Consider the following 72,089-nt stretch of genomic DNA (forward strand, 5'->3'; position numbering starts at 1 on the left):
AAAACAACCACAAAAACACAAATCCACTACAACCACATTCAACTCTTCTTTTATCATTTATATATATATATATATATATATACACAAAAATGTTTGATTTAGCTACAGAACAAAACAAATCGAGTACATCAATATAAAAAATAAAAAAAATAAAAAAATGAAGAAAAGTAGAGAACAAAATAGACAGAGACCAACGGCGAGAACTTGGGACGGCGGCAAGAGGGATCGACGGTGAGAGCTACGGCGACTGTGAGAGGTTGGATAGTTGGGCCGACGGTGAGATTAAGAGTGAGTGAGTGAGCTTGGGACGGCAGAGAGAGGGACCGACAGTGAGCTACAGCGATGGCAAGGTGAGTGAGTGAGTGAGAGTGGCGAGACTGAGCTGAAGAGATTGTGAGTGTGAGGCGACGTGAGTTCTGAGTTGCTACTGAAGAAATGAGGGATTAGGGTTAGATTATAGGTATATATATATATATATATATATATAATTTTTAGATTATAGGGTATTTTTATAATTTCAAGGTACCGGGTTTTTATTCAGGCCGGGTTTCGGGTCAAGTCTCGGATTTTTTTGATAAAACCCGGACCCAACCAGGACCCGCTTCGGGTTTTTTTTTAAAAACTCATACCTGACCCTATTCCTAATTAGACCGAGTAAACCCGGCCCATTAGGGTCGGGATGGGCCGGGTACCTGCGGATCGGGCAAAAATTGTCATCCCTAATTATTATGAATGTTTAGGGTGCAAATAAAAAATAGTTTTTTTTTTTCATCTATTTAAGAAACCTCATCTATTGATCTTCTACCTTTTTTTTTTTTTTTTTTTTCTTTGTTTTTTGACTTATAGATCAATATATTGTTTCAAGTTTCAACGCCTGAACCATATCCGATTGAAAAAACAATCTTGAAAAAATTACGTACATAATTTCTTAGACAATAATTTGTTTGTGGAAAATCGCTGGACAATTCCTGCTTTTCCTCACATGTGTCTTCATAATATGGACAAATGACATTGAAAAGAGGTGTGAATTATCCAAGAACGAACACCGAAAGAAAACATGTAAAACAACAGGGGACCCAAGAAGTCTTTGGATTGAGCAGCTGTGCCTTTTCTTTTTGGTCAAGGATTGAGCTAAAGATTGGTAATACTTAGTAATACCTATATAACATGAATCATGAAATCACGATGAACTGGTAAAAAAGCTTTCTTTTTGGCCACATTTGAAAAGTATCCGTGCAGTCAAGAAAAAGTCAATCAATTTGCGCCGAAATTTGATTGTACTTTTGGTGGGACACCAGTTGATTTTCTTGGCTTGCGTGCATAAAGGTGTATTTATGTGATTTGGTCGGTGCACTACTCTGTTAATGTAGACTAAAATTAAACCTTCATAATCTGTTCTCCCTTCTCAATAAATTTCATATGTATCTTCCAGATTAATGAATTAATACTTTTTCTCTTTCTTTTGCTTTATGTTTCATAACTGCAAAAAATCAAACTCTAGCTAGGTAGTAGCTACGTGGAAAATGCATTGTTTCTTCTTTTATTGAGGATTCGCATGGATGTATATATCTAAAAAAAACATTTGGAAGCTAGTAGGGAATGGATGCATCTGATTCTAATTTATAAGCCAACAAATTTAATAATAAATTATAACGTTGTCAACTATCATTGGCGAATTAGAGATTGCCAGCACCATGACAAGAAATCTTTCTCTCTTCTTCTTATCTAAATATAGGGGAAAGAGATAATGACCAAAGCTATTTCGAGGGTACAATATCCATGGACTTTAATGTATGTGCCAGATCAGTATACAGCAAGTATAACAAGGTAATTGGAGAGGAAATAGCTCAAATTTCATTTGGAAATTAATGGCACGTGATCTAAGTTGATAAAATTTAATGAATCATACTAAATAAATGAGAATCTTAACTTTATTTCATTACTTCAATCAATTGATATGGTTTTTTTTTTTTTTTTAATAAAAAAAATCAATTGATATGTTTATATGGAAAAAAAAAAGTATTAGATATGTATTACTATACAGCCTACACTAATAAGTGATAAATACAATTATTATTTTTTTTTTTTTTAAGACAAGCTTCAACTACAAACTTGATTATAGTTAATGATTACAACATTATTGAATATTTTTATTAAATGTGAATTTTGTCAAATTAACCATTGGATTACATTTTCTTCTTCTATCCTTCATGTTTGTAAAATTTTCAAAAAATTAAATATTAATAGTTAGAAGATCAAAGATTAATAGTTATATCATCAATCAAATATTTAAATATCAAGTGTTTATAGTTTAAAATTATGCATAAAAAATAAACTTATTAATTGAATAGTAAATAACATTTAATTGGTATTACAAACATAAAAAACATATAATCTAACAATTAAATTTTCAAAATATGCAGTTATATTAATTTTTTTAATGGGAGTTGTAGCCATTAACTACAACCAAATTTGTAGTAAAATTTTTTCTATTATTATTATTATTTTTTTTTGGTAGGTGACTATTAAATCAAGTAAGTTAATATAAAAATATGATATACACTCATAAATTAATATGAAATTTTTAATTCTAATATTAGCTAGTTTGCATTTATTGTTTTGAAGTACAACCCAACTGTACTTTGAGCTATAGAATTATTACCCGTTGTTATTTTGATTGAGTTTATGTTTTTCTTTGTTTGTTTGTTTAAAGTTGAGTTATGGACTCTTCTCAAAAAAAAAAAATAATAAATAAATAAATAAAGAAAAAAATTTTGAGTTATAGAAGCTTAACTATAGAATCTTATACCTGTTTTGTTAACAAGTGATCTGAGGGCGTATATGTTGAGGAAGAACAACTGATTGTTCATATTTAATGTTTTCTTAAATTAATTTTTAGATTAAAAAAAAAAAAAAAAAGTCAAACTACAAGTAAACAAACAATGCACACAAAGTCCCTAACGGCTAAACCCACCTTGAAAGAAGAAGCAATGCAATTTGATTGTAAGACATTTGACAATGTTATGACTTTTTCCATTTTTAAAAAAATGAAAGAAATAAACTTGATTATTTGGAAATACATCGCAACGCTAGGTAGGTAGTACGTCCTCTAAAGTGAAGAAATAAGCTTCATATTCTTTATCCTATTTCAAATATTATATATCTTATTGCCAATGGAATCTATCGAATCTGTTAGAAATGATTCTGAAAAAAAAAAAAAAAAAAAAAAAACCCCTACTTGAAATGCTATAGGCAATTAATGGACGTGCGAAGCTTTACCAGCAGTCCCCGGAGCTTACATAGAAGTCTCCACTTTTGTAGCTTAATTTGTGTAATTAAATTGAGAGAAAACGCTAAATTTCTTTGGTCACACATTTTTCCAAATCATATTATTAGGTTCAAATTAGAAATTACACTTAACAAAATTCAATTCTTTAACCATTACACCACTCAATAACTTCTAATTTGATTAATGATTTGTCAAATCCATCAATGGATCTTCCAAGTACTCGATATGCTTGTCATACTTGTTAAATGTCCATGTCAATATGATATATATTGATGATACAAGAAATCTCAGTAGTTACAGATATAAACTAGCTAGCTTTAAAATACCTGCGAAACATGAATACACAAACTCAAAGTGAAGATGGTATTGTTTTGTGCTAGCCAAAACTCCTTCAATGCTTAAATTAGCAGTACGTACTTTAGTATCATGAAATCAAGAATCAAAGTGTGAATTTTATTTTTTTATTTTTATTTTATAGTGCCTGTGGCTGTGGTTGTGATCATGAAATCAAGAATCAAAGTATGAAATTTTTTTATTTTATAGTGCCTGTGGCTGTGGCTGTGATTATGAAAAACTTCTCGGGATTTATGCCCATATTCTAGGTGAGTGGATCAAGTGTGTGTGTGGTTATCACTCATATCATATGTCCTGCAGTTTGCACGTTTTCAAAGGAGGTGATCCGTCTTCTTTCTCTCGCCATTTTTGCCCTAAACAGGTAACTGTGTGGATGAATAGATATGTCACTTGTAAATCAATTTTCATGCCGTTAACATTTTTGTCAAACCTTTTGCTATACATTGCGCGCACGCGAGAGAAAGAGAGAGATTCTTGGTTCTTCTTGTTATAATGTCATAACTTTAAATAAATCTTCATACGATTAACATTAGGTCAAACCTTATATTGAGTTACATTGTTTTCCTATACATTTTGACAATTGGATATCAATAACATTATGTCAAACCTCATTAATAACATTATTTTAAAACTTATTTTGATAATTGGATATTAATAACTGTCATTTATAAAATATATAAATTTTAATATATATTTTCAAAACATAACAAAATTTATGAATCATATAGTAAAAAATATTCAATTAATATAAAAGTTATCATGACTTTTGAGTGGAGATGTGGTGTGTCTTTGTGTAAGAACTCATTTCTCTATTCATTGTGTGTGTATGTTTATTTCTCAAGAAAAAAAAAAAAAAAAAAAAAAAAAAAAAAAAAAAAAAAAAAAAAAAGAAAAAAAAAGAGAGGAATGTGTGATCTGACACTAAGATTTTTGAAATATTAATTTCATTTTTTATGAGAAAAATATTAATTAAATTGATAGGTATTGACTGATGTAAGTGTAACAATAACAAAAGGTTAGACCAAATGAATTTAAACCATCAATCTTAAAATCAACTATTTGAGCAATCAATAATCGTCAAGAGGTTTGTAACTCAATTGTTACCTCTTGGTATTCTCAACAGAAATATTAGGATTCAAATCCCTTATCTCCTAAATATCAAATTATTAAAAAAATACAAATAAAATAAAAAGCAATCAACCATCTAAACCATTCAACAGTACTTTAATAATATTTTATAAAATAGATAATTGAGTGATATTATAGATTCAACACTTATTTTTACCCAAAAATAAAAGTTTTGTTTTTCAAATATATAAAATTTGTAGTTGTATAAATATAAGGAAAATATAAATAATTTTTTCACTAATTCAAGTAAGTTAAAATTGGCCTACTTTCATATTTTATGGTTTTGCTTAAACCATTTAGATCAATCTTAAGGTGCTACTCTATCAAATTTGATCATATGTATCCGCATTGTGTAGAGATAAGAGAGAGCGAGAGTAATCTTACTTAATCATTTGTACTACAATTGTCACAACATTAGATGAAAAAGGAAATAATCAACTACATAATATATAGAAACTTGAATTTCTTACAGAAGGTCTCCAAGAATGTGTACACACTGTATATATTATTGAATCGTCTACACATCTTTGAATACAGAATTGAATAAAAGAAGAATTTTACAATTTATTTTAAGTCAAAATCAATTACCAACGATTTTAGTACCATTAAGTATGTGTTAGCAAGTGTGTATCTCCAATTGTTTCTTCCTATACATAAAAAAAATAAAGGAATTAATATATCTTCGGTTAACAATGAAAACGAAACCACTTCTCGGCCTCCTTCACCGTAATTGTAATGTACATTTGTACATGTATCAGCTTCATTTAAGGATCTTCTACCTCGAGCAAATTCTTCATGACTGCATCCGAAGCATTTCTTAGGAATTCTGACCAATCCCTAAAAAAAAAAAAAGAAGAAGAAGGAATTAAAACATGCATGTGAAGTATTTATTAAATGATTAAAAAGAACAATCAAAGTTTTCAGTAAAAAATAAAAAATGATATAGAAATGTACCCTCTTGACGTGTCAAAGGTAAGTCCAACCGTGTATTTAGCTTCCTCAAGTGCCCAGGTGAATCTTTGGAGCTCTTTGGCTGGACAAATTCCATAGTCCTTAACCCGAAGCTGGGAGGGTTTGACATCACAAAAGATAGGTATAACCCTTTTCTTGGATTCCATGATGAGAGCCAACTCATGGAGACAAAAGTAGGACTCACAATACCTAGGAGAGAACACGGCGACACCTAGCTTGGAATTTAGAATGGCTTTGTCAATTTTGTCAAACAACTTGTCCCCAGGTTTCATGTTTTGGCTATCCAAGAAAGGCTTAAGCCCCATCCCGGAAAGGTGGTTGTAGAGCAACCCGGCAACGGTTCTCTTGGTATCGATCCCTCGGTGATTTATGAACACGTCGCATGAACGTGATATTGTTCTGGTTTGGCTCTTAGGAAGGGAATGAAGGATTTTACTGGAAATGAAACTCTTGATCAAAGCTGGTGAACGCTGCATGGCTCCTTCAAGAAGCTAAGCTTAAAAAAAATTAAAATTAAAATGGTAATTTGTATCTGTAAATGTTTATAAAAAAAGAAACAAAGTTTCTATTCTGTTTTTAATTCCTTTTGTTTGAAGCTGTAAGATATGGGAGCTATACGGGTTTATATAAGTTTTTAAGACCTTTTGATTAATGACCGGAGGAGTTTGATTTTCAAGGGAGAATTCTAAATTTAGGTGTGACTTGGAAGAAACTTGCGTGGTACTTCGTTTGACAGGACACATCAAAATAAGTAAACATTTTGAATATATTGACGCTCTAGGTTTATGTGGAACTGCTTAAACCTTCAAACACGTTAATTATGTTATTAGCCTTGGGAAACCGCTGAAATGGTCACGTATATGCTTTTTGCATGGTTTATTTTAATAGGACAATTGGTGGGTAAGTACCTTTCAGGACGGGGCTTTGCGGCGAGATTTTAATATATTGTTTACTATATATATAAATATATATATATATATATAATATTTTTTAAGAAAATTTTAACTTATGATGTCCGCTCTCGATGATAATTCTTTATTATCAAATCAAGACACTAATTGATTTTTAGTATAGGCAGATATTAAACCTCAAATTTCTATTCAACCATAATAGATTTTACCAATTGAGCTAACTGGAACCCACAATATATTGTTTACTTAATTAATTTTGATACCCTTTAATTAATTAGTTTATGCTATTGATTATTACACCCTTATTACTGTATATTCTCTATACACATTACCTATTTCATGTATGTTAAATGTGACCATGCTAAAAAACAAAATGTGAATAACATGAGTGAAATTATATATATATATATATATATATATATATAATGTGCATAGAGTGTACACCAGTAAACATGTTATATTTTCCATTAGTTTATGTGCATTTATAATATCTTTTTAATTTATTGTTATTTTGCTAAGCTAGTGGAGCTGTAAAAGTACTCAAATCAGAAAAATGGAAAATGGTAAGTTGTAACTTTGTTGAGAAATTACGAAAATATTACTTGGCATGGGTTCCGGTAAAAGATTTTAATTAGGGGGAAGGGCACAAAATAGTCAGGGCATGCATATATGGCTAGTTTCCGTTGAGCAGATGACGAGAGTAAAAAATCTTAATTATTTTTCTTATGAAACTCATAAATTAAATGTACGTGGAAGACTGGTAACACGCCACACTAAAAAAAATAGTTCTATATTTGCTTTTTTTTTTTCTTAGCAGTTTTGAAAACCGCCACTATGGGAGACTTAAAACAGGGCATTTAGAAACTACCGCAATATGCTAACCTATTACAATAGCTTAAAGCCGACCCTTTTTAAACTGCTGCAATAGATAACCTACTGTGACACTTTAAGAAACTGCTACAATAGGTGGAACTATTACAACATTTTAAAACAACCACTATAAGTTTGAAATTAATATATATATATTTTTTTTGGGTTTATTTTAAATGACCTATTAAGGCGATTTTAAAACTGCTATTATAGGTTTACTCATATTGAAGACCTATTACGAAGGTTTTAAAACTGCTTTTATAGGTTTGAAACTCTTTTCTTTTTTTTCTTTTTTCTTTTTTGTATTATAAATTGCCTATTATGGGTTTCATCATATTGAGGACCTATTGCAACAGTTTGTAAAGCTGTTGCTATAGGTTTGAAATTAATATTTTTACTTTTATTATTATTATTATTATTATTGTAATTTAATTGACCTATTACGGCAGTTTTAGAACTATCGCTCTAGGTTTGCTTATATTGAAGATCTATGATGACAGTTTTAAAACTGCCACTATAGGTTTGAAATTAATATTTTTACTTTTATTATTATTATTTTTTTGTAATTTAAATGACCTATTAGGGCAGTTTTAAAACCGATTTAGGATTTTTTTTTTTTTTTTTTTTTTTTGGTATAAGACCTATTACAACAGTTTTAAAACCGTTGTAATAGGTAATAAAGTGGGGGATGAAAAGACCTATTACAGCAGTTTTTAAAACCACCATAATAAGTAATAACATGTATCATTAAAATCGGGGATGACAAGACTTTGCCACAATAGCAGACTTATTACGGTGGTTTTAAAACTACCGCAATAAGTCTTAATTTCTGCCACAATAGGTGCTCCTAAATATTTTCGGGCTTCCCACTAAAATTTCAGCCTCCACACCGCCGATCTCTAGCCTACTTGGCGCCGTCGTCCACCCTCCACGCCGCCGATCTCCCTTTTCTTCTATTCCCCTTAGTCTCACCTCACACATTCACTCTCTCCCCTAAAATCGGCCCAATTTGTCCCTTCTCTCCACTCTAATGCCACCACTACCACCCTTGCCAACCTCCGTGGCCGTCCTCGGTCTCCTCCCCTCTCTTAGCCACCTCACATACATGCTTGTGGTATTTTTCTGCACCTTTATTTTTGAAACAAAATGATGCAATCTAATAATTCCTTTTCTATTTTGTTGCTTTTAGCTCTAGTTGTAACTTAATGGTTGTGATTTTGTGTTTCATAAGGTTTGTACTTGTTGGGTTTTGATCAGTTGTGGTGAACGTAGCTTGGCTGTGATTTATGCTTGTCCTAATTGCTGAATATACTTGAATAGATGCAAACATGGGATTTTGTGGTTATGGGTTTCGTTAATTTGTTGGTTGGTTGTTGTTCTCAATATACCTGATTTAGTGATTTTGAAAATGTGGTGATTTATAATCAATTAATTAAATTAAATTCATAAAATGGCTAAAGTGGGTGGAATAGAGGTAGAGCCAAATATATTGGAATTTTGATCGAAATAGAAAAGAGAGGTTAGTTTGGGCTTCTAGTTTACTCGTTTTATATAAAACACTTAATCTGAATATATATATATATATATATATATATTATGTGCTTAACCTGTATTAAAACATAACTAATAATTAAAGGTATTAGTTCCCTATAAAAAAAAACTTCTTAGAATATATATTTTGTAAATCACACCCATAAGAAGATGAATTTTGGGGCTTATAATTTAACCAAATGGGCTCTTTTGTGTGATCTTGAGGAAATATTTCCCATTTCTTTCCTCCAATATTTTTGCATTATGGGAACTTGGAAAAAGAAGGTTTTGATCCCTTCTTTCTGTAATTTGCTTTTTAATGTTCTTAAATAATTTAAATTTACACAGCAAAAAATAAAATAAAAAAAAATAAAAAAAATGGTCATCATGAACTCTTTTTGTTTGATGCTCCTATGAGTTAGACAACCTTAAATTATTTAGGTCATGGTTGATAATGAATGGACCACCTTGAAAGTAGACCGAGGGGTAAAGGAAACTTATTACGAAAAAGGGTTTGATATGATTTTTATTTTGCCTTATTGATATGAATGTTATATTGATGAGAAATCTTAGGCATTGATTTCTTTGTTTGGTGATGCCTTAATCAAGATAACTTTTTATCTATTGATGAGAATTATACTACTTTAACTATTAAAGAGAATACTATAGCAACAGCTATCAATAGAAAGCAAATGATCAATTCCTAAAAGTCTATGAGATTTTCAATTTGCAGGAGAATTTAATCTCCCCTAAATATTGATCAATAAAATCTTACTTGCAGTTGTGGGTTTTATTTGTTAATTGTTATTATTATTATTATTATTATTATTATTATTATTTTGGCAACATAAGTAAAATGTCAACTGTAATATATTGTGTATTGTGACTTGTGTATATTTGGATAAAATAGGTTAAGTTTCATTGATGATTATTATTGAGTTGGCTTGATAAATTCTTTGTAAATTATGCTTAGCTTTTGAAGGATAAGCAGCATCAACTTGTGGTAAGTTAGGGGTTCTTATAGGCGGCCAGTAAAGTTCTAAATGGTAAGTAAATTATGCTTCATAATATCATACTATTCTATAATGAATGCTTAAAATTTCTACTGTGGTGGACTGTTTATTTGGAGCAAGCAGGTGGCTTGCAATAAGGTGGTGTACATTGATTTTGGGAGTGTTGCTTGTGTATTGTGTTTTGTGTATATTTGGATAAAATAGGTTGAGTTTCATTGATGATTATTATTGTGTAGACTTAGTTTGAGATTGTGTAATTTTTTATCCTTAATGAATGTAGTTTTGATCTTTTCAAATTATGTCTTGTTCTTGTAGCAGAAGAATCATCCTGAAAATTCTTTTGAATTTTGGCGATGAAGTTTTCCATAAATTCATTTTAACATGAGTGTGTACTTTGGTCATTTTTTACCAAGAATTGAGGAAGTTGTGGAGCTCATAAGAGACAAACAAGTGAAAAATTTCAGGTATTTTCTCTTGTCCTACTTCCCTTGAATGCTTGTTGCATGCCAAGTGTTTGGTAAATTACCTCTATGAGTTATGAGATTGGATTACTTGACTTTTGGTTGTGATAATTTTTATATGAGGTTATGGGTTGCATTCATAGTTGTTAATATATGCTAACATATGTAACTTTAAGGTTTATCTATACACTATCTAATATTAAGTATTCTTTTTTTTCTAAAACACTTAAACAACTATAGCTGGAGGTATTTTTATTTTCTTCCGCAACTCTAAATTTATTCTTACATTTGGTATCAGAGTCATCTTTCATGTGATGTTGTTATTAGAATATGTATATAATGTATTCAATTGGCAATGGATTAGTCTTATTGTGTTATTTAGTAACTTTGTTGTTAAATATTTAGGTTGGTGATGATGCGAGTGACCATTCTCCTACTACGCAAAATTAATCATGAATCATCAGAGGAATCTCATTCGGAAATATGCCGCTTGTGGGGTTTTTTTTTTTTTTTTTTTTCCTTTCCCGAATTGAGGACTATTTAATTTATCTGTATTAAATAGTTACCTTTTTAGGGCAAAAACACTACTATAGCCCCAGTTTTTTGTAGTGCCAATTGTTATGTATGTTACACCTGAACTCTAGGGCTTATGAGTTGTGATAAAGGAAGCAAGAGTTGAAAAAATTGTCATTTGTCTAATTTTTTAAAATTGATTAGGAATGATGAATTTAGACCATTTCAAGCAATTGAGCCCAAATTTCACCCAAATTTCAACTAAAAAGTCACCTTTCTCTTTCAACTAACTATTTTTCTAGTACACATTTTAACAAACCATTTATTTTTTCTCTATTTCATTTAATTATTCTTTTCTTATTTTTTTTCTTTAATATTTTTAGATTCTTGTCAATGCTGGATTTTGACAGTCAACCCTCCTAACAAACATTTGAAGGTTTTTATGGTGAGACACATGTGATGTATGTGATTCATGTGGACACTTAGGTAATGTGTGTGCGTTATTAAATCATTTTATTATTTCTCCAATTTTTTAGGAGTCATCACTAACCATTGGTTTTTAAGGTGTGATTAATCACTTATGCCAAATTTATTTTTTTCTTAATTAACTAAACGATACCCTAAGGTTTCCTGAGCTAAAATGATAGGCAAATGTCTTGAACCAAAGAGACGGACTCGAGAGTTTTATTATGTGTAGGGAAGATGTTAGATACCCTACGATACCTATCCTAAGATAGTAGCTTGTTTTGATATTATCCATATTTTCTATAACTTGAAATCTAACTCACAAATTTGGCAATTGGAATTAAAGAGTATCACATGAAGGCTGCAAAGTACATACACTTGTATCATACAAGAGTGTAAAAAAATACAAATAGACATGCTTAAGTCACAAAATAATTTGGAAAGAGTGATTGCACACAAATAGTCATACTTAATTAAGTCACAAAATCATTTGGAAAGAGAGATTGCATATTAAAATGTAAATGGGCTTATTAAATAATTTCAAAAATATTACATTATTAATAAATAAGAATATTTTTTCTTTTCTTTTGTTCATAAATTTGGTGGTGTTCTTTTGGTAGTGTTCTTTGATTGTAATGTGTGGGTATTCTTGGTCTCTAGCTGTGGTGGTTCATTAGGGAAAATGTGAAATTGGGGAAGGATTAATTGAGTGAAATATTATATATATATTTGGAATGAGAAAAAAAATATTTAAATAAAATTAATAGAGTATTGAAATTGATTTGATTGCTCATGAATAATGGATTAGCTAAACTAACAAATGTGAGGTTTTTAGATCAAATTGAGCCTATCGTGATTACTCTACCCTCTGCTTGTGCCCTTGATCTTGATTCTTGACCCGCTACCTATACCACCTCTAAGTGGTTAGGTATTTGATGATGTAATCCTTTAATTTGAAGCACCACCAAGTGGGACCATAGTAACTTCTCTCTCAACCACAATATATAGTTTCAACCAAATTTATAAGATTCAAGTCGAGGCCAAAGGGCACAATGGGTTTCACATACGGATTTTGGTTGATTGGAAGAGGTTTGGGGAATGGATTCAATATGGTTTCCAATGAGTTTTGGACATGGTGGTGGTTATGAGTTCAAATTTTCTATCTCATTTTTCCTATCCCACTCTACGCTTCACAAATAAAAAATTGCCAAGTGTCTACCTACTTAATTAAATGCTAATTTTCTGTCTTCTCTTATTTTAGTTTTTTAAAATAAAAACCAAGACATTCCCACCGGTTACTGCCACTGGTCCACCACCACCAACTAGCGCCGATGCCAATACAAGTCTACAACAACCATCTATCAATGCCTCAGTTGTTTTCAAATCCATGACTAGGTACAGGTATAGAGAAATTGCATTGTCCTTTCATCAACTAGCATCTATTCATCGAATCCACCAACCAATGGTCTATTTTGGTAGATTGATAAAGCATATTAGAAAACAAAAAAACTTATATCAAGTGGCTCTGTGGCTGTGATTTTCATTTGGTATTTAACATAAATTGCGTTGGGTATATATTTTGATATTATTATCTTAGGAATTTAGGATCTTGCATTTTCTTTTGAAATAGAAGGGGACTGATTCATGATATGGTAGTACACATGAGTCCATTTGGTTCGATTTTAAGAAGAATTTCATAACAAAACAAACATCGACCCCTTGAGAATACTTAAGTTGAACAGACATCCAACATATTTGAAAAATTGTACGGCATATCGGAACATAAACATAACTGGCAGTGGATGGTCGTTGATGAAGTGGCAACGGTGCTAGTTGGTGGTGGTGGACTAGTGGTGGTGGCTAGTGGGGATGTGTTGGTTTTTATTTTATTTATTTTAGGAAACTGAAATAAAAGACGAAGAAAATTAGTATTTAATTAAGTGGATGTACACTTGGCAATTTTTTATTTGAGAAGCATATAATAGGATAGAAAAAGTAAGATAGAAGATTTGAACTCGGTGGTTATAAGATAGTTGTATTTGGGCTTTAAGCATGGTTGGACTACGAGGTTTTTTTTTTCATTTTTTTTTTTTTTAAATAAATAGGAGAGAGGGATTTAATCACATATTCTCCTCATAAAGAAGGTTAAGCTACAATACTATTGGCCGGATTGAGTTAACTATAGTTTTGGTGAGCTGTTTGTTTAGTTACATTAGAAGCTTTGACTAGTTTGTTGGACATGTACTTATTACTCCCTTAATGACAATTATTATTATTATTATTATTATTATTATTATTCATTTAAAAAAAGGGGGTTAAATTTGAAATCCGGTTAATTGTGGAATCAAGAAAAGAAAACAAGCAAAGAAACCTATATATACAATGGGCTGTAATAAATACCACTTAAGTGATCAAAGTAACTGTTTGATAGTGATAGCAATAATGGTATTTAGATATATGAACGAGGTTTGGTTTTCCGGCGAAAAGAAAAGGAGTTCCTATTTATAATGAACCATGGAGTATCTGCAATTCCTAAAAATTTGTAGTAGCTATAGTTTATTTAAAAGTAAAGATTAATTGTAATTAATGCTTTTCCATCATCGCCTACTAAATTGTTTTTTTTTTTAATATATTATTTTATTGTGAGATAGTATAAAATTATAAATGAAGTATGAATTCCAGGCAATATCGTCAACGGAAACGTGCTTTTGACCTGGAAATTAAACATCTAAATAGTAGCCTATGGTGGGGACTGCTTTTTTTTTTTTTTTGGAAACTAGTAGCCTATGGTGGGGACTGCTTTATTTTCACACTATCAATATATTCATGCGTTCTTCCATCAGGGGACAATTTTGAGGTCACTTTTCTTCGTTATTTCGTTTGTATTTTTTTTGTTGGCCTGGCCAACTATGAAAAATATAAGACGAGTGTTGGCTAAGTACGCGTTAATTTCGTTTCAATTGCAATGAAATTTAAGCATTGTTTTTAACTGTTTACGATAAATATAGAAAAGGTATGATCAAGGACGGAACTACCCTTGGACTAGGGGCAATGACCCCACTAAATTTAAAAAAAAAAATTATTTATATATGCATACTAATTTTAGCAATTTTGTTCTATAAAATTACATTTTATTTCCCTTTAACAATATCATTGATTCTTTTAAAAGTAATGCTATACTCACAAACTTTTTTATAACATTTTTTAAACTATTTTGGTAGCAAATTCTTATTAGTTCGCATATAGGCACACTAATCACATCTTTTTTTTACTTACTAGTAACCACTTATCACATCAGTAATTTATAAAAAACTTAAAACTCTAACATTTTCCTCATTTTAGTGACCATAAAAAAAATTTATAGATCTAAAATCTAAAACAAAATATACAAGCCCAAAAAAAAAAAAAAAAAAAAGACGCTCAACAACAAAAATTACCAGTAAAATTTAAAAAAAAAAAAAAAAAACACTAAACTCAATTAACTAATTTTTCCAAAATAAATAACACTGCCCTTTAAAAAAGTTCTAAACAAAAATAATTTTGTTCTTACCCACAAAAAAAAAAAAAAAAAAAAAAAAAATCCTTAGCAACTAAGTAGCAAAATCAGAGAGTGAAACTGCTGCACACAACCAACAGTAAAACTGCTCCTCCTAATTCAAAGTTTTGGCTCCATCCCCAGGTATGATCTATAATCATGATCACGTACTTACACCCTCATGCAATATGCCACAAGGAAAACTTAAATAGGAGTGTAGGTTTTTATTTTTTTAATTGTTTTTTGATATACTATATTCTACTCCTTGCCAATGAGACACTCTAGAAATCTCATAGACCAATAGTACAACGGATTGAACTTGAAACTTCTCATATCAATGTGCCTACCACCCGGGTACCCTATGGAGATTTGTATAGAATACAAATATACTTATAATCTAATGATCTCTTTATATAGTGTATGGTCTGCTCAATACAGTATAAGTCGTAAGCCACGGTTTTAAATAATTTTTTTCATATTTAAATATTACTTAAATAATAGTTAGTTAATGTGGTATATTATAAACTTTTTTATTATTTAAAATTCATTAATCATTCTTATTTTCTAATTGACTAATTCTCTTAATAATGATTGAGGTGGATTCCTATTAATCCATAATATTTTGGGTTATCTTAGAAGTGGACAAAAAAAATGCACAACTCACATATAAATTTGTAAATAATAAATCACATTTTTTTGCAAAAATAAAAAAATAAAAATCACTTATTGCCCTCATACGTACAAGTTGGTCTGAGTCAGGTATGTGCTCAACTTGGACTTGACTCAATCACTTCGAGTGGGGAGAACGGAACCTTTCATCAAGTCTCTACAATTGGTGGATGTTGGTATAACAACAAGAGAGTAGATCTAGCTGAATTTGCTGGCATCTTGCTAGATTTGACCGAAATCACATGTAATGAGAGAGATCGATCGGATTAGTTAGAATCGAGTTTTCTTGGAATGATTTGTCACTCAACCTGGAAGCTGTCAGATTTTTTTCAGAGTCAACCGCCACCAACCATCGCATCGAGTAGGTCAATCGAATCTTAGTTCAGGCCTAATCAAATTTGTCGGTTTAGCGGGTTTCGGTCAAATATGGACAACCTTAATTTGAAAGTTTTTCTCTAATAAGGGGCCTAGGCCATGGCCTAAGTGATTTAGATCTAGGGCCAGCCCTAATATGGTGAAAATAAAGAGAATGAATAAAATTTGTGTTGTGTTTACTGTTTAATGTATACTTATTTTCTCTATGTTTGATCATTGAGTGGTCGAACAAGATTCAAAATAATATTGAAATTTTGCAACATAACATGGTACAACAAAGGTAATCGTAGCCCATTTTCCAGTTGACTCTAGGTTAGGTGAAGCATTGAAGGTGGGGTCTTTCATCGTTACAACACAATTAATTGCTGAATGAACAACACAATTTAACTGGGGCATACATAAGGTTTCCTAAAATATTGATATGAGTTTTTTAATGATATTAACCCATGGAGGAGTAAAAGTGCTGCCATCTATCAGATATATAAAATAAGGATTCTTAACCAGTGTCCCAAGAGTACTCGTTAGCATTTCCCATAATAAAATAAAATCCCATTTTGTGAAAAAGTAATTATTAATAACTCTGAAGTATGGTTAACATGATACTTCAAGTCAATAAATAAAAGTTACTTAATAAAATAACATGATAATCTCAAAATTTCATGTAAAACAATTAATTTTGCATTGGGATTTGTTTTTATTGTTGTGGCGTATCATTTATATAATTGAATTCAATTAAGAAACATGATACAATATTTTTCTCTTAAAAAAAAAAAGATATGATTATTTAAGGAACTATATTAATTTGAAATTAACTTGAGTTAAGTCACAGTTTAGCCAAAAATAAAAAGGTTCTCTCCCTGTCGTGGAGCTCTCTCTCTCGTGCTACACAAGTATCTCCCTCCCTTGACCTAGGTCTAAGGGTATTTGTTTTCCTTTCATTATTTCTTGCTCTTAACACTATGGCTGATGATGTTACAAATGGATTGGGTAATATGAAGTTAACATGTAAACCGAAGGCCTTGGAGAGTTGTAGTTTGAGTCTTATTGGGAAATTCTTAACATGTAAACCGTTTAACAAATGAGCGGCAAAGAATACTTTGAAAAGGGCATGGGGATTGGAAAATAGTTTGCAGATTATTGAGGTGGGTCAGAATCTTTCCCAATTACAATTTCAATCAGAGTTTGATATGGCTTGAATTCTACAAGATGGCCTGTGGTCCTTTGATAATCAGTTGTTGTTGCTTCAAAGGTGACAAAAATGGATGATTGTGGGGAACATAAAATTGGAGCATGCTTCTCTCTGGATTCAAATATGGGGTGCACTATTTGATATGGTTTCCCCTTATGTAGCAAAGGAAGTTTGTAATCGACCTGGTAAAGTTGAGGAAGTAGAATGGAAGTGAAGGCAAGATGATCTTAACTTTTTATGTGAGTTAAAGTTGCTTTGCCAATTGTGAAGCCCCTATGAAGAGGAGGTTTTATTGCTGGTTCAGATGGTGTTCGTACTTGGGTGTCATTTAAGTATGAAAGTTTACCTTTGTTTTGCCATTATTGTGGTCTGTTAAGGCATGATGTGAAGCACTGTGCATCACATTTTGCTATTATTCAAAATGGAGGTGAGGTTGATTATCAATATGGGGATTCTTTAAGAGCTATAGGAGGGCGTCCATGCTCTTTTTCACCAAGAAACACAAATGAAAGTGCTGGTGCTGCGAGGGAGCAAACGTTAGGGGAGTCTACCAATTACAGTCTGATATAGAAGACATCACCGGCAGCGGGGTTGGAGAGTACAAACCCTAGTAAGCCGATTGAAGTTGGCTCCAAGATTCTAGGGGATTTGCCTATATTCCAAGAAGGTGATAATGTGGACAAGGAAGGAAAATCTTACGTATAGGAAGGAAATTCTCCGAGGATGGTAATAGGTTCGGATTTTAAGGGTGCTGATGTGGAGCAGACAAGAGAGATGGTTGTGCAGCCATCTGGATTGGAATTAAATGATGGGGCAAAGGGTAAGCCTGCTAAAGGGGTGCTTGGGTTTGAGTGTAATAGAATGGATCAAGGAGCGAATAAGGCTGTGTCTAGTAATTTAAAGCCCAAATCCACTTGGACCAGGATTAACTGAATAGATTTTGGGCTTGGAGGGTTGTCCAAGGCTTTGTTGTTACCAACCTGTGGGAAAAGAAGCATTGAGTCTAATTTGGAGGAAGAGCAGCATGAGAATATTGATATTAGGGAGGCTAAGCGTGGAAAGGTGGGGGATGGAGATGATGTTGAAAATATTATATCGGTGGAGGTGGAGAGCCACCCTTGCCGAGAGCAATGAGGATCCTAAGTTGGAACTGTTAAGGACTTAGGAACCCTTGGATAGGACGTTGCCTTCATAAATTAGTGAGGGAGTAAACTCCTATGGTGTGTTTTCTTATGGAGACACGGTTGGATACAGAGGGTTTTAATAATCTTTATGGGAATTTACCTTTCCAGAATTAAATAATTGTTAAACACCCGGACCTGGTGGAGGGTTAGCTTTTTTATGGAAGGATGATATAAAGTTAGAGGTAATTAACTATACTGCAAATCATGTCTTAGTGAAGGTAACAGAAGAAGTTGGCCTTGCATGGTTCATGACAGGTTTCTATGGTTGGCTGGAGACACAACGAAAATTTAAGTCTTGGAAGCTGTTGGAACATTTGAAGACTTATGTGGAGGGTCCATGGTTATGTTTTGGAGATTTTAATGCTATTCTCCATTCCTTGGAAAAGCAAAGCACAAGACAGCCACATTTTTCTCAGATTAATGCATTTAGGGAGGCTTTGGAGAGTTGTCAATTGGAAGATCTAGGTTACAAAGGATAACCTTTTACTTGGACTAACAAGAGACCCGATGATGCAAATACTAAGTTGAGACTTGATAGAGCTGTCGCAACGAAGGGGTGGATTGAAAACTTTCAGGTCAGCAATGTAGTGCATCTTCTTTCTCATGCTTCGGATCAAATTCCTATTGCTATCCAGGTTCAAAAGTTTAGATAGAAACATAGTAGAGTTGATCGGGGTTTCAAGTTTGAAGAGAGCTGGTTTTTATGGGATGAATGTGAGGCACAAATTCAGCAAGCATGGAGCTTGGCAGGCAGTAAGGAAGTGGGTTTGGCAGTTGTGCATGCAAAAATAAGGGCTTGTGGTGATGATTTGAAGGTGTGGGAAGACACAAGGACTAAACCCGAGGAGGAAGAGACTAAATCTCTTCAGAACCAGCTTGATAGAATTAATAAAGCTAACATTACTGACGAGAGTAAGGTGGAGTATTTGGAGATCAGTAAAAAGTTGGATGATCTTTTGTTAAAATAGGAGATTTATTGAGCATAACGATCTAGGGTTGCATGGTTGAAACATAGGGATAGAAATACTAAATTTTTCCATTCAAAAGCATCACAAAGGTGAAGACAAAATTATATTAATAGATTCGTGAATCCACAGGAGCATTGGGTGGAAGAGGTGGAGGATATAGCCAGAGTTGCAGTTGATTATTTTGATAATCTATTTTGTGCAGGTTCATGCAATCAAATGGAGGAATGCTTAAGCACAATCTCAGCCAAAGTAACTCCAGACATGTAGGATATGCTTTCTAGGGATTTTACTGTTGATGAAATCAAGGAAGCTATATTCCAGATGGGACCGACAAAGGCACCTGGACGTGATGGTATGAATGCCTTATTTTATCAAAATTATGGCATATTATGGGTGGTGAGTGGTGATGTAGTGAATGTTGTGTTAGATTTTTTGAATGATGGAGTTATGTTACCTGATTTAAATCATACCAATATTGTGCTCATCCCTAAAGTGAAGAATCCAGAGGAACTATAATTAATATTTACACTTAAATAAATATAGGTGTTTAAAAAAAAGGGGTTTGACTTACTTCTAGTACTTTTTTAATTGGAGTCTCCTTTTGTTTTAATGAGAAACTACCACATCACTCGCTAACTAAATAAAATGTAGAGATTAAAACCTACTACTACTTGCCATTGTTATTTAAAATAGAATGAGATGTCTAGTTAAAAAAAGTATAAGAGGTAAACCAAACCCTTAAAAAAAAAAAAAAAAAAAGACATTATATTGCAATAAATTCATCAGGTTCCTTATAGCATTCACACCAAAGGTGTGATAAATGCTAAAAACTATTTTTAGCAATAAAACCACTAAAAAAGTCCCTACATCAATGATGCTAAACTTAAAATTTTATAGCACCTTGCTAAGTAAGATGCTACTACTAACACCTTAACTGTAGCAACCTGCTATTCCTTTTTTATTATTTTTTATTCCCCTTCTCTCTCTCTCCTCTCAGATCTCACACTCTTTTCTCTCTCTCAAATTTCTCTCCGTCACTCTCTCCCTCTTAGCCACATCTCTCCTTCAAAACTTGACCCACATCTCTCTCTCTTAGCCACTTTTTCTTAACCACAAACTCCATCAAGTCACCACTTCCATCAACCCGCCCACATATGGTGAGATTGTTGAATCTAGAAACCTAATCGACAGGATCTAGAAACCCAAATCGACCCACATCTGTCTCTTTGATTTTCAACGGTGGTTTGATCTCTGATTGGCTTTTTTTTTGTTTTTCTTTTTCCGATTGTTATTAGTGATGCGGTTGTGGGTTTGGGTTTGAGATTTGGTTGTGATTTTGGTCGTTGGGGGTTGAGGTTATGGGCGGTGGTGATAATGGCAATGGTTGTTGTGGCTATGGTGGTGGTTGAGGGGGGTTTGTGGTTTGGGGGTTTGGGTGGTTGGTTTTTTTTTTTTTTTTTTTTTTTTTTTTTTTTTTTTCCGATGGTAGTGGTTGTTGGTGGCTAGTAGTGGGTGTGTGGATGTGGGTTTTTCTGGGTTGAGAAGAAATAGGTGAGTTTGTTGGTTGGGTTGCTTCAGAGAAGAGAAGCACAGATAGTGGGTTGTTTTTCTTTTTCTTTTTCCGGTTGTTGGAGGTGATGAGGTTGTGGGTTTGTGATTTGGTTGTGATTTTGGTGGTTGGGGGTTGTGGTTGTGGGTGGTGGTGTTAGTGGTAGTTGTTGTAGTTGTGGTGGCTGTTGGCTGGTTGTTTTTGTTTTTGCTTTTGTTTTGGGTGGTTGGCTTGGCAGTGGCTAGGGGTGGGTGTGGTTGTGGGTCTGCTTGGATTGAGAAGTGGTGGGGTTGCCTTAGAGAAAGAGAGACAAGGTGGAGGTGATGGTGTAATTTTTTTTTTTCTTTTGCTGTGGTTTGTGGTGGTGAGTGGAGGCGACGGTGGGTTGTTGTTGGTTGTGGCATGGGTAGTAGTTTTGTGGTGGTTGTGGTATGGGTGGTGGGTTGAGAGAGAGAGAGAGAGAGAGAGAGAGAGAGAATAAAAAATAATAAAGAAAAAATATTTAAATGAAGTGGTAAAAAAAAAAAAAAAAGTTTTGATGCGAGAAATATTGTAAAGGGATGTGTTTTATTTTTTATTTTTGATAAGATAAAGTGAAGGGATGTGTTAAATGTTATGAAATTAGTATTATAGATACTAGCTGCCATTTTCAAGATGCCCCAATCTCACCAAGTTTGAATATGTTAAAAGAATCTCTCTCTCTGTCTCTCTCTACACTCCAATAGCATCAAGCCACAAGCAAAATGGTTATTCACTTATTCTAGGGTTTTAGCATCACTTTCTAAGAAGAATTTTATATGGCAGATTATGAATAGTTGTTTATCACATTCACATGGGCCTACATTTATTTTTTCTTCATCACTTACAATTTTTCATTTAGACCATTGTTGCCAAAAGTTTTTTTTATTTTATTTTTTAAACGTGTTACTAGAATTTTTTTTATATTTGTTAAAAAAAATATTGAGAAAAAATCTTGATGTGCCACGTGAGATATCTCTATGCAGATGACATCAAAGTATTACAATTAAAATATAATATATAAAGCACAAAAATTTGAGTATGGTTGAACAAAAACAAATTTGTTATACCAAAAAAGAAATGCATAGAAACCAAAATCTTCCGGTCTCTAGTCATAAAAAATTTTAAGTTTATTTTATATATGTTGTAAAGAGAAACGAGTTTAGATTCAGTCCACGTTCAATATGCATTGAGCGTATCATTCAAAATCCATGATGCGAAATAAATATGTTATGTCCACAATATTTTCATAATAAATCGTACGTGATTAGCTGTTTTTGGCTCTAATTTGAACTTACCACTGAAATTACTTTTTTACCCTATCAATAATAATTTATAACAATTTACCATATAAAATTTATTGTAAAAATATTGTAGTCATGTCATTTTCCAAAAACTAGTCAAAATTTCTCTGGACATATATATCAAAATGAAATCGTCCCTTCTGGAGCAAAGTTGGCACAAAATGGGTTGGACTTAACGCGCTTGCTTTCAGATGTCGGTCAACCCACATTGTACCTTGAACAGGCCTTGATACTCCTCTTCTTCTTTATTTTATTTTATTTTATTTTATTTCTGCCTCATAGCAAGCCCAATTCTCAACCAAATAATTAATACTTTTTTGGATAGGAAAAATACTTGTATAGAGATAATGAGTGGCATTTTTGTGTGTGTATAATTTGATAGTTACAACAATAAAAGAGGAGGATTTGAGCCCAAATATTTCTTGATTTACTAATAAAGGAGAGCAAATAATACCAAGGAACTATAAGACTGACCATTTTCATGTTAATTTTCTTTTTACTTTTTTTTTTTTAATAGGAGCCCAGGAGGGCCATTTGGCCATGGCTCCTTAAACTTTTTGAAATTCTATAAATTTTTCTTTACATCCAATGACCTTTCTTTTCGTAAAATATGTGGATGACCCCAAAACATGTATCTATTATGTATATAACAATTTAATTTATAATTATATAAAATTTTTTTCCTTTAATTTGGCCCTTCAATTTCATAATTTTTTTTATCTACCTTGCCTGAAGTGAGATCAGAACACACATGAACCCCTAAACGAAAACAGGAAAGAATTTCCTTCAATTGAATCCTTTAATTCTCTTACATATTTGGTTTTTATTTTTTATTTTTTTGAAGAACTATTTTTAGTTATGTAGATACCATATTTTGTCTGCCCTCAATTTGTGTGCCGAACCCTGAAAATTTCAAAAATATTAACTTTGTTTCATTTGGCCATGGAAATATCTAGCTTTAAGTGGCGCAACCTGTTCAGGCAATGGGGCACTCGAAGTGCCATTTTAGGTCAAATTGACTAAAATGCCCTTGGTCAACCTTGATCGAAAGTAAAAGTTGGTCAAAAACATCCCAAACACAACATTTTTCTTGTTTCTACATCAAACCCAAGCTACTCGGTGATTTTCGTCTACTTTGACCAAGTTTGATCTAAATTTGACTCCCAAGGTCCCAAAAACTCTATTTTTGATCCGACCGTCAGAACGGATTGGGCTAGCGTCATTGCAAAGATAATTGAATTCATTTTCCAACGACTATTCATGGGTCGGAATTGGAGTTAAAACGGTTGAGATAACCTGAAAACCGTGCAAAGCGCGTTAGCTCGCTTCTCGATGCCATAACCTTTGATTCTACTATTGGAATATCAATATCTTTAATGTTTTGGAAACTAGATATCCATATCTTTCCAGGGATACCAAGATCAGCTCAATTAGAGTTTGGGAAGACCTTTAAATATGCATCTGAAGTCAAACCTAGGAAGAAGTCGAGATTGTTGATGTCAGCATCAAACTCGACGGCCATTAAATGGCTGCGGGAAGCCGAACAGTCAATAAATGTCTATAAATATCCCCAGACCCCCCTCTGATAAAAAAAAAAAAAAAAAGGATTTTGGGCAATTTGGAGCACTTTTCTAAGTAGATTCTCTCTCTTTTCCTTTCTAAATTCTCTCCTAAACACATCCAAAAACCTTTGATTTCTCTCTTTTCTTAACAATCAAGAGGTAGTGTTCTTACACTCTTTTTCTTCTCCTTGGTCTTACGATCTTGGATTTGTGGTTTTAAGGGTGTAGATGTAGCTTTTTAGTTACTATCTAGACCCTTTGCTTTATCTTGCTTTATAACATGTTTTATTGCTTTCCTTAGTATATCTCTTGCTTTATCTTACTTCCTAGCATGTTATATGGCTTTCCTAGCACGTCTCCTTACTTTTTGTCATGTTTTATCATTTTGATGATGTTGGCCTAGCCTTCTTGGGCTAGGATATGTCTAAATACTATGTTTGTGCTTAGATCCCTATGCCTAGGTGCTTTTTACCATGTCTATGCTTAGATCTATATATTTATGTGCTTTTTACCATGCTTATGCTTAGATCTATATGTTGGTGTGCTCCTTGCCATGTTTATGTGTCTAAATCTACATGTTAGTTGCTATGCCAAGTGCTTCTGTAGCCCTTTCTGTCTCTTGTTATATCTCTTTCTTATGTTTCGGCCCTTTAAGTAGGGTGTAGATCTAGATCTTGTGGTCTAGGCCTACATCCATATATCAAGGCCTGTATTAAAAGGTTTGGATCATTTCCTTTATGCATGTGTGTGCTTTCTTGCTTCTACGCTTTATATCCATGTTTGCCTACCTAGATCTAGGTTTTGCTATGCTTGGTGCCCTTCGTGGGCTTGTGCTTGTTGGTCTTTGGGGCCATTTTCTTGTGTGTGGTTGTATCCGTCCTATTTATGGCTTGTTTGGGTGTAACCACTTGTGAGAAAACATCCTTGTGATGTTGGTTTTCTTTATGCATACCCTTTCTTTGCTTTGTGTGACGTTTTGCTTGCCTTGCTTGCTTTGTACCACTCGTTTGGCTTTCTTTGCTTCTTTACATTTTTGCATGCTTGCCTACATGTTCATGCATGAGTCCTTACTTGCTTGTGTCATCAATCCTAATTCCTACTATCTCGTGTGAGTTCACACCCGTCTTTGATACACAAGACCCGAGTCCCTTGTAGGAATTTTCTTTGATGGCATGTGTGTCGTCCATACTCCAATCTTATGGAACTATGGACACTTGATCCAAACCTATATTTGTACTCCTAGGACACTCCCTTTTTTTCTGATAACATGTTTGTTTGCCCCTTCATGTGCTTAACATGTTTGTTGGCCCCTGTTTGGCCCTCTTTGCTAGCGTGCCTCTTTGCATGCTCGCCTTTGCTTGTCTGCTAACTGCTTTCTTTGTTTGTTGCGTGTACATGCTTGGAGAGAGGGTGCAACTTCCTAGGCGTGAGCAACAAGGGTAAGGATGCAAGCAAGAAGACGCAAGCCCAAAAAGGACAATCTTTAGTAGATTAGGAGGCCTAGCCTCCTTGATTGGTTTTTTCTCTCCCTCTCTCTTAGCCTTTCCCTAGAATCATGTATTAGGGTTCCCTCTCCATGTATACTTTATCTTTCCTACACTTTGCTTGGGCCACGTTCTGTGGGTATGACAATGTTTATTTTATATTTCCTGTACCTTGTTGGGCCATACCCTTGGAACATTGGCAATGTCTACTTTACTTTCCTGCTTTGTGTGATAGCATTGTGCATGATGTATGTATATATATATATATATATATATATGCCTCTATGTGGGTGATCATGCACTTTGTATGGACTCTCATGGCTATGTGAGTGACCTTCTCTAGTCATGAGTGCTTTTAATCTTGTAGTGTGGGTATTTGCTCAAGGCAATTGCTGTAGGTGCATGCTCATGCTATATTGTATGCATGATTATTGTGGTGTGATTGTCTTGATCCATGTCATCTGAGTGACATCAGTTTCCTCGTGTATGCGTCATGCATTAATGCTTGATGCTTTGAAGGGCTTCGGCTCATCCTAGCACGAGCATGTTGGCACGCGCCGTATACATAGGCATGAAACCCTGCCGGTTGTGAAACTCTGCCGGATTTTCGTCGCGCAAATGGGGCACCTCCATTGTTGTATTCTCATAGCGAAAGCTTGGTGAGAATAGCGTTTTGTGAGCTATGACACACCCGAGGCGAAGCGCTACCAGATTTCTGCCACAAAAATAAGGCGAAATTCTGCCAGATTTTCATTGTGGAAATTTGGCACCGATCCCAAACACACTAAGGAAGCATCGATCAAGACCACACCCTTTCTGAAATCAAACCTCAAAGCCGAATTCATTTAAAGCCTTGAAAGCTAATGCCAATAGCTCATTTTTAATTGCCAATATCCTTAAATTAAGATTTTACCAAAACAAATGATTGTCTTGTTAGGATTAGTGCCCTTAAATCCTATTGTATGATGCTATGTATGATATTATGTATGACATGATGTATGACTTGATATTGTAATTAATAAAGTTGTTTTATTATCATCTGAAATAATGGTAACATGAATATTCGGACATTATCATATAGTTCATGAGATGCATAGTATGTGATTTATGTGAAAAGTCACAGAAGATATAAATCACAAGTTCTTTGTAAACTCAGAATTTAGTTCGTAGTCAATGATGAAATTGGGCATTTCATCTACGAAGACTATAACAGATTAACTAAGATGATTTGTTTTGATCATGGAAGTGTTGACTTCTAGTTAATATGTTGATATGTTTTAAGAGTTAAAACATATTGTACTGGACCGCTGTGAGATTTATTATTCTCCTAACGACTGTCAATTGAATAATAAATCTCACGACTTATATTTACATGAACTCTTAATTCTGAGAGAATAATAGACTAGATCATGAAGTGTAGGTTGCTTTGCTATATCAGGAGTGAGATCTAAGATGACGGTCAAAACCTCAGTATGTTGGGCAGCCACATTTAGTGTTGATGGAACATTTATTCTTAAGATGGAATTCATAGTCTCTTAAAGGAGATACAAAATATTCCCTTGAGATAAGTTTAATGGGTTTGTTATTCAGAATGTTAGGCCTAACTACTTTAATAAATAGTTACTAAAGTATATATTTATGAAATTGGATTTCATAAATATATGATGAATAACTTAAAGGATTAAACCGGGTACTCAAGAATTAAGATGTAGTAATTCACAAAGTGGCAGTCTATATTCATCACTTTGAATTACTACGAATATTTTATGAAGGGGTTACATGTATAATAAAGTCTTGTGATATAATTTATTAGTAAGGCCTAGAGTGCAATTATTTTTATATAGTGGTATTAAATATAATTAATGGCAACTTTGGACTTGTTAAGAGTTGACAGAAAAGCCCAAGGTCCATTGGAGCTAGTGTCTTATTTGTTTCATTTTGGTCCCACTTCAAGTCACATACTAAAGCCTAATTGGAAAGGCCCAAAAGGCTAGTCCAATTAGATAATCAGTTTTAAGGAGAGAAACATACAGAATTTATATATGATATGAAAAGGTTTGTATGTTGGGTTAGACACTATTCTCATTCTCCCTAGAACAAACTGATTGAGAGACCACACTTCTTGGGCATAAGTGGAATTGAAGTGAAGATTGAAAGTATTCTCAAGAACTTCTGATCTTCAGTTTTGAAATTCACCACACCAAGGTACACTATCTAATTCTTGAATTTTGAAACTTACATAATACATGTTATAGATTGCGAATGAAGTAGATCCGTTATTTTATTTTTTCTAGTGCATACACTCATATTTCCATCATGTCTATGAACAAGCATTGTGGGGTGCCTAACACTTTCCCACACATAACCAGACTTTCAAACTCAAGAATCAAGATTTTTTACCCATTCATATTAGATTAGGAAAAATGCCCTTTCTCTTAGCTTAGGATTGGTAATAAAATCAAGTAGAGTTAGGTGACCAATCACATCTTAGAAAAAACCCAATGATTGGTGGCGACTTCAGTGTAGCAAATTCAGATAAAAGAGTTCGTAGAGTTAGAGCTGCACGTGGTTGTGTGAGCAAGTACTACAAGAGGTAACTTTAGATTTTATGGAGAAAATCTATTGTAAAACTTTCATTTTATCATAGTGAATTTGTTTACCTTGAGGATAGTTAGGTAAAATCCTCAAGTTTTTTTATCTTAAAACTGGACGGTTTCATTGGTTTTCCTGGATCATCATATTGCTTGCCTTCTTTACTTTTCCACACTAAGTAATATGATTGTATGTGTTTAACCTAGATCTCATAATAAACCAAAGTATCAACTTGGTCAATTAATTAGGTTAAACAATCTAAGTGTACAGGGATCTAAACAATACAAACAAGTGGTATCAGAGTGGGTTAGCTCTTAATTAGGTAGTTTTACCTTGAGTTAATCCTTGACCCCTGCTGGCATGGAATACAATCACTCTCTTGTGATCCATCACTTGGATGGGAATAACTATGCCTACTGGAAGGTAATGATGAAAGCCTTCTTGAAATCTCTAGATGAGAGAGTTTGGTTGTCTGTGGAAACTGGTTGGGAAAGACCTGTCACTCTTGTGGATCAATGTTCTAATGCTAGAAAAGAACCAGCAAGCTTTAATATGATTGTATGTGTTTAACCTAGATCTCATATTAAACCAAAGTATTAACTTGGTTAATTAATTAGGTTAAACAATCTAAGTGTACAGGGGTCTAAACAATACCAACAGGGATAAATCCCCGAAGCCATTCAATGATGGTTTAAAGGACCTAGTTTTCTGAGCAGAATCTTGACATACTCCTGTTAACAAGCCTGAGGAAGTCTAAGTCACCGAGGCAATGGTCTAGGGTGATAGGCCACAAACTGAATGACCCCTTGTGATAAAAATTAATTAATTAATTAGTCAAGTTATTAATTAATCAATTTATCATGCAAACGCGTGGTAGCACAAACAAATCACCAATAGACTAATTATGTAGCAGAAAATAAATAACATGGTGATTTGTTTACGAATGGGGAAAACCTAACAGCAAAAACCCCATCGGGTGATTTTCAGGTCACCACTCCTGAAACTCCACTATTATCACAACAAACGGTAACAAGTAAAGGAATCCCAAGTACCTTACCAACCTATAGTTGAACCCTTACCCCAATACCCAATTGGACTTATTCTGCAGTGATAGTTCCCCTTTTTAATGCACGACTCCCAAGTACGTGACTAACCAATTGTGCGGATCCCAGTACGCGACTTCAATCACCAACTAAGAAGGTTGTTGGTTGCAAAGTTCTTCAGTTCATCCACACGATGAAGATCAAGAAGATGCTTGGTCATAAAACCCTACGGTGCATATACACAGCAACTTCTTCAAGAGAAAGAGATGAACTTGGGCAAGAACTTCATCTCCGGTCATAATTTGCTTGAACAGAATTTGCTCAATGCTTGTGCAACTTGTGAACTATTTGACAGCCCTTAAAACAATCCTTTTATATGTCTAGGGTTAGAAGAAAAGAAAGCCTAAAGACATATTCATGGATCTCAAGAAAATTAGATTTGAATTCTGAAATTCTTAAACCTCAACAGATAGGAGGTGTCGAGCAGTTGTCTAGCAGGTGTCGAGCACACCAGTCTTTGAACAGCTTTCTTAAGCTCGATAGATGCAGCTGTCGAGCCAACTGTTGAGCCAACTGTCGAGCTTTAATGAATTTGCACTATTAACTTGTTTTCTTGGACAGACTTGAAGGCTTCAACACTTGATCTTGAAACATGGTTTCTTGAAGTATTTAAACACATCCTAAATCTACCCAAATACAAGTAAAGTGCATTTTGTCAAAGGATAAGCCAATTACATAAAGTAGTGACATATGTTTCTAACAAGTGAAACACATATATCCTAACATAGGGGAAAGACATCCAACTGTCAGACTACTTCCTTGGAGCCTAAGTTCTCACGAGAAAAACACTTCCTCCTCAGCCCATAGCAGTGGCCCTTGCCCGTGGACGAAAAAGGCCAAGGGTTGCTAACAGCTCAAAGGGTCAGACCAGTACTCCACCTGCAGGGCGTGATCCTTCCACCACAAGTGTTGCAGCTGACCCACCAACCTTCTAGCCGAGAGTACCTACTAAGGGGCTAGTCGGCCTTCACCAACCGTTGGGGTAGAAGGGGCCTCATCCTCTACTCCTCCACCCTTAGGTTACCACCATTCCTTCACATTGGGTGAAGGGCCCCTTCCTACCACATCATTTGTTCGGATGTGGAGGAAAGGCAAAGATGGGTGTGTGCTTGATAGCCTTGGGAAGGCCTTACTGATGCCCGAGGACATGCATTTCTAGGAGGATGTTGTAGATGAGGACATCACCCTCACACTTAAGTGGGACTCCATATCAGTAAGGGTTTTCTTCAGATAGTTCCCAATAACTTAGTATATATTTATGTTTATAACCCTGGCATTAACATGTCTTTTCTTAGATTGTAGGCCACGCAGGGGGTGCATCTACTTGAAGATTGGCTAAAAATGGCTAACAAAGAAGGCCTTATGGCAAGTCTTGGAGTCTAACATCTAAGAGAAGAACTGGGGGGTGGCCTAGGCCAAGAAAAAGCTAGCCGCTGCTAAAAGGGCACAGGCTTCCATCAATTAAAAGGTGGAGGTTTTGCAAGTGAAGGTGGAGAAGTCTGATACCAAACTCACTCAGGCCTTGAGTGTTATCATGGCCAGAGACATAGAGCTCACGACCATGAAGGAGGGTTTGCAACAGGCAAAGCAGGACAACTATGACCTTGACTTTAATGACACCAAGCGCTCCACCAACAAGGTCATAAGGGAGGCTCAGCGGGCGGGGTACTTGGAGGGATGGGTGGCTGCTCTTGATGCTATAAAACTCCCTCTGACCTCCCCGTTCAGGGACCTGCCCCAGGTTCCCTTACCCGAGGACCTACCAATTGAAGAGGTCCCTCAAAGAGGGCAAGTTAGGGTAGAAGAAGACAACCCCAATTTTCATGAACTCTTGGAGAAGATTGAGTCTCATACTTCCACCGTGGATTTTATTGGTGTGGACAATCCGAACCCTTTAGGAACCGTTCAACCCCCCATGGCTCTAGTTGGGTTGGTAGTCATAGAAACCACCCCTAATCCTGCTCTCCCTATAACCAAGCAGAGCCCCAATGCTTAAGTGGGGCTGATTATATTTTTCATTTTTATCATTATTATTACTTCTCTTGTACTTCTTGGAATTATTTAGTTGAATAATTTTCCTTTTGATTTATTTACATGTCCTTTGATTTCGTATGGTTGAATTTCTATTTGATACATAGAATCATTTACTTGCTTTTTAACCTGAAGACATGTCAATTGTTGATAAAAAATGAAATGAAGGATGTTAGCACAGCACTCGGCCCTTGAATGCTTACACGGCGCTTCCCTCGCCCCTCCCTCCCTTTGTTTACTTATATTTTCTTCCAATTGGTGTTTGAAATCAGGCCAAGGTCATACTTTTGTCCTAAGCTAGGTTTCCACCTAGTCAATGGCTGGGATTAGGCCGAGGCTAGGTTTCTGTCCTTGTGATCTTTTATCATTTTTCTTCTTATACTGAACTCATCTCACATCTCCCGATCTACTAATAGTACGCTCATACAAGGTAAAACATGAATAATCCAACTTTAAGAAATTTACATTGATGGATAAATACATCTTAAGGTTTCTTACATTCCACAGCTGAGGAATTGGCCTTTCTTCCAGATTTTCCAAGTAATAGGCCCCAATCCTGACCATGCCGGTTACGTGGTATGGGCCTTCCCAAATTGAGGCTAGTTTTCCTAAACTCAACTCCTTCATGCTCCTAAGTACTCTTTTCGCAAGACTAGATCTCTAGCAATGAACTCTCATGGCTTTACATTTCTATCATACCCTCTAGATAGCTTATGTTGGTAGTTAGCCAATCGGATGGACACTATTTCCCTGTTTTCTTCTACAAGGTCCAATTGCTCGGCCATAAGCAGTTCATTCTTGTTCAAATAGAAGCTTGTGGTTCTCATACTTGGTAAGCCAATCTCTATTGGTATCACTGCCTCAATGATCCCATAAGTCATGGAAAAAGGAGTTTTGCTTGTGGATCTTCTAGAAGAAGTTTGGTAGGCCCATAGCATGTTGGGGAGTTCCTTGGCCCATCTCCCCTTAGTGCTCTCCAGCCTCTTTTTTAGCCTATTTAAAACAGTCTTGTTAGTGGCCTTGACTTGACCGTTGCTTTGGGGATAAGCCGACATAGAATACCTGTTCTTAATCCCGAGGTACCATAGTACTTTCTATAGGCCTTACTATCAAACTGTAGTTCGTTATCCGATATCAGCATCTCTAGTACTCCAAACCGAGTCACAATGTTCTTCTAAACAAATTTCTTCATGTCGATATCACGGATATTCACTAAGGCCTCAGCCTCTACCCACCTAGAAAAGTAGTTAATCGCCACTAGGGCTGTCCAGATTGATTCGGTAACCTGACCCACCCAAAGAACCGACCGGACCCGACCTAAATCCGGCCGACGACTACTCCGGCGGGTCGGTGGCGGGTCTTCACCACCAGAAACCGATTCCGACGGGTCGGTTTCGGTTTTCCTCCTCAAAAACCCAAAAAACCCGAATCAACCGAAAGATTTCCAAATTCCGGCAAAAATTTCCAGATCCTGGCCAAAATTTCCAGAATCCACTAATAATTTTCCAGAATTCGGCGAAGAAACCCAGATTTCGGCGATATTTCCCTTAGATCCAGTGAGATTTTGACCGGATCTAGAGAAATCTCATTAAATCCAGTGACATTTTTGCCGGATCTAAGGGAAATCTCGCCGGAATCTGGAAAACTATCGTCGGAATCTGCGTTTATTCACCGGATCTGTGTTTTTTCACCGTTTTCTCACTGTCTTCTTAGATCTATGACTCCGACCGACCCGCCCAGCACCTGTTGATGGTCTGAACCGTCCGACCCGATTACTCTGGCGGGTCGGCGGCGGATGCATTTTTTTCTCACCCAATTCCGGTGGGTCGGTTTCGGTTGGGCACAAACCCGACTCGGACCGACCCGTGGACAGCCCTAATCGCCACTATTACAAATCTCCTGTTCCCCATAACCCTCGGAAAAAAAAGGGCCCATGATATCTAGCCCCCATAGTGTGAAAGGCTAAGGGCTGGAATACAAACCAATTTAGGGCTGCTATCATTCCTGTGAGCTTTTGTACTTCCTTCAAGTTCCTCGGCAGATTGAGTTGTTGGACTGTGCTGATCTAGTCAGGGTTGACCTCGATTCCTCGGCATGTTATCATGTAACCAAGGAACTTCCCAAATCTTACCCTAAACACACACTTATAAATATTGAGGCGCAATTTGTGGTGCCTCAATATCTCAAATACCTCATTCAAATCTAACCCGTGCTCTTCCGACTTCTTACTCTTTACTACCATGTCGTCAATATACACTTCCACTATTTTATCGATCTAAGACCTAAACATTTGTGTAACCATTCACTAGTTAGTTGCCCTGGCATTCTTCATACCAAAAGGCATAACCATGTAGTGGTAATTACCATCTAGAGAGATGAAGGACGTCTTCTCCTAGTCTTCGGGAGCTAGGGCGATTTGGTGATATCTTTGGAAGGCGTCTAGATAACTCATCCTTGGATAGCCGTACATGGCATCCACCAATTGGTCAATCTTGGAGATAGGGAAGGGGTCCTTGGGACATGCTCTGTTCAGATTTGTAAAATCGATGCAGACCCTCCACTTCCCATTCTTCTTTTTCACCACCATCGTGTTGGCCAACCAGTGTGGGAAGAATACTTCTCTTATGGCCCCAGCTTGCTTCAACTTCTCTACTTCCTCTTTCACAGCTTCCATGTGAGGTTTAGCTAACCTCCTCGGCTTTTCCTTCTTTGGGCGATACAAGGGGTCCACGTTTAGCCTATGCACTATAAACTTCTGGTCTACGTCAGGCACCTCGTATGGGCTCCATGCAAAGACATCTTAGTTTTGGACCAGTGACAACATCACTTTCACCTGATCCTCGTTGGAAAGCTCTTACCTACCTAAAAGTACCTATCTTCATAAGATAAAATGTGGACTTCATCCATCTCCTATGCACTGTCAGCCTCATTGGAATGCTCAAGGCTCTATGATTGCTATAAGGGGTTTAATTCTACCTTCTTCTTCTGCTTGATCTCGTGATTGATTGTGGCCACCAAGCATTGTAGAGCTACAATCTAGTCTGCCCTTACCATTACTATTCCTTATTTGGTTAAGAACTTCACGTTCAAGTATAGCATAGACGGCATGGCCTCCACCGCATGGATCCACGGTCGTGCCAAGATTTCTGTGTACAGTGAGAATGCATGAACCACTATAAAATTCACCATCACCTCCTTCCCTTTTATCACTACAAGGAGTTTGATCTATCCTACAAGCATAACCATCTTCCCATCGAATCCCACTAATACGGTGTCATACTTGGTGAGGTTTTCACCCCTTAAATCCATTCCCTTATATAAATTAGGGTACATGATCTCCGCCCTACTCCTTTGGTCAATTATAACCCTCTTCACGAGGAACCTTCCAATCCTAAGGGTCATAACCAGTGCGTCGTCATGCGGTTGAGTTGTTCCCTCATGATCGTTGTTATGAAAAGCTACCTTTTCCCGAGACGGTCAACTACCTCCAGTTCCTACTGAGGAGTTACGCTAAGTATCCCCTTTTGGCAGCTAGTACTGACTCCAATTGATGTGGCATGTATGGCTTTGATCATGCCAAGGGGAGGTGGCATTGTTCCTCCTCAGCTTCCTAACACTTGTCCTATAGTAGTTCCCCCTTGATTGAACACGTACTCCCTTAAATGCCCCGCTTAGACCAACTGTTCCAAAATAATCATTGAACATTCTGCATTGCATAGTGGTATGCCCATTTTCTTGGTAATAAGTGCAGTACAGATTTTGGTTCCTTTTAGCCGAATCTCCACTTATTTTACCGGGCCAGTGAAAATAAGGCTCATGCATAATCTTCTTTAGGATTTTATGCACAGTCTCTTTAAAAAGCAATGTTCACCCCTTCTGCTCTGCTAATGGGGTTTTGCGCACCAACCTTCCTTCTGGGCCTTTGTTGAAAGCCCACAATTCGGGACTCCTTCTGGTACTGAAATGTAGCAGGGGCCTTTCCTTTATTTTGCAGCCTATCGTCCTCCGGTCTCTTGTGTTCTTCTATGCGCCTTATCAGTTGGTGCATGTTCTCAGGAGGCTACATGGTTAAGGAGTCTATTAGTTCGGAATAAAGGGGTAGCTCCAATTTGAAAGTGCTCGCAACCACATGTTTGTTCTCTCCCCCAATCTCATTATACAGCTTCCAATACGTATTCAAGTAGGACCAAAAGTCTCCATACTCCCCATGGCCATCAATAATAGTGCTTCAATAGGCTGCTATTCTCGGCTACAAGTCACAAACCTGGCTCTAAAGGCTTGGTTGAGCTCGGAAAAGCTGTGGATGGACCCCTTCTTCAGACTGTTGAACCATCTCATCGTCGTGGGGTCGAGACTAGAAGGGAACACCTTGCATAGAAGCCCATCATTCCGAGAATGAAGAGCCATAAGTTCGGTGAAATGACTTACGTGCACCATTGGGTCCGTCTTGCCGTTGTAACAGGTGAACGGCTGGTGAGTGAAGTGTCTTGGCATCTCGGTGCATTCTATTTCCTCGGAAAAAGGTGATCGGACTATCCTCCTTAGTGCTCGGCCCATGGAGTTCATGGCAACATTTAGGCGCCCATCCCTTTCTCTCCTCGGTGATACCAAATTTCTATCTCTAAACTCATTTGACCTGTCCCTTGACAACTATGAGTGAGTTTGGTGAGATGATCTCCCTATATGAGCGCTTATTGAGTTATGGTCATAGGACAACCCCTCGGGAGACCTCCTTTGGCGCCCACTCCTCACCTCCAACTCCAACTCCCTAACCTGCCTTTGCAAATTTTCCAACTCGCGATCCTGGTCACTATGGTATGAACCTTCCATCATGTATAAGACCATCCTTTCTCCTCGGGATGACGTTGTATGCAAGTCATCCTTAGTCTCTTGTCCATCATGGCCATGATGCTCCCTCCTACACTTTTGCTCCACCAACTTAAGGGCTCGAGATAAGCCCCTAGATTGGTTACCACCTGACGCCACCGACCCTTCACTTACATGTTGCCCTTCTATCCAATTGCTGCCTCCAACACCTCTAGACCTTTAGCGTAGTAGGATTTCCCCACAGACGACGGCAATTGTGGTGATCCATTCCCAATCACCTTGGGCTGTTGGGCATGGGATCCCAATTTATTTATACTCAAGGTTGGGCTTATCCCACAATGGGAGGTCCAAAAGAGTGTTTGGTTGTGTAACCGATGGAATCCTAGCTTTAGTTTGGATTTAAACTACCATAATCTTAGCTCATCTATGAAGGCTACCAGGAAGCTGAGATCACCGTCTGAAATCCGTATAGAATTTCCTTCTCCCCGAAATATAACTCTCCTCACTTCTCTCTAGTCTTTCTCCCCAATTTTTCCAACCCTTGCTTCCTTCCTCTCCTCCCTTATTTACATCCTTCTCTCAGTGGGGTTGTCATAATAAGAGGATATTCCACATGTCAGTGGGTCCCTCCGTATCATATCACTAGTCAGACTCCTGCTATTGACTAACCCTCTAATAACTCATACCTGACATTGGTTATTGCTTGGTGGGTGGATTTCCCCAATGCATTATTTCTTATTCTCGGCATGTCTTGGGTACTTCCTTATATGCTTGGCTAGCTCCACACAAATCGGCTATATGGATTGAACTGGGCTGAGACTATTCCAATGGATGGCCCTAGCAATTTGGGGGTCGACCTACTATTCTCTATCCATACTATTGGGCCGTGTGCCTTACCGATCCATCCAACGACCAATTGGTGAAGGATAAGGGGGCACAAATCTTTTATAGTATTCGATCGCAGACCAAGCCCATTGGTATTGGAGTGAATTGTGAAATCCCTCACTATCCCTCCCTCACAATGTGGCTCCAATGACTTGAATCTATGACTGGGCTCTAATACCACTTGTCGGATCGTGTGCCTTACGATCCATCCAATGACCAATTGGTGAAGGATGAGGGAGCACAAATCTTTTATAGCATTCAATCACAGACCAAGCCCATTGGTATTAGAGCAAATTGTGAAATTCCTCACACGTACAATAGTAATTAAAAAGATTATCTACATGTATTTCCAACCATGTGACCTATTTAGTAGTTACGTGATGTATTTTGAATCACACCACTTAATTAGTAGTTGTGTGATTTACGAAATTATCTATGTTAGAGATATGTTAGCCTAATGTAATAGGCCTAAACTCAATTCTTCTAGTTTAGGGTTTAGCTTACTATATATACAAACACATGTTATGTTTCATTGTAATACAGGATTTGTACTACACTCTAATATATTTTGATGTAATCCTTTAGGATTTCCTCTGTGGACTTAAGCTGTTAGGCTAAACCACGTAACCCTCGTGTTTTATTGTGTTCTATACTTTACATTTCCGCTTCTCTATACATACTAGCATATTCAATATCGTGTATCAATGCTAATATTTGACAATCGGATATTCGGAAATTTTGTGCTATGATAAAATAGTTCTTTTTTAAAGATTGTGCAGTCCTTTTCAAGAATTGGTACATAAGCAACAATATTACAGTTTATAGAGATCACATATATCATAATTTATTGGAAAAAAGAATTGTGATTACCCCCAACGTTAGTTTTAGTCTTCTATTGTTATTGTGTAGTGCACAATAATAAGTTGTTAATTGGGAAAAATGTTATGAAATTGATCCAGCAGGTTTAGAAGTATAGTGATAAGCATAACATATATATTTGTTGTTTGTAAAGATCCAGCTGTCAGGTTTGGTTGTGGGCCAAAAAGTCAAGAAATGGCCAAGCAGCATGCATGTGCAGTGCTTCATCACTTCCCGCTGGCTGGCTTTCTGTCTCTCTCTCTCTCTTACTCATAAATCATAATACAGATACAGATACAGTTCATCACACGTTCAAAAAAATCATATTTCACTCATAGATAGATGTTCAGTTCAACTACGTACATTTTACATTTCCAGCAACCTTTTTTTTAGACACATTCTGATACTGAGACTATACACCTCTGTTCTCTCTCTCTCTCTTTGCTACTATGGACTCAAAAGCTCGTCTTGATTATGCTCTCTTCCAACTCACTCCAACTAGAACCAGGTACAACTCACTATCTTTACAATTCTTTTGTTTCATTATTTATTTTTAAGATAAACTGATAATAACAAAAGTACTATGTTCTTTTTGTATGTGTGAATAATAATATTGTATTGGCAAAGATGTGATCTGGTGGTATTTTCTGGTGGCATTTCTGAGAAACTAGCTTCTGGGTTATTTGAACCTTTCATTTCTCACCTCAAATCTGCAAAAGATGAGATTTTCAAGGGTGGGTATTCAATTAAGCTTCGTCCGCCCAACCATGGTGCACCCTGGTTCACCAAAGCTACATTTCAGAGGTAACTATTTTTTACTCTTTCTTATTATATCTTGTACACATTATGACATGATTGATTCTCTCAATTTTGAGTTTAATCAATTGAAGGTTATGTGCGATAATTCCTTATATTGCATGATTTAAACTTATCTGATTAACGTGAATAATATCCTAGTTTTAACTTTTGAGGCAAATATGTATAAACCCTTCCCCATCCCTTATTTTTGGAACCCAATTAGTTCAGGATCATCTTTTAAATTGAGAATGATTCGGTAATTCTGTCCACAGGTGCCAAATTATTGCTACTGAGTGTAGAATAGTGACTCACCTCTCTTAGCAAATTGATTCTTGGAAATCCCTGCATCATTGCAGATATTTTTCCAAGTATCTTTGGAATTCCAAGTTATTTTTATGCCTAATAATTCCCAAATGTTGAATTTTCTTTCTGTGGAATTGTTGAACGTAGGTTAATTATATTTAATCCAGTCCCAAAAATTTCTTGGATTTTGGTTCTTATGGTATTTAATTTGGCTAAGTTATATGTATAATAGAATGAGGGCTTTTTGAGACAAAAAACTTCATAGATATTGAATCTTTGTTACATATACTTATTCGGAAATTGAGACTTGGATCTATGATGTACATCAATTATTTTTATATGCTTTGGCCAGATTTGTGCGCTTTGTTAGCACGCCAGCAGTTCTTGAGAGGTTTGTCAGCATAGAAAAAGAGATCTTGCAGATTGAGAGTTCAGTTCAAGTTAATGAATCCAACATCATCCGTGCATCTAGGCAATCAGTGGAAGGTGTGCTCTAGACTTAAATACTAATAGGAAACCTTTCCATTTCTGTTGAATTTGCTTTACTTGAGTTGAGACCTCATAATTAATCTTTTGAGGAACACGTTCAAGCATAAGTAATGCAAACTCCTTTCTGAGATTTCATATGATGATTTTCACCCGTTGAAATAGTATATTTAATATTAAAAATAACATTTTCTCCTGAAGTTTGATTTTTGTCAATATATATGCCCTGAATATTGGATCATGTGTGAAGCACTTTCTTAGATTTTCTCTTTGACATTTCAGGAAGTTCCATAAATCATGTGATCTTGCCCATGTCAACTCAGCTTAACTTCATAAACACTTCATTTCAATTAAAATCGATAGTTTTTCCTCCAAAATGGGATAAAATAACAAAAGACTCCTCTAAGAGATGATTTGCTTTTCCTGAGTCACACTGAACTAGTTCATCTTGGAAAACAAACTTTTGTAAAAAAAAATGACATTACTTTCTCAAATGTCATAATTCTGTCTTCTGATTAACTTCAGTGTTTTAGGAAGTTTTTCAGCTGCTAATGGTAGCACAAAGAAGTCAGCTGATTCATCTAAGGTATGTCATTTTTCAAGATAACTGTGGAACAATGATGTTATTTTTTCACAGAATATAATTAGTTTAAAAGAATTGTTGGTGTTTCCATCTAGATAAAATGTGAACTAGGAGGCATGGATGATGGTGCAAAAGAAGAAAACTCCAAGTAACTCATCCTATATTTTAATTCCCTTCTCTTGGTGAAATGTCAATTGCTTTTCTTCATTATAGTGCATCAAGTATTTTGTCATTGATATATTAAGTTGTTGTAATGACAAGGGTTCACCTCCAACGTCTTTTGGATACCCGGAAAACGTTGCTCCGGAAAGAACAGGCAATGGCTTATGCACGTGGTATTGTTGCTGGATTTGAAATGGACAATGTAGATGACCTCATTTCCTTTGCAGATGCCTTTGGAGCTTTGCGTTTAAGGTATAAACTAGTACAGTCTATATAAGTTGTTGGAGGCTAAATCTTTTGAGATGTAAAATAAAAACTGTCAATACTAAAACACAGATACTATGAAGTTAACAAACATAATTTGAATCGGAATCATCAAAGATTGTAATTTTTTTTTTTTTTTTTTTTTTTTTTTTTTTATCAGAGCTTTAAGAATTCTCTCACTCTTTTATGAATTATTCCAGTTTCATATATATATATATTTTGGGTATATTGAACAGAAAAAAATTTATATATATATACCTGAAATACAAATGCTTTCTAAGTCATTTCATCTATGATGAAATTATTTTTCTTCCATATGTACTCATTTTAAAGAATTGTATCAAGATTCATTGCATTTGGCAGCCATTATCAGTGGTTTTTACCTTCTTCATTGGTTGTGGCCATAATGTATTCCTGCCAGTGACACTATTTGGCTGGCTAATTTTTATGCGATATTATGTCCTATGAAGTAATTTTAGAAGACAAGATTTCCTTTTTCAGTTAAGAAAGAGGTACCTAAATGCTTCAAGATGAGTTAAGATGTATCAGGTCACTTAAACTCATACTGAACTACCCTTGGCAGATTGCATTTATATATTCTCTCCTCATCTCATTAAGGAATAAAATTCAGTTAAGTATTTTAGGCCTGCTTGAGTCCTAAAATTCAAGTGTGTACTATATTCAGGGAAGCATGCGTTAATTTCAAAGAATTATGCAAGAAAAAGCATGCGGATGGTCTTTGGATGGAGGAATTAGCAGCCATGAAGGCATGCTCCCCATCAGAACTTTCATTTATGGGAACATCCGCAATTGTACTTACAAATGAAATAAGTGCCCATTATCAGAGAACCACCTCAGATTCATCTAAAGATGATGCCTCTACCTGTAATCTTTTGGCAAATGGGTTTATGGATACACCAAAATCTCGCTCGTCTACAAGTCATGCATGTTTAGACAGCAAAAGAGGTACTACTAATTCTTCTTATATTGCCTTTCAGCCCTGCTATTGAAATTTTTTTTCCTGTTTCGAATGATAGATCCACATTCAATATTTATTCTTTCTGGATACACCAAAGATAAACCACAATTTAGAATCCGAAGATAAACTAAAGATAGTTCTACATTCAATATTTAGACACCAATGTTTTTCTTGTATCTTGAGTAAGACGTTTCCTCAAAGCAAAATAAAGCAAATCTAGTTTCAAATAAAACAAAGCAAATCTAATAGATCCATCAATAATAAGTGCAATAATAAGTGTCATAGGAAAAGAAACAAGGAGTCAAAGACAACAATTACAGTCAACTTATTTTACACTGAAATATTTGAACTACTTCATGGTTCATAATACGTTGTTGATGTTATCATTGTCTTTCCACTAACAATATTCACTTTTTTTTTTTTTTAACAGTTTCACTCACCTCTGTTTATACAATTAAAACTTGAAGTTCTGTAAATGTACTCTCTTATTCTCAGTATGTGAAACTGAACAACAAAAGTTTAGTGTAAAATGGTGCTTCTGTAAATTTTAGAGCTACTATGAACTTCCATAATCATGTTTTGCAATGGCATGCATATAATATAATAGGAATTATCCAGTGACATCTGTTCCTACAGATAAAGGGCTGTTATTTGATGTCAAGGTTACATCACGTGCAGATAATAACGCATCAGATCAGACACCATCAACTACGGCGAAAGTTCAATTTCCTATGCCATGGCAAAACCAGATTCCTCAGTATATGTACAACTTTCAAATCCCTATCCAACAAATACCTCCGTATCAAAGACATCCTTTCCCTCTTATCCAGTCTGTTCCTCCTCACTATCCAAAGAATATGCAATGGCCTCCTAATATGGATAAATCTAGTAATGGTCTAGTTCGACAACCCAATTACAGGAATAATAAGACAACTTCAGCAGGGAGGAAACCCAATAAAAACGAACCTGAATATTCAGGAGACGGAGGTACAGAATCCAGTGACTCTGATTCTGGGAGTTATTCACATTTATACTTACAGCGAGACAGACAACATTCTTCAAGGGAGCATCCAAAAATAAAAACGCATAGGAAGAAATCCTCTAGAACAGTTGTCATTCCTAATATCAACTATATCAGTCCTAAGGGGAGAGATGGGAAGAAGGGCAGTGTCTCTGATGAATCTACTCCAGATGAGGAGTTAATTAATGGAGAGAATGGAGTTAGATCACTAGAGAAGTTTCATGAGCCTAACTCATGTGATTACAAGAAAATAGGTTTAGATAAGGGCGGCTACAATTTGAACCAGACAAATAATTCTACCAACAAAGATAATGAGCTGAACATTAGAGAAGTAGGGAAGCTTCAGCCCATAAATGTTCAGGATGAACATTTTAGACTCAGAAGCTCTGAAGGTGAAACTTCATTCACAGCCAGACCTGCTGAGGGAATGGAGTTGGAGAAAGCTCCAAAGAGACTGATGGCTGCAGCCGATTCCTTAGTTGTAACTGAGAGGATGGGTGGAAATGATGCTAGAGCCGAGTTGGAAGACTTTGAAAATGGAGAGAATTCCCAACCTTTTATGAATAGGAGGGATTGTGCAAATGAGGAACTACTGTTTTCACAGAGAATTGAAGAATCAAGAACTTATTTTGGGAATACTTTATCTACTTGTTCCGCTGAATCGACTATAATTAAAATTGGGAGAATGGAAGATTTGTTCACTGTCAATCACTCTGGAATGTCAGAAAACCAAGATTTAAGCATCAAGAAAACATTCCTTGATGGTGTTAGCATTTTATCATTAGAGGGTGATTTCTCTCACACTAAGAAAAGTATAATAGGGAAACCTATTGATGATTCATTCATGATAGAGACCCGACCAGCAGTTGATCATTATGATTCTCAGTGGAAAACAGACATAAGCATGGAGACTGATATAACTTTGTCTGCCTTCTCGGAAAATGGCACTTCAGATATTTCACATGTTAAGCATGAAATATCTAATACCAATGAGCCAGATGATCTTTGTGTAGTGCTTGAACGAGATTCTAGATTGGAGTCTGCTGAGGTTTCTTGGACTATGGACTATGGAATCAACATCTCATTTACAGAAGCTAATAGAAGAGGTTCTGTTGTTGAAGCAAGTGATCATTTGGATAAGGCCCTTCATCCAAATTGTAAAAGCTCCAATTCCAATAGCAAGGAAACAACTGAAAGTAAAAATCCTGGTAAAGAAGCAAGGTCAAAAGCTTTGCGTGGATCTCTTGGGATGAGTAAATCTGAGATCGTGCCCAAGAGCAAGAAACCATTTTCTGTGAGCAGGCTGATTGTTCAAAAGAGCAAATTGGAGAAGGTAGTGAAAAATGCTTCTTTATTTTCTGAATTTTTCTTTGTTTACCTTCCATCATTTTTTTTTGTACTCATAAATGATAAGTGCTTGTATACAGGAAGAAGAAATTCGGAAGAAGATGGAAGAACAGTTGATTCAACGCCAAAAAAGAATTGCTGAAAGAACTGCAGCCAGTGGTTTTTCTCCCTCAACATCCAAGAAAGCTCCATCCAAAAGTAAAGGAGTAAAAGGTTCCTTCAAGAGCGACAAGAACAACATTCATTCCACAACTCATGAGACAAACAGAATAGGTCCCATCAAAGTCACGGCAAGTTAACAAATGCAAGCTTGGACATGAATTTTGTTGTGGAGACGTAGAAACCCCTCTTAAATATGATAAAGCCTTACTTGGTGCCTCTTTGAAATTTGAACCAATGGTATATATTGTTGGACTACACCATCAATGTGATGGAAAAGAGCTAATTTACTATTGAGATGGACCAGCCAAGAAAACCATTACCCAGCTGCAACAGGATGCAAGGTTGCTTATATATATATTTTTTGTTGTGCCTTACTCCCAATGATGATACTATTCTTAGTCTTAGTTCATGATATTTGTATATTACATACTATTCTTTCCACTTATTGTTGATTCAACTGCTGCAGCCGAATTTGGCTTGTACCTACTGGATTCTTAAAACTTACAATTTATATGTACATGTTACTTCTTGTGTTATAAATATACGTCACTTCTTCAATTTTATTCCTTGAATCACAGATGTTCTTCCATGGCACATTTGGAGTTTAAGACTAACGTTGTCCTAGATTGCCAGGGAAATAAATAAAATTTATTTCTGAAATATCAAATATGCAGTGTTTCAAAACATATAAAACTTCTGTAATAGTGCACTTCAAAAGAAAATTGGCTATGAGAACAATGAGAATTGCGTGCAAACCCATCAAGGGAATTCCATAAACGATGAACTTAGCAAGTAGGGGATAATTCATGGTTAAGGACCAAAAGAATGAATAAAAGGATCATCTAACGTTTTAAATCTGCTTCTCATATCATAGAACTTAATTTGGTTGCCACATATTAGAGGACAATAATTTTGACATGTGGAAACCATTTGGAAGATGGACGGAATATATTCAAAAGAAAAAGAAAAAGAAGAGGAAAAAAGAAGAATATATATATATCTAAAAACTGAAGCATAGCATTTATTATTGTTAGGCTCTTGTAATAGTTCCAAAAAGATAAATAAATAAAAAGGAGTTTTATTATTATATATATATTTTTTAAGGGTAACTTAATAATTCTGATATTGGGGTTAGCAATATTTATATCCTAGTTGTAGCATGTAAACCCTAGCCACCTTAAGGATATTGCTTTTTATGCCTAAAGATTTCTAAGAGGAGCTGTTGCAACTCCCTCCCCCTCATTTAAGTTTTGACACTGCTCTCTCTCTCTCTCTCTCTCCCCTTGGGCTGTTCATATTTAGCCAATACCTCTGATTACTTTTTGGTCTAACTACTTGATCCATCAAAATCTGCTAGAATTGAGAAAGGTAGCATCTAAAGTCTTGGTTTGCCCAAGTCCAGGTAATCACCCAAGCCTTTTTCCATTCTAAGCCTTTCTTAACTAATATACACACCGAATTTTATTTATGCATTTGAGGGGATAAATTTGGAGTATGACATGTTAATTTTTATGGGGTTTGATATATTGTGTTATTTTTAGATCAATTTGTTGGATTGAGAAGCCTACGAGTTCAAGCATGTATAGTGTTGGGAATGGTTCAAGTGAATTACTTGATAATAGAAGAGTTTGGGCTAAATTGGATAAAAAATTACTACAGTGAAGGGAAGAGGCTCTAGACTAGTTGGACTCTAGGTTGCTTAGTGAAATTAGTTACTCAATTGAATATATTTCGAGTATTCCTTGAATTGAGGTTTCTAGAGAGGAATAAATTAAGTTTAGGTAAATTGGATTAAGTAGTTTTTTCTATGTCTATGAATTAATTTGTGTATTAGATTGTAATAGGTTGAACTTCTAATTTTGGTGTCCGTTTGGTATGGCTTTTGGAGATAAGTAACATTTCTCCTAATTGGTTTTATTTTGCTTATATCACTGTAATTTAGCTACTGAATATTGGTTCACAAATGTTACAATTTTATTTCAATTTTTTTAGCTACATTGATTTAAAGTAAAGAATAAAGAATTGTCATAAATATATTTGATAATTGAATATATGATTTTATATATGTATTTGACTGAGATATATTTTTGTTTGAACTATGATTTGATATATATGATTTTGGACAATTTGTCTATATTTTGACTTTGATACCCAGTCAATAGGGGTTATTCATTGGTACCAAAATTAGTTCTATCTGAGGCATCACGAGCCTATTGTGTTTTTGGACCCAACTAATAGGAGATATACATTAGCACAGAACTAGTTTCATCTAAATCTGATACCTAGTCATGAGGATATAGTGTGGCCATAGTCATAAAAGATTGTTAAGAATGTGAACTTTGTCTGAGTATTTGAACTATTTTGCACCCTTGAAACTGCTTATGTGTTTTTGGAACCTATTGTAAATTACAACTTTTGATATATGGAAAACTGATTATTTTCTAATCCATCTATGATATATTTGTAAGATTAAAATATTTGATCTATATATAGCTTATTATTTTACAGATCTATTTGCTTGATAGAATTTAATAGGACTTTGGTTATTTATTGAGTTGTCAACTCACCCCCTTTTCTCCTTTAGTTTTAGATCGCGAAGAATAACAAGTTTTGGGAGTTTTTTTGCTGTGTTGTGAGCAAGGAAAGAATCTTAGTGATTTTGGGATTAGATGGTCTTGTAATAATCTTATATCTATTGGCGAATTGGCATTGTGTACATGAGGTTTGGATTTTGTTCCTTTCGAATTATTGGAGATCTATTCATAAATAAATTGTTGAGGTATTTTGGATTTATTTGATGTAATTTTGAGATTAAATTTTAGTTGCTAAAGGCCTTGCACACTTGCAAGGCGCTTACTTTATAAGCGTGCGGCCATTGTCACGTGCCTATCTTTATAGTTGGGTTTGGGGCATGACAGCTCCAGTTGAGCCACATCAGAATCCACATCATTATTCTTTTTATTTCCAATTTTCCTATATTTGTTTTTACATTAAATCAAATTTTTAGATATTTATACTTTCTCCGACAATTCTCCCTCCATTCCCCGCTCATCTCCTCACTACTCTCTACCTTAATATCACTCTTTTTATTTCCCTTCATCTTTATTTATTTTGTCACTTGTTATTCACACCCTCTTACTATAAATTTGTCATTCTATCTTTCATTCTATGCATAGTTTTCTATCACAAAATAAATAAATCTCTCTCTCTCTCTCTCTCTCTCTCTCTCTCTCTCTCTCTCTCTCTCTCTGTCTTAATTTTTTGAGTGGATTTTTATTTTTTATTTTTCTTGCATATTTACTTTTGTTTGATAAATTTTTGTGTTCTTTAGAACTCTACTTTGGGTTGGTGTGATTTAGCTTTGTGTTTTAAGTTTTTTTTTTCTTTGATTATTAAATATTACCCTATTGCATTATAAATGATTAAAGATAGTATATAAGAATATAATATTATTAAATTATATATCCTAATTTGGATAATTGTATATGGAGTATCTTTTATCTTTTATTATTTTTCTTTTCATCTTATTTTATTCAACATTTAAATTCAGTCACATCCTCCGTATCATTAAATTATCTAAATTTTCTCTCCTTTTTCTTTTTAAAAATTAAACATATAATATTTTACTTTAAATTTAAATAAATAAAATTGACCTCATAAAAAATTGTACTCAATTTTTTTCAACATTTATACTTTCTCCAACCTTTCTCATTCCCTTTACCTTTCATCTCCCCACTACCCTCTACCTTAAAATCACTCTTCCTCTTCTTCTTCTTCTTCTTTTTTTTATTTTATATATATATATATATATATATTTTTTTTTTTTTAATTTTTATCTTCACTTATTTTGTTTCTTCTTATTCTCATCCTCTTAGTATAAAGTATAAACTAGCTTAGAACCAATGCAAATGCACGGATACAATTAAACGCACAAACACACACACATATTCAAGATATACATATATAGTAAGACAAACAAATTGCATAGGAAGGCCAATTAAGGTCTCTTTTTTGCACTTTTATATGGTTGGAGAATTAATCCTGGTTTCCAGAATTCCAATCACACAAGACCTTCATGTGCCTTCTAAAATTTAAAAGTACAAACTATGCTATAAAAAAAAAATTAAATTAAATGGTTAAAAGTCCAAAATCATGTGAAAAAATGGTCACAATGACACAATTGCATGCCACGACACTATCATCCAGATATTATTATTGTGAACGACACATATTAGGAGGACAAAATGGCCTTATGCCCTTTTCACCCAAATTATATAGCCTTATGCCCCACTTCCCAAACTAATTAGGAAAATGCCCCTCTTTTGTAACTCGATTTTCTCAAAATCAAGCTTAAAAAAAAAAAAAAAAATCTGGAGCCCTATAGTGACGTTTTTAAAGACCTATAGTGACATTTTAAGGACCTATAGTGATTTTTTGTAACTCGATCTCTATAAAATCGAGTTATAGGCAATTTTATTGCCTATAACTCGATTTCATGGAGATCAAGTTATAAAACGCCACTATAGGTCTTTAAAAACGTCACTATAGGTCCTTAAAAACGTCATTATAAGGCTTAACTCGATTTTGAGAAAGTCGAGTTTCAAAAGAGGGGCATTTTCCTAATTAGTTTGGGAAGGATGGCATAAGGCTATATAATTTGGGTGAAAGGGGCATAAGGTAATTTTGTCCCATATTAGGAACAATATACACATATACAACAACATTTTGAAATTAATTTATACCATCAGATAAGTATTGACAAAAACTATAAAAATGGGTTTGACCTTTTAGTTCTAATTGTGATTGATAAAATGAGAAGCAGGATGGCAGCCTCAAGTTTCCCAATTTAGAGATTGTAAAATAAGTTTAACAATAACAACAATAACAACAACAACAATAACAACAACAACAACAACAACAACAACAAAATGTGGACTTCCCGAAGTAATAATTCTTGAGGTGAGAATGGGTCTTCATAAGACAACGAAACCTTAATCAAAATCAGTTAAAACTCCCCCCCCCCCCCCCCCCACAAAATCCTATCCCAATTAATGGACAGTAAATAGGCACATCCAACTCTCTAAATATATTACTTTAGTGTATGGTAATATAGAATACACCTATGGATCCCCAACCCTAAACCCTAACTTAGTAGTAGTGTGCTTTGTTAGGCCTCAAGTTATTACCTACCTTCACTTTTCTCAATCGAAAGGTCCAATGGATGATGAATTTGAGATTTGTTTATGTGAGAAACGCAAAGATATTGATGATGTAGAGTTTTATATCACTTTATGTATTCCTTTCTGTCGATGCCTGGCCTCGATCGGAGTGAAAAACTACCATCGTTGGGCCATCATTCAACCACCCGCCGTGGCGACGCTCCAGTGCACGCGGGGCCCGTTGGAGGCCCCTCTCGATTGGTTGGTGTGCTTGGTGTGGTTCATGCGGAGCCTCGGGTGCTCTCTCTCTCCGAAGGTATTTGTCTACAGTGTGGTAGGAATCTTGGCCAAATTTTGGCATTGGCTTTCGGGGCTTTGCATACATAGGGGGCTTTGAGGTTCAGCTTTGAATGGGTGTGGTCCCAATCTATGCTTTCCTAAGGCATTCGGGCAAAGTACCAGACTTCCACGACGAAAATCCGACGACACGTCACCTTACTTTCACAACAGAAATTAGGCATCGTTTTACCTTAGGTAACACGGACTGTGACAATCACACCAGAAGGGGTGAGCAGGTATATATATACATACATCATGCACAATGCAAGCATATAGAGCAGGAAAGTAAATGCCTACATCCCTAGAGCATGGCCTAAAATATAGGTGTAGGAAAGTAAACAGGGGTTGCCATACTCTAGTGATGAGGACGAATGGTACATGGCATGATATACCTAATACAAACCATCTAAGAGAGAAGGTAAGGAGGAAGGAAGAGGTTTTAAAAAAGTACATAACCAAATGGGAGAGGCTAGACCCCTAAAACTACTAAACATTGCTGCTTGGCTTATACCCACATGTTTGCATCCTCGCCCTTTTTGCTTGCGCCTGGGAGACAGTGCCCTAGTTCCATGCATCCCCGCTCCATGTGTGTACATGCAAAGGCAATAACAAGAAACCAGCAAACAAGCAATGGAAAGAAAGAGATGCGTAAGGCATGTGAAAGAGGCATAAACCAGATAAGTATGATAGACATGGCAAACAAAGAAACAAGAAAGCATGCAAACAAGTGAGAAGGCAAACAAGCAAGAAAGCAAACAAAAGGTGGTGTCCACGGGGGACAAATGTAGGTTTGGATCAATTGTCCATAACTTCATTACGTTGAAGCATGGACGACACACTAGCAAGCAAGACTTATGCATGAACATGTAAGCAAGTGTGCAAAGATGCATAGAAAGCCAACGGGTGGAACAAACAAGCATAGTAAGCATAACATTGCACAGAGCGGAAAAGGGAAAAAGTATGCACGAAGCAACTGGCATTATGGTGATGCATCCCAAGTGGTTACATCCAAACAAGGTCTCATGGGAGTCGGATGTAACCACACAACCACGAACCCGCTAAGGGCATCAAGCGTGGCAAAGCCTAGAACTAAAGAGGCTAACACAAGCATAAAGCATAGAGGCAAGCAAGCATAGACATGCAAATAGGGGTGATCTAAACCCTTTTATGTGGGCCTTGGTGTATGGACGTTGACAAAGACCATAGGGTCTAGATCGGGTCCTAACCATTAGGCCAAAACACAAGAAAATGTGATAAAAAGGAAAAAAAAAAGAAGAAGAAGCTACAATAGCACATGGTATGACAAAAAAGGTCTAGGCCTAAGCACATAAACAAGGCGTGAAGCACACAAGCACATAGATGATGGCGTAAAGCATGTAGAGAACATCGACTTAAGCATGTAAACACACCAATCTACACATATAAGCATGGAAATATGCATGTAGGCATGTAAAAGCCTAGCACATAGACATGGAAGAACATGGATTCAAGCATATAAGCATGTGAAGACAAGGATCTAACCATAGAGCATGGAAATAAACACATAGATACATAGATCCAAGCAAGGCCTAGCCAACAACATCATACAAGCATGTGAGCATGTAACCCTAACATCATCCTAGAACAAAAAGAGGAACAAAGCATAGGAAAACATGGCATATAGCATAAGCATGTAGATCTATACATATAAGCATGAAACATGGCATAAGGCATAAAAAAGCAAGGAGATTTAGGCTAGAAGCACAAATAAAGCAAGCAACATGCTAAGAAAGCAATAAATCATGTCATTCAAGCAAAAAGAGTAAGATAAATCATAGAAAAAAGATTTAGAAGGTTTGGGGTGTGGATAGTAGCTAAAAAGCTACATCCACACCCCTAAACCCCAAATCCAAAGTGTAGAACCAAGGAAAAGAAGATTAGGTATAAGAACTTTATCTTGTATTTTTGGTGAAGAAGGAAGAATCAAGAGGCTTTGATGTGTTTTTTGTGTTTGGATGAGAAGAAAAATGTGTAGAAATTGTCCAAGTAGAGCACAAAACCAAGGGAGTCTCTCTTTTTTTTGGTCTGAAGGGTGCTTAGGGCCTTTTATAGCCCTGGTATGCTTTTCGAGGTGGTCGCCACCTTCAAAATGTTATGGATTGGGTTGATCTTGACACCCCTGAAAGATCTTGACTTTTTGTTTCTAAAAAGGTATGGAACTTGAAAATCCAATGGTCAGATCAAAAGTTATGGCTCTCGGAAGTTAGTGGTGCATCGATTGGTGCATTAACCTAGTTTTCATGATATCTCGGCCGTTTTGACTCCGATTTCGACCCATGAATAGTTGTTGGAATGAGAATTTGACAATCTTCATAATGGCATAGGTCTCAATTGGTTATGACAGTCAGATCAAAATTAGGGTTTTTGGGGCCCACCAAGAGTCAACTCTAGGTCAAACTTGGTCAAAGTTGCTAAAAATCTCTGAGAAGCTCAGGTTTGATATAAAACCATGAAAAATGTTGTTTTGTGAGGATTTTGACCTTGTTTGACCTTCGGTTAACCAAGGGTTGACTAGGGGAACTTTGGTCATTTTGGCTGAAAAAGGCATTTTGAGCACTCCGGTGTCCGAACAGGTCGTGCCACGCCATTATATATGTTCTCATGACCCCATGGAGAGAAAATGATATTTTTGGGTTTTTTAGGATCCGGCATGCAAATTGAGGGCAGACAAAATATGGTATCAATAGCTGCCCCTTCTTTATCTAGTATCGTGAGTGTAATGAGAGGTGTCGGATAAAGAATGGGATTTCGAATTTTGTTGTCTCCGAATTTGCGGGCGGAGACTATTCACGGATCGAGACTAGATCTTACTTGACTGGATCAATCTGCTGTAGCTACTTCTAAACTATTTTCTGGGCTTGTCTCTGAGCTCTAGGGAAGGAAAAGGTCTCCCTTTTTTTTTCTTTTTTCTTTTTAGAGTGTGATGAGTCAACGTTGACTTGGTCAATGTTGACCGACGGCCTTACAAGGTGCGCTAGGTAGCCAGACCACCCAAAGGCCTATAAAAGGCCCCCTTTGGCTCATTTTGAACTCATTTCTCACTTTCCTTTGACTTCCCACTTCTAAAAAAATATTCTCTAGAGCGATTATGAGCTTAGCTGGTTCATCTTTTTAACTTCAATCTGCTGTTTTAGTCTTTTCTGCACTTGAGGTCAATGTCTAATTTTTTTTTTTCTTGCAAGATGTTAGTAGCAATACAACTAGGGATGCATGCTATTGCTTATTTTATTTTTGGAATTTTCATAAGCATATATTTTTTGCCATGATTCATGCCATGCTATCTTGGGAAAATGCACATACTTTTTTTTTTTTTTTTGTTTCTTTTTGTCTGTGTTATATGGATGTGTAAATATGTGGGAATTTAAATGCTGAAAATAAAATGCAGGATATAGGAAAGAGGGCTTGGTAGTCGGGAATAGTGGAAATGTGAGCCTAGGGTGCGGCCGCTAGTTTACTTACTGTAAATTAGGAACTTGAAAACTTTTAAGTGATTTGGTAGCCGTGTGATGGCGAGGTGAATGGTGGGACCGCTTTCTTAACCTCAAGATGGAATGTGAGCCTAGGGCGTGGCCACTAGTTTACCCACTATAGATCAAGAACTTGAAACCTTTTGAGTGACTTGGTAGTTGTGTGATGGTAAGGTGTATGGCATAGCCACTCTCTTAACCTTAAGATGGAATGTGAGCCTAGGGTGTGGCCACTAGTTTACCCACTGTAGAATGTGAGCTCAGGGCATGGCCGCTGGTTTACCCACTGTAGAATGTGAGCCTAGGCATGGTTGCTGGTTTACCCACTGTAGAATGTGAGACTAGGACGTAGTTACTGGTTTACCCACTGTAGAATATGAGCCCAAGGCATAGCCGCTAGTTTACCCACTATAAAATGTGAGCCTAGGGCGTGACCGCTAGTTTACTCACTGTAGGATGTGCAAGAGTCTGCTTTCTTGTGAGAACATATGCTTGACATGAACCTACATAACATGTGTAGGAAAAGTGTTAGTTCATCTGTATTGCCATTCATTTCATGAGCTTACCACTTGTGTCTGAATTTCTGGTTGTTTTGTGGATTATATCTCGGAAGGCTAGTTCCAGGGGAGACCGGGGGAAGGCCCCCATTTATGCTACGACCCATAGGGATGATTCTTCTGATGATGAGACTGTTTCGACTAGTGAGTAGGCGACTTGAGTTCTGCAGAGCCATTTTGACCACGAGGGTGATGATGCTAGGCCCGCCGGCGGGATCCCTATGGAGACTCAATCTAGAAAACGACGCTCAACTGTGATAGTTAGTGTTTCCTTTGAGTCTTGCACTATTTCCAGTGGGGTTTCCTCACAATGCAGGCCAGCTACAGGGAGAGGGACCTTTAGAGGTGAGACGCTAGCTGAGGATCTTAGTTTTTACATAGAGGTTGACTTGTTTGGGGAGGAGGAGGTCTACCCAGGTGCTCGGGTGCGCAGTTTGAGGTCGAGATTCCAGCCATGTCAGGCCAGGGTCAATGGTCATACTAGAGTGGTAGACGGCAGTATCAGAGACACTTACCTTCAGCGCGGGTTAAAGGATCATCCTTCCACCCAGGTGCGAAAGGGAGACGTATACTGTCTTTCTTCTTTTGTCATTTTGATTCCTGTTATATGCATATGTTAACGGATAGCTTCTGATTCTGAATGTAGGGACCCAACAAGATCCGTGGTCAGGGCGCTTGGTCCACCTTACTTCGGCGGCTATCTGCTCTTGGGACCTACCGGCGCTATGCAGATTTCCTAAGAGAGCAGGGATTCAAGGATTTTTTGATGATCCCTCCGTATACTGTGAGGCACGAGATTAGGGAGGCTATGGTACAACGATTTCATGTCGATCCTCCCTCTTGATTGGACAGCCATCTTGGGCATTAGATTTGGCAGGTTCCTGATTCCAACTAGTGATATGAGCTTTGAGCTAGCCCGCGAGCTCTTGGGCATCCTTCTCCCATTGACTACGAACACAAGAGGATATTTTGGGCCCACCACGTCGCCACAGATCCGCATTGAGTGGATGGCACCTACTGACATTCATCTTCGGTGGTTCTTCATGTGTTTTCACAGTAGTTGCTTCTTTGGCAACAACCGATCGGTATTATCCTGCCAGCTATTGTGGGCCACGAGGCTAGTCTCAGATGTTGGGAGATATGATTGGAGGTCCGTCACTTATGGCTTTTTCATCTCTTTCCTGAGGTGAGCTTCATAGCGAGACTTCAAAAGCCTGGAGGGGTGTTGGCAGATTTTGACATGATGGGTGTATGAGTACATCCCGGCTTTGCAACCATGATTTTTGGGTTTGTCAGCGATAGTGTATCCTTGAGCATATGCTTGATCTCTCTGTACGATCACCAGGGTTGTCTTGGTGCAGCTGGTCACTATCTTCGCAGCCTTAGATTGTGTCATCTGGGATGGACTTGTGGTTCATCCCTATGATGGCTCATTGTTAGGGAGGCCTGAGCTTACTATTTCCATGGGCCAGTCAAGGATACGACGGTGGTTTTGGGCCTTGCCGAGCTAGGAGTCCTTTTTAGGAGAAAGGACCTTCCACCAGGTCATACTGGTTTTCGGGGTACCTATTGATCCACCTCCCTTCGACTTGTCATTTAAGTCCATTGTCATGGACAACCCAGCTTATGCGACAAGTTCTTTTGATGCCTACATGGATACTCGCTAGGATTATGCCACTTGGTTCATGAAGCCCTCCATAGGGCCTATCATTAGAGATGTTCCTATAAGTGGTGGTAAAGTGCTGGAAGGCATTGCTCATGCTCAGGTGGCCTATGGAGCTGAGTGGAGATTGCGTGTAGAGGCTTTACAGACTAGGGTGACCGAGCTTGAGGCTACTGTTGCTACTAGGGAGGTGCATATGCAAGAGGAGACTGCTTAGGAGAGGGAGCTTTGGCAGAGGGATAGAGAGGCCCGAGCTACTATCACAGAGAGATAGAGGAGCCAGCTTTAGAGTGAGCTAGCCATATTTCATGGCTATACCATGGTTTTGATAGGAGAGTTACGGGCGACTCGTATTCTTATTCTGCCTTCGCCTTACATTCCAAGCCGGAGGCCCATTGTTCCTCTATATGAGCCTGGGTATACGCCAGCTTCCCCAAGTTTGCCAGGCAGTTGGGGCTCTTTTGCTTAAACTCAGGGGCCTTCTCAAGACCTAGGGTAAATTCCAAGCACTTCAGGTGGTGCAGGTCCTTCCACCTGTTCTCTTCCAAGCGATGGTGATAATGATGTTGATGATGATGGTGACTAGTATTTTAGGGATGATGATTCTCAGTAGGGTTAGCCTTTTGTTTTAGCTTGATGTAGCCCTTGCATGGGCATGTATGTATTCTTCATGTATCTTGTAGACATTGCCCCATGGTGAGCCACTTATGTATGTATATTACGTATCGCCTCTTGACAAGCCTGGATATGTGTGTATTATATTGCCCCACAATGGGCCTTGATGTATGATATCATCTCTTTGTATCTTCATGGTGTATGTATGAAACAATGCCTCTTGTTAGGACTTACATGTATTATTCTAGAAAATGCCTTTGAGAGGGTTGCTGATATATGTGAAAAACAATGCCTCTAATTAGGACTTACATTCATGGTTCAAGGAAATTTCCTTTGAGAGGGTTGCTAGTGTATGGCTTAGGGAAAAGTGCCTTTGAGTGGGCTACTGATATATGTGAAAAACAATGCTTCTGATTAGGACTTACATGTATAGTTCTAGGAAATCACCTTTGAGAGGGCTGATGTATGACTTTGGGAAAAATGCCTTTGGCAAGCCTACTAATATATGTGAAAAACAATGCCTCTAATTAGGACTTACATTCATAGCTCTAGGATATCACCTTTAAGAGGGGTGATGTATGACTTTAAGAAAAAATGCTTTTGAGAGGGCTATTGATATATGGATGCACTATCACATTTTCATCGTCGATAATGGTTTTAAACCAGCTTGGGTCACACTTGTTTGTGTTGCACCGCAGTTTCACGGGTGTATTAGTGGATTATGGCAATGATCATCCCACTGGAGGGAAAGAGAATGGAGAGATAGCATAAAATAAACTACCCCAATTTAGGGTTTCATGCGAATCTTGACATGAGAGAGACATCCTCAGTGGGATGGAACCATTCTTGTATATTAGGCAAGGGAGAGGGAACCATGCAAAATAAACTACCCTAGTTTAGGGTTTTGAGGGGTTCCAAGCTTGTAGACTGGCTGAAAATGGCCCGACTTCATAAACCCTACCAAATGTTGGTAACAAATGTGGATATTCTGAACGAGATCTTCTTAGACACGCCATGAAGTGGTATGCACTGATTGCTCTTGTTATTACCTAGGCAGGCTTAATGATTCAAAGGAAGGCTTCTTGGGTTGACCTTATGGGAAATGGCTCCTTTGGTCCTCAAAATAAGCTGAAAAAGTTGCCGCATGGCTAAGAGCGGGCTCTAGTGTCTTTCTGTTGTGAAATATGATTACCAGGGCTGAATTGTCCTTTGAAATGGGCTTTAGAAAATGAGGTTCAAGATATCTAGAAGTGCTGAATGAGATGCACAAAGATAAAATGCCCCAGTGTAGGATTTGTGCAGTCTCAAATGCACGAGAGAGAGTTTTTGACAATCTACCTCGTTGCTAGGCCGATTGCGCACTACGGTTGGTGCTAAATTAGAGGAATATTTGCTCCAAGGCAGTAAAAAAAACCTCAAAGATTGGCAGTCATAGATCATGCTTGGGATGAGGAGAAGGCCACATTAAAGGCCGATGGGGCCGAGGCTAGCAGCAGAACCGATAGTTTAGCATTGGAGCTAGTACAGGTGAGGGCCTACATTCATTCCACTTTGAGCATGGAGTATGGGAAAAAAGGCGATGATCCTAGTGAGCCACAGTTGACCTTCCATCACCTTTAGACTGAGCTGGCTGAGAGGGAGGAGGCTTTGAGAGTTGCTTTTGCAAAGGCGGGCACCTTGCAGGCTTTACTAGAGACTTAGAGACAGAGCTCTACTTTTGATTCCACAATAGAGAGGGAGTTGGTCCATCTTCGACATTCAAATGATAGACTCAAAGTGGTTTCCAGAGACCTGGGCTTTGATGCAGCCAGGTTACTTCACACTCATGCTCATGATGACCTGATTCTCTATTCTGGTTTTGGGAGATTGTGCCAGGTCGTGTCTGATCGCTTGGGCCACGTTTGACTTTCTGGTGTTCTTTTTTGCTTATTCTCTTTCTACATATAAGCTATGTAGTTAGTATCTCACCATGTATGGAAAGGTCCTTTGTAAATTGCTAGGCAATTGCGTAAGGCCTTCCTCTTTTTGTTTAAGTTCTTAAAGCATAGTCTAGTCTATTAGGCATTCTTAGAAACTGAGAGATGGTGCAAAGAGATGTTTATGATGATATTCATGAGATATATTTATGAGATGAGTTTTCATGTTTTGATACCAGAATGCACAAAAGAAACTGAATGGCACAATACAGGCATGTTAATGAATATGCAGGCAAATGCTTTGAAAATGCAAGATTATACAAATAAGTGATAAATGTAAAATCCATGCATATCAATATCTTATTTTTCCAAGGATACATCCTGTTCTAGACGGATCTTTTCCTTTTCCTATTGAGGTACATTTCCCATTGGCATGAGCCAAAACATTTTAAGCAGACCACCAGGTCGTGGCAGTATTGTAGACAGAGAGCAATGTTGGAGGTGTCTTCATATCTTGTCTTGGATGCTAGATCCACCTAATTTTTTGATCTTAAGCAGAAATTCAAGCAAGCCAAGCTGACTGGTTTTTCTTTTTAGATGTGACCGAACCAAGATGGCTACCTACGTACCTTCAATAGGAAGGATTAGGTCATCACATAGTTCAACTGACTTTTTGATTGCCTTAATTTTTGCCTAGACCGCCCTTTCGGGTTTTCAATCTAGCAGGCTCTCTCACACTCTTTCTTTTGCTCTCCTTTTGCGTATACCTCCCTTTCGGGTTTTCAATCTACCTTTTGTATTTTTTCTCACTCTCTTTCTTTTGGTTCTCCTTTTGCATAAACTGCCCTTTTGGGTTTTTGATCTACCTTTTTACATTTTTTTTTTGTTGACATAAAAACATAGAAATGAGGTGTACTAAGAGGCTCCTTCATGCAAAGTACCGTATGATGGCATCAGAATTGGTGGGCATGTTGAAGTCATGCCCGTCCATGTCGGCTAGAATCAAGGCTCCTCCAGAAAAGGCCTTCTTTACCACATATGGGCCCTCGTAGGTTAGGGGAAACTTGCCTTTGTGATCAGACATGACCTGGTTGCGTTTCTTCAAGACTAGATCGCATTCTTCGAAGACCCTGGGTCTAACTTTCTTATTGAATGCTCGCTTGACGTGGTGTTGGTGCAACTGTCCATGGCACATTGCAGTCATGCTCTTTTCATCTATCATGTTCAGTTGTTCATATTGGGAACATGCCCATTCAGATTCTGAGAGCTTTGTTTGAGACAAAATCCTAAGAGACGGGATCTCTACCTGTACGGGGAGGACGACCTCCATGGCATATACTAATGAATACGGGGTCGCTCCAATGGAAATACGAACAGAAGTGCGCACACAAGGAAAACGACAAGTACTCTTGCCAATCTTTATATTTGTTTGTCATCTTCACCAAGATTTTCTTTATGTTCTTGTTAGCGGCTTCCACTGCACCATTCATCTGAGGGCGATACGGAACCAAATTTTTGTGCTCAATCTTGAACTATTGGCAGAGTTGTTGGATCATTTTCCCGTTTAGGTTCACCCTATTATCTGTAATAAACTCTCTTGGCACTTTACAGCGGTAAATAATGTTATGTTTCAGGAACCGGGGTACCACTGCTTGAGTGAAACTTTTGTATGAAGCGAATTCCACCCACTTTGTAAAATAATCAATGGCCACTAAGATGTACTCATGACCATTTAAAGCTTTCAGAATGACGGGTCTGACAACATCCATACCCCAGGCTGAGAAGGGCCATGGTGCTGCTAAAGAGTGCAAAGGCTAAGGAGGAGTGTTCTTCCTATCTTGATAGGCTTGGCAACAGTGGCATGTCCTCACATGTTTAATGCAATCACTTTCCATGGTGAGCCAGTAGTAATTGGCTCTCATAATCTTACGGGCCAACAAGGGTCCACTAGCATGAGCTCCAATTAAGCCTTCATGCATCTCTTCCATCAAATAATTAGCCTCGAGGGCTTCGACGCATCGAAGCAAGGTAGAATCATGGTTCCTTTTGTACAGGACTTCCCCATTTAGGAAAAGTTGGCAGGCCATGAACCAGATAAACTTCTTTTCACTGTTCGTTGCACCAGGCAGGTATTCACTATTCTTGATATAAGCCTTGATATCATGGTACCATGGCTTTTCGTCGGCTTCAACTTCGACACTCATTCATTCTTCGATGTTCATGCAATAGGCTGGAATGCCACAGACTTCTATGTGCAATTGCCGCATATCATCTCCTTCTGATAACTTGACCATGCTAGCCAAGGTAGCTAAGGTGTCTGCAAACTGATTGTGTGTTTAGGGAAAATAGGCAAATGTGATGTCTCGGAATTTCGGAATGAAGCAATTGACACATTTCTGATATAGAATCAACTTGGTGTCTCAGGCTTGCCATTTTCCTTCAATTTGGGAGATGATCAACAGGGAATCTCTAAAGACGCTTAAGTCATAGGCATCGAACTCTGTGACGTTGTTGGTGCAATCAAAATTTAGCTTGACTGAAACAAGGATTTGTTGGCCCTTGAGGGAAACTAAGACTTCTCCCACTCCATTTGTTGTAGAATTGGCGGCTCCATTGAAATAAAGCTGCTAATGCCATGGTTCCACACTATCTGGTTCTGGCTCTAGTGCCATGACATCCTCATTGAGGAAGAGGGATTCTGAAAGCTCTGGATCATTTAGCAGCTGGTCCGCTAGGTAATTGGCTATGGCTTGGCCCTTTCTGGCCTTTCTTGTCACAAACACAATGTCAAATTCGAAGAGCAACATTTGCCAATGGGAAATCTTCATTGTAAGAGCTGGTTTTTCAAAGATGTACTTAATGGGATCCATGCGAGAAATGAGCCTCGTGGTGTAATAAAGCATATAATGCCGCAACTTGCGTGATGCCCATGCTAGGGCACAACACGTCTTTTCAATGGCGATGTAGTTGATCTCACAACTGGAGAACTTCTTGCTTAAGTAGTAAATTTCCCTTTCTCTTTGCTCGGGTTCAACCACTTGGCCTAACATGTAGCCTATGGAGGTTTCTTGTACCGCTAGGTAGAGGATTAACAGATATCTTGGCGTCGGGGGAACCAAAATATTAGGGTTCAACAAATACTACTTAATCTTGTCAAAGGCCGCTTGGCATTCATCTGTCCATTCTATCTTTGTGTCTTTCTTCAAGAGCTTGAACAGTGGATCACATATGGTGGTTAACTGCACTATGAAGCAAGCTATGTAATTGACTTTACCTAAGAAGTTATGAATCTGTTTCTCAGTTTGCGATGTCGGCATGTCTCGGATGGCTTGGACTTTTGCTGGGTCCACTTCGATTCCTCTTTGGCTAACTATGAAGCCAAGTAATTTCCCTGAACTAGCTCCAAAGAAACACTTGTTATGGTTTAGTCTTAACCTATACTTGATAAGGTGCTTAGACAGCTTTCTCAAATCTACCAAATGATCCCTGACAGTGTGGGATTTGGCAATCATGTCGTCCACGTAGACTTCGATCTCTTTGTGCATCATATCATGGAACAGGGTTACCAGGGCTCACTGATAAGTAGCACCAGCATTCTTTAAGCCAAATGGTATGACATCATATGCATAGGTTCCCTAATGAGTGGTGAATGTCGTCTTAGCTTTGTCTTCCTCGACCATTTTAATCTGATTATAGCCTGAGAATTCATCCATGAAAAGGAAGAACCTATTGGTAGTGGTATTATCAATCAAGGTATTGATATGTGGCAAAGGAAAGTTATCCTTAGGGTTGGCCCAGTTCAAATCCCTGTAGTTGATGCACATGCATACTTTCCCATCTTTTCTAGGCACAAGAACAATGTTGGCAACCCAATTTGAGTAGGCTATCATGGTAAGGAAACCAGCTTTCAACTGCTTTTCTACTGCCTCCTTGATCTGCAAAATGATCTTAGATTTCATCCTTTTAAGGGCTTGCTGCACTAGAGGGCATTCTGGCTTAACCAAAATTTTGTGCACAACAATCTCAGTATCCAACCCTGGCATATCTTGGCAGGACCAAGCAAAAATCTCTCTGAATTCCATGAGTAGCGCTATAAGTTCATGTTTCAAGTCCTTAGGAAAGTTTACCCCAATCTTGATAGGTTTTTCATTCTCGTCTTCATCGACAAGGTTAACCACTTCTGTCTTTTCTATGTTGGGCTTGGACCCTTCGTGCTTTTTGTTTAGAGCTTCCAAAATATCACGAGGCAAATTCAGAATTTCCTTTAATCCTTCAATATCATGCTCTAACTCTATTGTCTCATTCACGTCATCAATATCCTTGTTATGGCAACAAGATGATGTACCTGCTTGGGAATCAGAATAGGTCCTATAAAACGAAACATATATAAGGGAACATATGATAATTTGCACACACATATTCATAGAAAAGCAAATAAAGAGATAAATGCAAGGATTTCCTCAATAATATGCTGGATAATTTTCATTAATAGGTTATAGACAGGGAGATAACAAAGTTCATGCTTGATAATGATGAAAAGGGAAACACTTTTTATTTTGGGTAAAATTAATTGGGGAAATGCAAATAAGGAATGTAGAAAATAGGAAATAAACATGCAAAACAAACTAGATATGCTATTCCAACTCTTTTAGGCAATTGGAGGACCCAACCACACGATGATGGAACACTCCTTACTCAGCTAGTGCAACCACAAAGTAGGGCTCGATGGTCCAATGGCCTACTGTCTCGCCTAGCACACAAGGCCAGATAGTAGAAGTCAGATCATCCCCTGGGGATATGATGGCATTCACTTAGAATTCTTCAAGGCACAAGCAGACGAGACAAGCTAGGTCTGATTCCTCATCGCATGATTCCTGTGCCATTTCTGATCTGATGACCTCGGTTGGAGCTAGAAAAGTGACCTCGATGTGGGGAATGGACATCCCTTGGCCAGTGCACTTCCTTTTCTTTCTTCTGGAAGCCTGAAAAAGTTCTTCATTGGAGGGGTTGTATCCCATACTGAAACCTCCTTTGTTGTCTGGGAGTTCAACTAAAGTAGCATTCCCGTGTCCTACAGCACTGAGGCCTTGGCCTAACTGATAGCCAAATTTGAGCATCTCCTTGGCAACCATTAAAGTAGCGGAGGGCCATGCTGACTCGAGTTCTGAAGCTCTGGAAATCCTGGAGACTAGCTTGAAACTGTGAAAAGTTGCCTTCGGAAAGGCATTAGCACCAATGTAGGGGATAGAAGTCTCCTTGAAGATAGTTAGGTGTTTTTCAGCCATAATAGTCATCAACAGATCCTCGGATGGGAACTTGAGCCTCCGATAAAGGGTAGAAGCAACGGCACCTGCGGCGTGTAGCCAGGGCCTCCCTAGGAGCATATTATATGGGGAATCCACTTTGATGACTTGTAAGTTAACCATTAAAATCATGGGGCCAGTTCCAATTGCTAATTTAATCTCACCTTACACCTCCCGGAGAGTGCCATCAAAGGCTCTAATGATCATGGTTGTAGGGTGGATAAGAGAGGTATCCACATTCAAACGCTCTATGGTAGACATCAAGCAAACATTCAAAGCAGATCCATTGTCAATTAGTACTCTAGAGACGATCATATCTTCACACTTTACCATAATGTTGCATGGGCAAAGTATGCTTTCTGCCTTCTAGTGGTAGCTCTTCATCTGTAAAGGAAATCTGGTTGGTGGCTAACACCATCGAGACCATACCCTCAAAGGAAGATTCTGTGACACCTGTAGGGACACATGTCTCTTTCAAGACTTTCAAGAGAGCTTTATGGTGGACATCAGATGATAGCAATAGCACCAAGATGGAAATCTGGGCTGGCGACTTGTTTAGCTGCTGAATCACACTGTACTTTGAGCTTCTAATAATTTTCAAGAATTCCTCAACTTCTTTGGTTGTGACCCTATTCCTAACGAGTTTGGTTGTACCCTTGCCAATCTATTTCCTTCTTTTTTCTAGCTCCTCGGGAGTATAGCAACAACCACTCCTAGTAAGCCTAGATAGACCTGAAGAGATATTAGAGCATGCCTCCTCTTTTCTGATTCGAGTGAAGATCAAGGACACGTCATATTTCCATGGGCCATGATGGCTATCTTCATAAGGGAATGGCTTTGGCATGCGAATGATAACGCCCTCCTAAGTTTGCAAATTTGGGTGCTATGGAGAACATTTTCAGATTAATGACCACCGAACTTGGCAGAATGGCTTCAAGGGCTTTTGAGCTAGATACCCCAAAGATTCTTGAGGCAAGCTTCAGTAGAATAAAAGGATCGAATCCTTGGATAGCGGGAACAATAACGGTCATGCGATTGCAGGTAATACAAGAACCAGAGAAGTGAATCCCTTGATGGTTGGCGGGGCTTGCCATTTTCCTAAATCTTATAACTCTGAATCCGCAGGTGATTCTATGATCTCCTCAATGACTATTGAAGAGGGAGGCGCTGAAGTAACCTTACCAAGGAATTTTTGTAGATATTCGCCCCAATCCTTCCTTGACCTAACTGATATAGCATTGCAGCTGGTTCCTGATTGGGTAGCTAGAGGAAATAGGCTGGCTGCCATGCAATCATCTCTTTGCACAATTTCCCTTTCAATCCAGATAATACCATGGTCAGCTAGATTTTAAACCTGTGCTTGAAGCACTTTATAATCAAACAGGGCATGCCTATCTTCACTGTCACAAAATAAGCAGATTCCCCAATCAAATCTTGGGGTTCCCATACCCTTAAGATCAAGGTGGCCCTCTTGGACCAAGGCTTAGAGCATGGTCTTCCATGGGAATGACAATGAGGAGAAATCTGGAACCCTTTCTTCCATTATGATGATGGCATTCACATTCCCTTCCTCACGGGGAGGCAAAGGATTGATAATGATATTTGGAGCGGCCGCATTATCAAACTGTATCAACTTGTTGTCTATGAGATCCTGGACACAGTCCTTCAAATGATAACATTCTTCCAAAGTATGCCCCTCGGCCCCAAAATGGTATTCACACTTCTTGGACAGATTAAAACCAGGTGATAGAGGGCCTTCTCTGGGCTTGGAAAACATTAGGGTTACTAACTTCCTTTCCAGTAGGAAAGCGTAGAGATTTGCCATAGGCATGGGTAATGGAGTGTACTTTCAATTTTCCCTCCTCAGGGGAAGAAGTGGGTCTGGCCTCCCTTTCTGATTAAAGGTTCGGTTAGGTGCTTGATTAGACTGAACCTGTTGCTGATAATGTCTAGCAGTTGGGGTGGCATAAGTAGAAGTAATACCCATAGGCCTTTCTGATGTATTGTCAATCATATGCACATTAGCTTCCTTAGTCTTGCGGTTGGTCATTTTCTTGACTTATTGTTCAACCATGGAACTCAAATCAGGGTCCATGATTTTCTTGCTCCTAATACCCTTGTCAATACGCTCCCCAATAGGGATGATGCTAGCAAAATGAGTGACTTGGGTGCTAATCATCTTCTCATAGTAAGGAGGCTTAAGGTTGTCAATGAACCATTTGATCATATCATTTTCCATCATGGGGGGTTGCACTTGTGTGGCTAGCTCACGCTAACTTTAGGCATATTCTCAGAAAGACTCCCCACTCTTCTTCTCCCTTCTCATAAGGACAGCGCGGTCGGGAGCTATCTCGATGTTGAACTTGTAGTATTCCAGGAAAGAGTTGGCCATTTCCCTCAAACTAGAGGTTTTTCCCAATCTTGCATACCAAGTGGCCGCAAGGCCGGTTAAACTATCAGGGAAAATATAGCAAAGTAGAGGGTGATTATCCCCATAAGAAGCCATCTTCCTACAAAATATGCGCAAGTGCGCAAGGATCTCCTATACCATCATACTTGATGAACTCTGGCACCTTGAACTTGGGAGGCATAATGTCCTGAGGGAAGTTGGTCAAACTGTCTAGATCAACACTTCTACGGGCGTTGGAGCCCTCTATGATACGAAACTTCTCAACTAGAGTTTCCACTTGTCTCTTAACTTGGCCATACGCAGATTTGGGGTCCTTATCCTTAGAAGGATCTGTTTCTTGGTCATTGCCCTGAGGCGGTATATTGTTGTGCTAATCCTATCCTGGTGGGGACTGATTTTCATTCTTGGTTCGGGGACCGCCCTGACTATGACCAGAGGAGTTCTGTCCTCCTCCTATAACCAATTGTTGCATCATACGCATTAATTTTGACATTTGCTCTTTCATTTGAATGAACTCGACAAGACTCACTTCAGGAGTTGAAAGCCCACTGGTTGACATCTCTCATGGATAAGACCTAGTGATGATGGGATCACGATGTGATGGTAGCTTGACAATGTGGAAACACAACACCAAAATCAAGTTAGTTTATGTCCTTGTTATTTAACATGCATCTACCCTTTTCAAAAAAATTCATCTTTTGCACCCTTGATCGGGTATTTATCATGGTGAGTTTCTATAATGAAGCAGGATTAATGCACTAAATTGGCAAGTAACCGAAACTTTCATGACATAATCAACAATGCGGGAAGGACCCTTCTTTTGATTACACGTACAATATTTGCTTTTATAGTACTAGGTTCATTGGCTCCAACAGTGGGCCTTTTACAATGCAATTATGAGGAAAAGCTCAGCTTCTGACAATGTGGACTTCTTGAGGAGGCTCTTGGACACTTGGATCTCTTGGGGTAGCCCTTGGATTCTTGACATCTTGGACCTTTGGCAATCTTGACATCTTAGGAATTTGGATCTCTTGGCAATTTGGATCTTGGACCCTCTTAGCCATTTTAACGTCTTGTGATCTCTTTGATGATGTAAGCTTCTAGGCAATCTTTTTGGATATTTTCTTGGAAAGCTCTTGAACTCTTGATGCTTTGGAATTCTTGACAGTTTCGACAGCATTTCCTCCTGGGGAGTTTCGGTTACTTGCCATAGATTTTATCTTTGCATAATTTGGTGACAGGACCATTTAATGTGTGCATGAATGCCCTTGTAGGTTTGTAAACCCTTAGGGATAGGGTATGATCTAGCATGTATAAGCAACGAGGTTGCTTTTCCTAGGAATTTAATCATGGAGGCTGTGCAGGCAGGATAGAAAGAACCTGGAGTAGAGCACAATTTCTTTAGTACAAGCAAAAAGTTCTCACTCTTTACAAGACACATTCCCCTATTCTCTAGTCCTATAAAGGTATCCTTTCCTAGGCTTGGATGTTCACTCTTTGGGCTTTACCTAGTCCTCATGGGCTCTAGGCTTGATCTAGTCCTCACAGGTTTGACATAACTAGGCCAACTATATGCAAAGGCTTAACTGGTAGGTTATTCCTATCCTAGGGGGACTCAATCGCTGTACCCCTCCTTTCATGGAAGTTGTGGGGTAGGAAGGATCGATGGGGCCTTTTCAGCTACTCCTGTCCACCCATGGACCCAGAAGTCCCTACAAAGTCAGCCCCAGATCTAACTATGGGTAACACTGCTGATGTTTGTGTCTGGGCATCTACAGATAGGGTGATGAAATCCCCAAAGAGAAGTGACTACGCCAGTAGTGCGGAGCCCGAGTTTGGCTCAAAAAGGGTGTATATGTCATGAGATCCTTAATGAAGCGGAAAGGCTTTTCCAAACACAGTAAAGATATATATATATATATATATATATATATATGAAAGCAAATAAAGGTGTAGTGGAAATTAAGTTTTGCTACCCTATGTTTGCATGTGAGGAAAGTAGTAAAGCATGTGAGGAAAGTGGTAAAGCATGTGAGAAAAGCTTCAAAGCCCCATGAAAATACCTCACACCCCTTTTTGGAAAACATTTTTGCTCTTTTGAAGATAGTCTATTAGGATATAGTAGAAGCCTTTTCCAAAAGGAAAGACCCAGAGGCCAATGCCAATTTTCGTGTTTTTGAAAGCCAATGTCCAAAGACCTAAAGGCTAAACTCTCATCGATCCCTAGTGAAGCTGCAAGTTTGTCGACACTCGGCCTCGATCGGATTGGAAAACCACCGTCGTCTGGCCTTCGTTCGACCACCTGCCGTGGCAATGCACCCGCATGCGCAAGGCCTGTTGAAGGCCCCTCTTGATTGGTTGGTGCGCTTAGTGTGTTTCCCGCGGAGCTTCGGGTGCTCTCTCTCTCATTGGAGGAAGGTATTTGTCTACCTTTGGTAGTGTGGCAGGAATCTTGGCCAAATTTTAAGGGATTACCAAAGGTAAGTGAAGTTGCCACCAATCATTGGGTTTTTCTAAGGTGTGATTGGTCACCTATTTCTAGTTGATTTTATTACCGATCCTAGGCTAAGAAAAAAGGTCATTTTTCCTAATCTAATGTGGATGGTAAAAAATCTTGATTCTTGAGTCCAAAAGTTTGGTTATGTGTGGGGAAGGTGTTAGGCACCCCACAACGCTTGTCCAAGGATAGTCATTTGTTTTGATGAAAACTTAATTTTTGGAGATTGGCAGTAAAAAACATGATTTTGGCAATGGCTTTTGGAGCTTTGCATCCATGGGGGACTTTGAGGTTTGGAATTTGAATGGGTGTGGTCCCAATCTATGCTTTCCTAAGGCATTCGGGCAAAGTACTAGATTTCCATAGCAAAATTCTGGCGACACGTCACCTTACTTTTGTGGTGGAAATTAGGTATCGCTTTGCCTTAGGAAACACGGACTGTGACAATCACACCGGAAGGGGCGACAGGTATATATATACATACATCATGCACAATGCAAGCATACAGCAGGAAAGCAAATGCCTACATCCCTAGAGCATGGCCCAAAATATAGGTGCAAGAAAGTAAACAGGGGTCACCATACTCTAGAAATGAGGACGAATGGTACATGACATGATATACCTAATACAAACCATCTAAGAGAGAAGGGAAGGAGGAAGGAAGAGGTTTTAAAAGAGTACATAACCAAATGGGAGAGGATAGACCCCTAAAACTACTGAACATTACCGCTTAGCTTATATCTACATGCTTGCATCCTCACCCTTTTTGCTTGGGCCTAGGAGACTGTGCCCTAGCTCCTTGCATCCTCACTTCATATATGTACATGCAAAGGTAAGAACAAGAAACCAGCAGACAAGCAATGGAAAGAAAGAGATGCATAGGGAATGTGAAAGAGGCATAAAGTAGATAAGCATGATAGACATGGCAAACAAAGAAACAAGAAAGCAAGCAAACAAGCGAGAAGGCAAACAAGTGATAAGGCAAACAAGCAAGAAAGGAAACAAAAGGTGGTGTCCATAGGGGACAAATGTAGGTTTGGATCAAATGTCCATAATTTTTATTGTATTGAAGCATGGATGACACACTAGCAAGCAAGACTCATGCATGAACATGTAAGAAAGTTTGCAAAGATCCATAGAAAGCCAACGGGTGGCACAAACAAGCATGGTAAGCATAACATTGCACGTAGTGGAAAAGGGGAAAAGTATGCATGAAGCAACCAACATCATGGTGATGCATCCCAAGTGGTTACATCCAAACAAGGCCTCATGGGCGTCGAATGTAACCACACAACCACGAACCCGCTAAGGGCGTCAAGCGTGGCAAAGCCTAGAACTAGAAAGACTAACACAAGCATAAAGCATAGAGGCAAGCAAGCATAGACATGCAAATAGGGGCGATTCAAACTCTTTTATGTAGGCCTTGGTGTATGGACGATGACAAAGACCATAGGTGTTGGGAAATTTAGACCCCGATTGATAGAATTAACAAGTTTTAAACCCAAGTTGTTAATTATATTTATTATGAATAAAACTTGTTAAAACAAAAAAAAATATCAATATTATGTCAAAATCATGCAGCGGAAAAATAAATAAGACAAGATATGATGACCTGGGAAAACCAATGAAACAAACTAGTTTCATACTAAAAAACCTGGGGGGAAACCTTCCCGAAAAGCAATCCACTATAGAAAAGAGAAGTTTCAGATCTAGTACAAAACTTTTGTCCCTAGACTCTACAATCCCCATAGATGAACTCACAGAAGAAACCTTCTACCGCTTCAGAACCTCTGAACTCTTCAATATACGAACGCCACCCTTTTTGTAGTCCTTTGAAAATTTTCATCATTTATTTTTTGAAATTTGTTCATGGAGATTTGTCCTTTGAAAATTTGTTCAGGAGATTTTTCCTTTTGAAGATTTGTTCACGAAGATTGAAGTGTAGGAGATTTATCCCTTAAATATTTGTTCAAGAGATTTATCCCTTAAATATTTGTTCAGGAGATTTATCCCTTTGAAGTCAGTAATATTTTTTTTTGAAATTGGTGTCACCTGCCTTTGAAAATTTTGAATTTTTTTTTTTTTTTTTTTTTTTTTTTTTTTTTTTTTTTTTTTTGTGGGGAGAGTTGATTGAGTCAACTCAGCAACTCAAGTGGTAAAAAGGGGGGTAGGGGGGAATTTTTTGGCCCCTATCTCTTTTGTTTTGTTTTTCTTTTTTGCTCTTCCCTCTTTTTTCTTCTCTCTTCCTCCATTGTTACTATTCACACACTTCACCAACTTGCATTTTCTCCCTCATTACACCATTTCTTCTCTAAAAAATCACTTTCCTAATCTTCTCAACCTTCTTTCATTCATTTCCCTCAATATCTTTTTAGATCTTTGTATTCTTGACCATTTTTGCCACAAACCCATTTTTGAAGCCCATCTCCAAACCTCCATTTTTCTTTGCATTGACAACGGCATCTTCCAGTGGACCTTCCTCTCACATCTCTTGAATGGAATGATGAAGAAGGGCTCCTTCAAGACCCCAAGACCCATGCACCACATTCCAAAATGGACTTCAAGGTAAGTTATTATTTTTCTTGATTTCTTTGTTGGGAAATTTTTTGATTTCATGTTTTATTAAAAGCTTGGTGTTGAGACATTTTCATTGGTGGTTAGTTGCTCTTGTTGAAATTTTGCACTGTATGGTTGATCATGTTGTAATCTTGGCCTTGGGGCATTTTTGAATTGTTAAGCTATTTGGCATGGTGTAACTTGGACAATATTGATGACTCATGAAATTTGGCATTGTATTTATTTTGTGGTATTGTTGAATGTATTTTGGCTTGAATTTTGTGGGCATTGAAGTCATGAAAATTTAATGTGTAGGCTTGGTTGAACAAATTCATTTTTGATGAATGCGGAAATTTTGTTGGAATGTGTAAGTCTTATTTCATGAGTATGGACATTTTTATGGACATGGGTATGAGAAAAAAAAATTTATGGTGGAATGGATTTTTTGTGTCGGACATAGACAAATTTTGGTTGGTCATTGGAAAAATTTTTTTTGACATGGAATTTTTTGTTGGACATGAGATTTTGGTTGGAATAAAATTTTGGGACATGGTAAAAAATTTTGTTAGGCATGGGATTTTTTTTTTTTTTTTTTTTTTTTTTTTTTTTGAAGTGAGTATTTTGGAATGAGTGTTTTGTGAGAATCTCGATGATTGGCCAACTTTGTTTTGTAGAACCTCAAGAATCGAGGTAGCCTCCAAATGTTGAAAGGCATATAGGAGATATTGTCTCCAGATATTAAGAACATCATTGATGAAGAGGCTTCCAGAATTTTTTCCATGCTTTATTGAATTAGGATACTCATGAGTACAAGGATCTCTAGTTACTCCTTGCTTTGTCAGAGCGGTTTTGGACACTACGTGCACTTTCCATTTTCCAAGCATTGGTGAAGTGATGTTGACACCTTATGACTTCCTCACTTCAAAAGAGATTAAAAGTCTTTTGGGTGTGATGCCTTCAAAACTGAAGAGCAAAAATGTCTCCTTGATGTGGTTGTATGAGAATATCGAGAACTGTAAGACTATAGCAACTAGCACATGCATGTTTATGCTTCTCTTCATTGGAACTTTCTTATGTCCAGACTTGGGTAGTACTGTGAGCTTGTGCTATTTGTGGAGTCTGAGGGATATTGGCTAGATTAAAAATTATGATTGGGGTGGCATGGCTTATGTAACCCTCTTGCATTTCATAACTCAACTTTCTAGGCCTAGTCTCTTAAGCTTAAGAGGTGCATTGTTTGTTTGGCGGGTGAGGTTTGGAATTTTTGGCTATGTGTGGGTTTTGGAAAGTCATTTTGGCTATGTCATAATGATGTATGTTGGTTTTTTTAAGGTATGGATGTATGAATATTTTGGGGTTGGTCCTCAAGTTCAGGAAGATGTTGATGGCATGTATCCGAGGTTTCTTCGTTGGTTGCCCAAATACCATTTGTCAACGCCTTCTAAGTGTTCTTTGGAAGTTTGGTGTATGGTGATTGACAACTTAATTGTTGCTAATGTGAGTTATTTTTTTATTTTTTTTGTGTGTGTGGAATTTTGTGTTTAGTTAAGGGTTTTTGTGTTTGATTGTGGTTTGGTTTTCTTTTCGTTATGGGTTCTTCATGATTTTCAGATGTCTTTGGATCCTTGGCATGGGTGTGAGGAGTATTTTGAGTGTGAATGGGCTTAGGAGCTGAATGGCCTTCAAGTACTATTTGAGTATGGCCATGGGAGGCATTGGTATCTTGGTGACTAAGTGTTGCCTCAAGTTTAGCATATGTACCCTCCTGCAAAAATTCTGGTTCCTCTTTGTCCCTCCATCTGGTTGGTTGACCTTCTAGCCAAT

General features: G+C 37.3%; 2 protein-coding genes across 3 annotated transcripts; one reads left to right on the plus strand and one right to left on the minus strand.

The window, feature by feature from the left end:
* Nucleotides 1-5,367: 5,367 nt before the first annotated feature.
* On the minus strand, nt 5,368-6,219 carry LOC126728169 (TIR-only protein-like). The gene is made up of 2 exons (XM_050434036.1): nt 5,726-6,219; nt 5,368-5,608 (listed from the first exon to the last, which is right to left on the minus strand). The coding sequence occupies exons 1-2, from the start codon at nt 6,217-6,219 to the stop codon at nt 5,536-5,538; spliced, it is 567 nt and encodes a 188-aa protein (XP_050289993.1). The 3' UTR covers nt 5,368-5,535.
* A 31,687-nt stretch (nt 6,220-37,906) lies between these two features.
* LOC126725905 (COP1-interacting protein 7) lies at nt 37,907-44,307 on the plus strand. 2 transcript variants are annotated; one of them, XM_050430920.1, is made up of 9 exons: nt 37,907-38,147; nt 38,267-38,443; nt 39,093-39,226; nt 39,760-39,812; nt 39,905-39,957; nt 40,071-40,223; nt 40,921-41,201; nt 41,893-43,568; nt 43,663-44,307. In XM_050430920.1, exons 1-9 carry the CDS (start codon nt 38,089-38,091, stop codon nt 43,879-43,881), a joined length of 2,805 nt encoding a protein of 934 aa, XP_050286877.1. In that variant the 5' UTR covers nt 37,907-38,088; the 3' UTR covers nt 43,882-44,307. The 2 variants fall into 2 exon arrangements, with proteins under 2 accessions (XP_050286877.1, XP_050286878.1); XM_050430921.1 differs by having other exon boundaries at nt 38,311-38,443.
* The last annotated feature ends 27,782 nt before the right edge of the window (nt 44,308-72,089 follow it).

Source organism: Quercus robur, chromosome 5, assembly GCF_932294415.1.
Source record: "Quercus robur chromosome 5, dhQueRobu3.1, whole genome shotgun sequence".
Lineage (NCBI taxonomy): Eukaryota > Viridiplantae > Streptophyta > Magnoliopsida > Fagales > Fagaceae > Quercus > Quercus robur.

Bases quoted from the DNA above. Each gene is read 5' to 3' on its own strand.
- LOC126725905 (XM_050430920.1), top strand. From the start codon at position 38,089: ATGGACTCAAAAGCTCGTCTTGATTATGCTCTCTTCCAACTCACTCCA. The intron at 38,444-39,092 runs GTAACTATTTTT...TGCTTTGGCCAG, and splicing joins ACCAAAGCTACATTTCAGAG to ATTTGTGCGCTTTGTTAGCA. The intron at 40,224-40,920 runs GTATAAACTAGT...TACTATATTCAG, and splicing joins TTTGGAGCTTTGCGTTTAAG to GGAAGCATGCGTTAATTTCA.
- LOC126728169 (XM_050434036.1), bottom strand. From the start codon at position 6,219: ATGCAGCGTTCACCAGCTTTGATCAAGAGTTTCATTTCCAGTAAAATC. The intron at 5,609-5,725 runs GTACATTTCTAT...TTTTTTTTTTAG, and splicing joins ACCTTTGACACGTCAAGAGG to GGATTGGTCAGAATTCCTAA.